Source organism: Vombatus ursinus, unplaced genomic scaffold (assembly GCF_900497805.2).
Source record: "Vombatus ursinus unplaced genomic scaffold, bare-nosed wombat genome assembly UNPS02001287.1, whole genome shotgun sequence".
NCBI classification, from domain to species: Eukaryota; Metazoa; Chordata; class Mammalia; order Diprotodontia; family Vombatidae; genus Vombatus; species Vombatus ursinus.
In genome coordinates, this window is record NW_020941065.1 from 12,161,464 (window position 1) to 12,232,239 (window position 70,776).

A 70,776-nucleotide genomic window follows, 5' to 3' on the forward strand; every position below is an offset into this window, starting at 1 on the left:
GGACCATTGAGAAGACATTATTACATTTCACCTCAGCTCTGCACTGTCCAAACAACTCCCTTCAGGTTCATGCCTTCTGGTAACCCAGGCCAATGGCTGAGCTCCTTCTCCTATGGGTGAGATCCTTTCTGATGCAGGACCTCCTAGGGCCCCAGGAGCTCTAAACCTTTGGAGTCCACCAACCTGCCTGCTGAGATAGGACACATTCATCCCAGGATTACTGTTCAGTCCTCTGTACCTGGGAAAGAATAAACATTGCAGACTCACACCTGCCTAGGTGAGACATGTTCTTTAGTTGCCATGTGCTCAAAGTTTGATGTTTCTATTGGGCTGGGAGAAAGGGCAGCCCCTTCCGGAGCACTACTGGCCACACAGGAAATGGACAAAAGAAAAGAATCACTCCCCCTTTTAAAGGTCCACTGATATAGGAGGTGCCGCTAGGGGTACAGTAGTTAGAGCCCTGGGCCTTGGGGTCAGGAAGACCTAAATTCAAATCTAGCCTCAGATACTTGTTAGCTGTATGACCCTAGACAAGTCACTTAACCTCTGCCTGCTTCAGTTTCCTCATCTGTAAAATATGGATGATAATAATAGTTCCTATCTCCCAGGGCTGCTGTGAGGATCAAATGAGACAATGTTTATAAAGCACTGTCTTAGCATATTGCCTGGCATGTAGTAGGTGCTATATAAATGTTAGTTATTATTATTGTCATTATTATCCATCAGCTCTTCCTGCTTTATAGCAAAGAAAGGCATGCTTCATCATCTCCAGAGTGCTCAAGTCTTTCAGCATTGATAGAGTCATACTTGGCCAGCCAAAAGCGGCTTCTTTGTCCTCAAAGATCTGGAGCGCTGACATAGTTAGTACCCACAGTTGGCAGAAAGTAGACAGAGCATTTCAGCGCGGTCAATGCTGCAGTTAGAATCACATTTCAGAGCTGGAAAGGACCCGAGGGGTCCAACCAGTTCAACCCACATGTGACCAAGGGTTCCTCTTGCTAACTCCCTGCCCAGCTGGCAGACCTCCAAGGATGGGAAAGCCCCTTGGGGCAGCTTATCCCACTTGGGGACAGCACTAATTGTTAGCAAGTTTTTCTTGCTATCAGGGCTAAATTTGGCTGTGGACCCAAGGCTTCTGGTTCTGCCCACATGGGAGCCAAAGAGAACAAAGCTTCCTTCAAGTGACTGCCCTTCAAATATTGGAAGACACCTATCTCTTGAAGGGCAGCTAGGTGGTGCAGTGGATAGAGTGGCTGGCTCTGGAGTTAGGAGGACCTGAATTCAAATCTGGCCTCAGACATTTATTAGCTGTGTGACCCTGGGCAAGTCACTTCACCCTGTTTGCCTCAGTTTCATCTGTAAAATGAGCTGGAGAAAGAAATGGCAAACCACTCCAGTATCTTTGCCAAGAAGACCCCAAATGGGGTCAAGAAGAGTCAGACATGACTGAAAACAACTCAACAAAAATCTCTTGAATATTTCTTTTCTTTTCTAAGCTAAACATCCACAACTCATTCAACCAATCCTTATCCAACATATGGGTGCATGTCATATATGCCCAGTAGAAAGGAAGCTCCTTGAGGGCAGGTACTGCCTTGTTTTGTCTTTGTATCTTCAGTCCCCAGCAGCTGTCCTGATCTATATCTGGCTGAAGAGGTCTAGAGGCTTAGGGGTGCTGGAACCCCAAAATCACAACATGTGGGTCCTGCCCAAAAGAATTCAACCCAAGCCTTGTTTCAGCCAGAGACAAGGTTTATTAAAGATTTGCCATATGAGCCAGACTCTTAAGGAATCTGGGCATCTGTGAGATATTGGCTAGACTGTAAGAACCTGAGCACCTTAATGGAGACAAGATGGACCTTATATACAGGAATACTATGGGAGGGATCTAAGAGTGGCCAAGTGGTCTACCAGGTAATAGAACTGCAGGGATCTGGACCACGTGGCCAAGGAAGAATGGAGCCTAGGTAGGATTAAGGGGGGGGGGGGAAGTGGCCTGAGGCCATAGGGAGGTAAAACAATGGTGGGCTAGACTAGGTTAAGGGTAACAGAATTGGGAGATCGAGTGTAGCCACAGTGAAAGGCCAGTGGATATTATAGCCTCAGGCAAATGCCAGAGATTTTGCCAAGTGGGAAAATCCTGGGTTTTTCCTTTTTGGGGTCTAGATCCCTCATCCTCATCAAAATGACTTGCCCAGGGTCACACAGCTAGTAAGTGTCGGAGGTCAGGCCCTCCTGACTTCAGGGCCGGTGCTTTATCCACTTTACCACCTAGCTACCCCTCTTCCATTAGATTGTGAACTCCTTGAGGGCAGGGACTGCCTTTTGCCCATTTTTGTATCCACAGAGGTTAACATAGTGCCTGGTGCATAGTGGGCACTTAATCAATGTCTATTGATTAATTGATTGATAGACTGGAAATTCTTTGAAGTCAAAGATATTTCAATTTTTGTCTTATATCCCCAGCCCATTTCATACTGCCTGGCACATAGTAAATACTTAACAAACGCTTAGTGACTGACTGACTGATTGGGGGACTCTACATGGCCCCCCGGGGAGGAGATGTGGAGCCTTAGCTTGAAGACCTCCAGGGAGGGGGAATCCACCCCCTTTAGGGGCAGCCCAAACCACTTTGTGATTCCCCTAGGATGAGTTTTCTCTATTCCTACCACCAGGACCTATTGAAAGAGAACTTGGATGTAACCTAACCTCTACAATTGCACGCATGTTTAATGCTAGGACATTTTCTTCCTTACGGCCTACCTATGTGTATATTGTGATAAGTCAAGCTTAGCATCTTTGAGATAAGACCCAAAGCCTTCAGACCTTGCCTTAGCACACAACTGTCTTCTCCAGGCTCTGTATTGATGCAATCTGTTACCATACTGCATCCCATTCTGGTTGCCAGGAGGGAAGTTAACCAGGGGTAATCTGGATAACAAGATAAGGTGTTGGATTTGGAGTTCAAATTTTGCCTTTGACATTGGCTGCCTTGTCAGGTCAGGGACTCAGTTTCCTCATCTGTGAAATGGGGTAATATTTGAACTGATCCTTAATCCAGTTGTTTTGAGACTCAAATGAAATCATGTGTATAGGATGCTTCGAAAGCTTTAAGGGGTTGTATAAAGGTCAGTTATTATGATTGGTTTCCAAGCTTTGAGGCGCTGCTCAGGGAAATATAAAGGCTTCTGGGTCTGTTGTGTGGAGAATGGATTACAGCAGGATTCCCAACCAGCTGTTGCATCTAGAGCTGAAGCAGGCAAGGCAGAAGGAATGCTTTATGAATACATCCGAGAACAGCAGCAAAGAGCATAGTGGAGTTAATCGTGGGCAGCTGGGAAACAACAGCCACAGACAGGCTACTCTGATGAGCAGCTGCAATTTCATTCAGATCAATTTTCTGTCAAAGAAGGCCAGATGAAAAACAATGCTGTGCTCTCCAAAGTGGCTGTAATGGAAAGCCAAAGCAGGGGAAACATTCACGAAAAGCTCCGCATTTTCAGAGTTTGAGATCTGTGTTCAAACATAGGATCTTCCACATTCTACATGTTATGATACTGGGTTAATTTCTGGGGCAGCTAGGTGGCACAATGGATAGAGTGCCTGGCCTGTAGTCAGCTTCATGGTTCAAATCTGGCCTCCTACACTTAGTAGCTGTGTGACCCTGGGCAAGTCACTTAACCCAGGTTTCCTCAGTTTCCTCATCTGTAAAATGAGCTGGAGAAGGAAATGGTAAACCACTCCAATATCTCTGCCAAGAAAACCCTAAATAGGACCACCGTCAGACACCACTAAAAAATGACAACAACCAAAAGTCAATTTTCATCCCCCCATATTAAACAACAAAAATAAAAAGTCCATTTTCACTCCCTCACAACTAAACAACAACAAAAAATCAATTTCCCACTAAAGTCAATTTCCCACTAAAGTCAATTTCCATCCCCTGGGGACTAAACAACAAAAAAGTCCATTTCCTTCCAGGCCTGACTAAACAACAATGAAAAGTCAATTCTCATCTCTTCCCCACTAAATAAGTCAATTTCCATCCCTTCAGGACTAAACAACAAGCAGAAGAAGAAATCAATTTCTACCCCTCCCCCAGACTAAACAACAATAACAAGTCAATTTCTAACACCTCCCCCAAGACTAAACAACAAGAAGTCAATTTCTACCCCCCCCCCCACACCCCATCCCCAAACAAGAAGAACAAGTCAATTTCCACGACTTTACACCCTTAAGTGGCTGTGGGTTCCTTTGTAATGGGAGGAAGTTGGGCTCTTTAGCCTACGATTCAGAAGGCTGTGCTTCACGTCTCTACCCACTCCAGTTCATCCTGTATTCAGTCACCAAAGTGATTTTCCTAGAACACAAGTCTGATCCTGTAACAGCCCACCTCCCCTAAACTCCAATGGCTCCCTGTTGCCTCCAGGATCTAATACAAAATGCTCTGTTTGGCATTCAATGCCCTTCACAATCTACCTTTCCAGTCTTCTCACACCTGACTTCCCCACAGTACTGGATGCAGTACTCTAGGATGCAGCCTTGGATGCAGGCTGACACTGGCCTCCTGGCTGTTCCGCAAACACACTCTCTCTACCTCTAAGCTCCTGGCATTTTCTCTGGCTGTCCTCCCTGCCTGAAATGCTCTCGCCACTCGTTTCCACCTCCTGCCTTCCCTGACTTCCTTTAAATCCCAACTAAAATTCTACCTTCTACAGGAAGCCTTTCCCACCCCTCTTAATTCCAGTGCTTTCCTCCTTTTAATGATTTCCTATTTATCCTGTACTTAGCTTGCTTTGTATATATTTGTTTGCTTGTTGTCTCCCTCGTTAGATTGTAAGTTCCTTGAGGGCAGGAACTGTTTTGCTTCTCGTTACATCCCCAAGGCCTTAACAAAAGTTTTATCAATTGATTAATTAAATGCTTGCTACTTGACTTCCTGTCTGGGGAGTTAACCATCCACATCGCTAATCTAGTGGTAGAAGTGACTTCCCCTTTTAATTTAAAAATTTCCCCCTGTTCGAAGGCAAAGAGACTCTTAGCCAATCACAGAAGAATCCGCCCTTCCCCAATATGGCCGCCGGGGCGTCAGGAGCTGGGGCGGGGCCAAAGGTTGCTTGAATGGCTTTACCCGTTTCCTTCTCCCCACCCCCTCCAATGCCGAGCCAATGGAAAAGTCCGAGTTGTGGACGAGACTAACAGGGGCGCTCGGGGCTGGGGGGATGTCTGGAGGCGCTAGTGAAGAGGAGTTTGTGCTTCAAGCCTCCGTGCCCCGAGGAGGCCACCGACCACGCCGGTGGGATTTGGGGGCCTCCTCAGCTCACCGTCGGGCGCCGGAGCGCCCCGGGCGGCCCCAGTTCGCGCAGCCGCAGGTCGAGTCCCCCCCCCCGGTCCTGTCCGAGATGGTTTGGCCCACCCTTCCCTGTTTGGGACAGTTCGGGCGGAGAAGTCGCGGGCGGAGTGCTCCGGCATCGGGGCGGAGGCGAGCGGGGCGGTTAGCGGCCGAGGCCGGGGACGGCGGGCGAGCGGACCGGGGAGCCGAAGGCCGGGGGCCGGAGAGCCGGGAGCCGGGAGCCGGGAGCCGAGGGTCGGGCCGGGCCCGCCGTCCCCTGCGCCACTCGGGGCCCCCTAGGGCCGGCGGGGGCCTCAGCATGTCCTGTGGCGGTGACGGCCCCAGCAGCCTCTTCCCCCTGCACGCCCTGGTCTGGAACAATGACTACCGGCAGCTGGAGAAGGAGCTGAACAGCCAGGTGAGCGGGCCGAGCTCGGGGGAAACTGAGGCCTGGACTGGGTTTGGGGTCAAGTGCGTCAGGGGACCTTGACTCCGTGGACGCGGAGGGAAAACTGAGTCCAGAGTGCGGCTAAGAGCTTGCAGGGTCACTGACTCCGTGGACCGGGGAGATCTGGGGTCGAGAGCTGCGGAGGACCCTGATTCCATGAATGCAGAGGGGAAACTCTGGGTCTGGGGTCAGGAGCTGCAGGGGACCCCAGTTCAATTGATGTAAGGGGGAAATTGAACCCCAGAGCAGGCCAGGTGGGGGGGCTGAGCTCACTGGTCGGGGCTGGGAGGCGAAACTGAGTCCCAGAGTGGCATGGGGTCCTGAGCTGCAGGGGACCCTAGCTGGGCCTGGGCGTGGGGTGGGGGGGGGCCTGAAGGGCAGGGAGGCCCTATGACTGGGCTAGAAGGAGTCTTAGAAACCTCTTGTCCGGCCCGTGTATGTGTCTAGGAGAGGCTCCCCAGAGGTGTCGGGATTGAGAGTAGACAGGGACCTTAGGGGCCATCTGGGCCAAGTACAGTCAATGAGCCTTTATTCAGCGCCTACAGTGTGCCAGGCACTGGGCTTGTGTCCGGGAACCAAAGAAAGGCAAGAGACAATTCCTGCCCGCGATGAGCTCATAATCCAACGGGAGAGACAGCGTGCAAGCCACTCTGGACAAACAAGCTGTGGACAGGCCGAACAGGCTAATTAGCTGGGGCAGGCTCTGGCATTAAGACAGATTAGGAGAGGCCTCCTGGAGAAGGTGGGACGGTAGCTGGAACTGGAAGGAAGTCAGGGGCCAGAGAAGGGGAGGGGGCTGTTCCAGGCAGGGGGGCAGCCGGGAGTGTCAGGGTGGGGGAACAGGTTAGGATGGGCTTTGACCTTCAGGGGATTTGTTTGTCGATAGCAAGCCACTGGAGTTTATGGAGTAGGGGTGAAATGGTTAGTTCTGTGCTTTAGGAAAATCACTTTGGTGGCTGAATGAGGGAGGGTGGACTAGAGTGGGGAGAGACTTGGGGCAGACCACCCCCTCCCCCCAGCAGTAGTCCAGGGGTGAGGGCCTGCACCAGGATGGAGGCTGGGTAGGAGGAGAGGAAGGAAGGAAGGTGTTTGTATTAGAGAGATGTTACAAAGGTGAAATGGACAGGCGTTGGCAACAGATTTGATTTAGGGGGTGAGAGAGGAGGAGTCCAGGGTGACACATGGCCTGGGGGTCTGGGGGACTGTACAGAAGGGGTCCTTGATGCTCAGAGGAGTCCTGGAAGGTTATTTGTTACTGCGAAGCCTTTCCTAACCATCGGAGCTGTCCAGAAGGGGGATGAGCTCGCTGCCTTGTCCCTGGAGGTCTCCCCGGGAAGGCTGAACTAGATATCTTCTGAACTCCTTGTAGCTCAGAGATTCTGTGGCTCTGGACCTGGGGCACCGCTGGTGGAACTGCTTCATGAATACCTTTGAGTTCATTCATTTCAAGCCCCTCACTTTAACAAACGAGGAAGTGGGCATAGCAGACCTTTGAAAGGCTTGTCCTGATCAGACTCCAAAGAGGACTTTGTTCTGTCTTTAATGCACTTACTTCAGCGTCATCTTTTGGATTATAATTGCAGGGTGGCTGGCTTTATCACCTTACTTGACTGCTTTGAGGTCAGGACCTGGCTCTTAACTTTTTGTCTCCTCCAGTGCCTGGCTTGGTGTATTCTGCTTAGGGAAATAATAGTAAGCCATATTTGTATAGTACATTCTTCTCAATAACCCAGTGTGAGATAGGTAGGGCCGTATTATTATCCCAGTTTTACCTGGGTGGAAATTGAGCCTCGGGGATGTGAATTGACTTTCCCTCAGTCACACAGCCCACATTCTGGGGGCTTAGGTTTGAACCCAGTGTTTTCTTTATACTGTCCCAGGCTGTCTCTCAGTGAGTATTAATGTTTTTTGTTGTGTTGTGTTGTTCAATTGTAAACACTCAGGGAGGGAGCAGTTCAGACCAGGATAGGACAGTTAGCTGTACCTTTGAAAACTGGGGCCTCTTACTATGGTGTGGGTCACTCCTTGGGGCAGAGGCAGGTGTGTCAGGGCACCTAAGGTACGTCCAAGGCAGCCTTAAGGTCGTCAGGAAAATGCAATGGGAAAGCACAAATGGTTTCCATTTGGTTGGCTGAAAAAATCCGCAGGCTGAGCATCACCCAGTTGAGTGAAAAGTTGCTGCCAAGCATGGGCCTTCCCCCTTGCCAGAAATCTGTCCACTGCAGTTCTCCTAAGACAGCCCACTGTCAAAACAGCCAGCATCCATTGAAAACCAGGTGCCTGTTTTCCCCACCAGCAACAATGGTTGGTCTTGTTTCCTGAATCTTCTCTGCCCAGACCGGCTGAATTTCTTTGTAAGGTTCATCCTTTTTAATTAGGCGATGCAGTCTCTGCAGAACAGCTGAGGAGATACTTTGACACATTCCCTGTGAAATGATTCACTAGTCCTGGACCTGCCAGCCTAGTCCACTGGCTATTCACCTCTCCGTTTCCTGCCCAACGCAGTTCATCCTTTTGGGCTCGGCTTTATTTCTAGGGCTGCATGATGGTGAACGTTGGTGTCTTTTGAAATATTCAGGTAGGAGTTGGTGGGGTCTTTTCTAGGGTAAATATTTGGAAGCTCTCAGCAGCCTGTTATTTCTGGCTGTGTATATGCAAGCGTGTGTGCGCTCCAGTATGTATGTGTATGTATGTATGTGTGGAGAGAGAGAGAGAGAGAGAGAGGAAGGGAGGGGGGCAGACAGAGAAGCAGAGAGAGAGTTGTGTGTGAGAGATGAGTGTGTGTGTGTATGTGTGTGTGTGTGAGAGAGAGAGAGAGAGGTGGGGTGTGTGTGAGTGTGTGAGAGAGAGAGGTGGGGTGTGTGTGTGTGTGTGTGAGAGTGTGTGAGAGAGAGAGGTGGGGGGGTGTCCATTTCCATGTCCATCTCTGTGTCTTTGTGCACATGCACAAAAAGAAAGTAGTCCCAGATCTGAAACCTACTTGGAGGAGTCAGGGAAACATGGCCCGCCATGTCTGCACACTAGCTCTTTGCCTCTGTCTCTAGCTGTTTCCTCCAAGCGCTGTTCTGCGCTGCCTCCTACGACTTTTCATGTTCCCCTGCCTTACAAGTACTCTTTTCCTCTTAAAATGATTTTGTGCAATGTCGCATATACTTTCTTTTTATGAACTTAAACACCACATTGAATGGGCATTTGCACATACATGGTAGAACAGAGAAAGACAATTGTGTGAAATGACAAGCCTCTAATGTGCTGCTGGCTTTTCTTTTTTCAGTCTATCTGAAAATCAGCCTTTGCTATACTTTATGGCTACTCATCTGTGTAGGTCCCAGAATGTCAGCACTCTGAGAAAAGGGGCCTTTTCATTTTGTTTTGTCTTTGTGTCTATCTCCAGTGCCCAGGAGCTTATGGAATAGGGATGAATTAAATTGTAACTTGGATATATTGTAGTACTTGGCATTTTAAAGTAAACAAATATCTTCCCAAGGCTATATTATATTCCCAGAATTCACTCTGGGTAAACAGTAGAATTAAGATACATTATAGTTCTTTGTTAAATCATAAATGAGACGAATGAACTGGGTCTTAACTTGTGATGGAAAATGTAGTTCAGCTGAAAAATCATGTTTTTTCTTTCTGTTGACAGTAAAATGAACTTTGTTCACTAAAAGTTCTTGGTGCCTCTTGACTTCAAATAGTCATCCATGTGGTCACAGAATTCAGATTTTACAATGGGTTATTTTCCTTGAGCAAATCCATTTGGCAGGCAGGCGGCAACCTTTATTAAGTAGCTGTTCAAAGTCAGGCATTGTGCTAAGGGCCAGTGCTGCAAAGAGAGGTGAAAGGCAGTCCCTGCTCTCCACGACATGTGACCGTCCAGGCGAAGAAGAAGGTGAAGACACGGGTGTACAAATAATCGATGGTCAGGATAGATTGAGGGAACAGTAGCCAGTGCTTGTGAACTAACTTCTCTAAGTGGTGAACCTGTCCACGATGCTGAGAACATTTTTTAGCTCTTTAGAATGGTTGGTCTTTCTAATTTCCTCCGCTCGAGGATTGCCAAGTTGTTCTTCCTTCAGTCTTGTTGCCAGATTTCCGTTGCCCAAGAGGGCAGCAGAGATGGCACAGAGGACGCTCACTTGGGACATGCTGAAATGGACCCTGGACCTAGAGAAGAGGAGGGGATGGTGGTGAATGTGAGGTCAGCAGGGAAGAGGGAAGAGGGATTCTGCTTGGCCCAGAAGACCAGGAGTGGAGGGAGTTACAGGTGGACATAGGCTTGAGGTTTCCGAGCTGTCTGAGCCGTCCAGAGAGGCCTGGGTGGTCATTTGTTGTGTAGAAGGGACTTGGGAGGTTTCTTCCAACTCAGGGAGTGTTCAGAGGAGTGGTGAAAGGCTGTGTGAGGCTTAACTTTGTGTTTGCCAGGATCCCCTTATCATTCTGCTCACAGTTTGAGGTTTAATGATGGCTTATTTGGAGTCACTCTGCGGTGGTGGTGATCAGTTTCTTAATTTGGAGTCTGATACTTTTCCTGTGCAAAGATTGTCTCAGTGGAAAGTACATGCCTGGGTCTTACCACCTTCTTGAGCTCAGACTACTAGGTAGTGAGTGCTTGGGATGCCATTCAGTAAAATCAGATGTTGCTTAGCTGTGTGAGCCTCAGGCTACTTATCTGTAAAATGGGGCTAGTAATATCCATAGCAGCTTTTCCAAAGGGTTGTTGTGAGGATCACATGACCTTATGGATATGAAAGGCAAACCCTCAAGGCCTCACTCAGGAGAGCCCGGAATCCTCCCTCTCGTCCTCATCGATTTAGAGCTGGGAGAGACTTTGAGATCATCATGACCTAATGGCCTGGAAGACTTGGCCAGGGCCTCTACCGTCCTTGGTTGCTCCTTTTGTAAAATGAGACTTTGGCTGAGATTATCTCTGAGCTCTCTTCCACATTTAGATCTTAGGAGTTGTTACATTGTTACATGGAGGTGGGCTTTCTGCAGTTCAAGGAGTCGGAAGAGCTGGGTTCAAATCCAGAATCCCTGTCTTGTGTGATCTTGAGCAAGTCATTTAACCTCTCTGAGACTCAGTTTCCTAATTTGTAAAAGGAAGGAATTGGACTAGGAAGGAAACATGTTTATTAAGCACCTTCTATGTGCCAGGCACTGTGCCAAATGTTTTATCCCATTTGATCCTCACAGTAACCCTGGGAGGTAAATGTGGTTAGGATCCCTGTTTTACAGTTGAGGAAACTGAGGAGGACAGAGGTGAAGGAACTTGCCCAGGGTCTGTGAGGCACTGGTAAGTGTCTGAGTCTGGATTTGAACTCGGATCTTCCTGGCTCCAGGTCCTGCACTCAGTGCATTATGGCACCACCTACACTGGGTGATTTCAAGTGCATCCCTTAGTAAGTAAGTAGTACACCTGAATTGTCAGAACAGCCACTCTGATTCTGAATCCAAGGTGCTTGTCGTGACATGCTGCTGGCTCCCTAATTATGTTAGGTAATGGGTATAAACTGGGGAGTGCATGTGTGACTCGGGTTACTGCCTTTGCGCCCATTTACTCAAAGCTTATAAGGAAGCCAAATCCTTCATTGCCGACCAGACTGGTAGCCTATGCTGTTTGGCTTAACGCTTCTGGAAAGTGGAAAAAAGCAGATTATTTGAGAGAGAGAGAGAGAGAGAGAGAGAGAGACAAGAGGAGAGGAGAGGGAGGAAGGGGAGAGAAGAGAGGGGGGACGCAGAGAGAGACAAGGAGATAAAAGTAAATCTTAGGTGTGTGCTCACAGCCTTCTCCTGTGGACATTCCGAAGGCACTAGAGCCTGGTTTGGGTTTCACCTGTAGTCCATATGACTAGGGATTGGAGAGCCCAAAGAAGAAAAGGCGTTATGAAATGAAATGTAATGTGAGCTTCCTCCCTGTTTTGTACTCGGGGCTCCATGGGTTTTCATTTGGAAGGACGAGGCCAGTTGCTGTCAGCCTCGCCATAAGACCGGACATCGAATGTTGACATCTTGTTTATCAGTCTCTGCTTCCCTTTCCTTTGCCCCTTCCACCACGGGGGTGGGAATGTCCCCAAATGTGGTGGTGGCCGAAAGGATTCTACTTTATTCCAGGAACAGCAACACAGAAAAAGTAAAAGCTTGTCCAGCTGAAGGGGATAAACACATTTCTGAATTTCTGTGCGCCAACTTGAACCCAGAAATCTTGGCCGTGTTTCCCGAGAACAACTTAAGGCCAATAGTGAAACTATTTGGTGGAAAGAGAAAGTGATGGAGTCCATCTGCCTCCCCGGCTCTCCATGTGGCCTTGAAGCTTAGTTGCCACAGTGGATGCCAGTTGTTTTCTGGTCATTTCTAAGAGCTTCTGGTGAAGGAGAAGGGCCCCCCCCCCCAGGTCACTTATCTCTTGTTTGGACCTGGTTGGCTTTTTTTTTTTTAACAGATATCACGACATTCCACAATTTGTTATGGAAACAAATGGAAATCGAGCTTCTCTTCCCAGATAGCTATTGGCAGAGTAGATGTTTTATAGGCACGACCAGTGACATTTTTATTTCCTCTAAATTCACTTTCAGCTGGTTTAGGTTGGTGTATTTGGGTGAGAGAGCACCAGGCTTGGAGTCAGGAAGACTCATCTTCCCGAGTTCAAACCCAGCCTCAGACACTTGTCAGCTGTGTCACTCTAGGCAAGTCACTTCACCCCATTGACCTCAGTTTCCTCTTCTGTAAAATGGGCTGGAGAAGGAAATGGCAAACCATTCCAGTATCTTTGCCAAGAAAATTCCCAAAAAGTGGTTACAAAGAGAAATGACTCTGGAGGCCTTTGCCGCAAAGATGAGAAAACCCTACACTTTGTGCTGTTTCTGGAGCTCCCAAGGATCCCAGCAGAGCCTGTGAGATCTGTGCAGTCTAGCGACCACAGACCTGCTCAGGGGGTCATCATGGAAGGCCAGAGAAGAACTTTAGACTAAGAACAGGTCAGTTAGCCAAAATAATAGGATAGCCCACATGAGAACTGCAAAGTTCAATTTATTTGACCTTCCAGTTTCTTTCGGAAGAGAAATGCTCTTTTTGCACAGCCTAAGGCTAAAATGACCAACCTGGAAGACTGATGTAGCTGCCTGGATACTCCTGTGGGCCCCGAGGGATGAATTGAAGGTTAAATAGGGGACAGTCTTTGCCCAGAGGCAATGTGTCACTGGGGCAGTCCCTGAACTTGTCTCTTAGCCATAATGAAATTTGAACTGAGGCCTTTTCCTATGGGAAGTGAAGATGGAAACTCTAATGCCTTCCCTAGGATAGCCTCATTATCCCAAATTGGCTGCATCTCCTCGTGAGTATATTTGGATAATAAGGATGACCAGCTGATCAAAGAGAATGAGCTGGGAGGCAGAACCAGGGCTGGAAATAGATTCCACTCTTGGGAATTTAATAGAGTCCCCTTATCTGTCTGTATGTGTGTTGGTTTAATTTAGATTCTTTGTAGATTTAGAGTTTTTTAAAAAAATTATTTAGTATTTTATTTTTCCCCACTTACATGTAAAAACAGTCTTTAACATTCATTTTTAAAACTTTTGAGTTCCAAATTCTCTTCCTTCCTCTCTGCCCACCCTACCTCATTGAGAAGGCAAGCAATTTGAAATAGGTTATATGTGTGTAGTCATGCAAAACATATTTCTATATTAATTGTGAAAGAAAACATAGACCAAAAAAAAAAAAAACCAAACCTGCACCTCAGGAAAAATAAAGAAAGTAAAAAAAAAAAGTCTGCTTCAATCTTCATTCAGACACCATCAGTTCTTTCTCTGGGGATGGATAGCATTTTTCGTCATAAGTCCTTCAGAGTTGTCCTTCATCATTGTAATGCTGAGAGTAGCTCAATTTTTCACAGCTGATCATCTCACAGTATTGCTGTTACTGTATACTCAGTCCATTCCACTTTGTATCAGCTCATGTAAGCCTTTCTAGGGTTTTCGAAGAGCGTCCTGCTCATCATTTCTTACAGTACCATAGCATTCCATCATATAGATTTAGAATTTCTCTACCCTCTTCATCCCCTGTAACAGAGGTTGGTACATCAGCGCAATATGTAACTACATATCTATTACATATATGTGTTACATATTCGTGGAGCTCTTTGGGCAAACGCTCTTATATCACAAGCCTCGAAGGAGGCACAGCCGGCTCTTCCCAAATGATCAATGCTTTCCAACACTGAAGACTTCATTCCTTGTCTCTCCTGGGAGACCCTGTGAGCCTTCCTGCCTTTCAGGTAACGCTTCCTTTGGCCTCCAGTTTAATTTATAGTGAGATGGATGAGATGCGTCCATCTTGAAGTACATCCATTTGCTGGTCTCTGGACAAGGATCTTCTGTTTAAACAACCTGTAGCCAAGTTAATGTTGATCCGCAGTCTAAGAAGAGTGGGGCTTTTTGCACTGTCTTCTTTCCTGGGGCCATCTTCAATATAGAAGTAGATGCCATTTACCCCCACCCCCATTGGAGGTCCATTTTGTGTTTTTCTTACTAGAATGTGAGAGATTACTTCTAGCCGGAAGGGTCGTGGGTGGCTTCACAGAGGTAATGTTTGAGTTGGGCCTTGAACCACAGTTAGGATTGGACTGAAATGAGGGGAAAAGACAGTAGACTAGTTTGAACCAATGCTTTGAGGTATAAAATTTTGTGACCGGTCTGGGCAATGACAAAGTAGCAGTTGAGATTTGAACCTCAGGAGAGAAATCTAGCAAAGGTGTCCAGAGGACAGGTTGGAGGGAGAAGAGGCCTATTAGGAGATTATTGCCAAGTGGTCTGGGTGAGAATAACAGTGTCAGCATTGGAAGGGGCCTCCCTGGCATCCAGGCCCCGAGGCCTGCGAGGAGTCATTTGCCTCGAGGGGAGACTTTGAATTCAGTGGTGACTGTGCCTCCCAGGACAGGCCACTCTGCTTCAGGACTTGTCTCCTCACCCTGCAGCCAGCCTGAACCACCTCTTCCCACTCTGTGCCTATTACTGCTGTCTGAGGTCAAGCAGAAGTGGCAGCCCTTCAGATAGTGAAGACATGGCGGCCCCCAGGAGTGGAGAGGAGGGCATCGGTGGGCTTGTGGACTGATGAGATGGGGGAGGGGGTGAGAGAGGGAGGAGTCCAGAGCTGACATTGAGGTTGGGCTTGAAAGTCTGCCGAGACAGGAATGTTAGCTGTGAGGCCGCTCGTGTGCTTCAGAGGGATGCTAAAACGCTGACTTTACAGAGGAGGTCACCTGCAGTGCACAGAGGCTTCTGGTGCTCAGCAGCGGGCGTGGACAGGAAGGGTTATCAATTCCTTGTTTATAGGTTCTCTGCCCTTTATCCAGTAGGCAAAGCCATGTTTTAACTCCTCAGTGGCATTTAATTTCCCTTTTACTATAGCTGCTGATGTCTAGTTGGCTTTGCCTTCTTTTTGTGCATTCCAACTACTTTTCTCCCCAAAAGTTGTCTCCTTAGGACAGCTTGGTGGCGCAGTGGACAGAGCCCTGGGTCTGGAGTCAGGAAGACCTGATTTCAAATCCAGCCTTAGACAATTATTAGTATGTGACTCTAGGCAAGTTGCTTTGCACCTCTTTTCCTCAGTTTCTTCATCTGTAAAGTAGGGATAATAATATCATCACCAACTAGGGGAGTTGTGAGGATTAAATGAGAACTTTTGTGAAGCACTTAACGCAGTACCTGGCACATAGTAGGTTCTGTAGAAATGATAATTGTTATTATTATCATTATTTAGATGAGTAATGGTGTGGTACAGTGGAAAGACTTCTGGCTATAGGGTCAGAGAACCTAGGTTCAAACCCTGCCTCTGAGAGGCACTCCCAGTGTGACCTTGGGCAAGTCACATAACGACTTTGGGCTACCGTTTCCTGTACGTTGGGCTGGATGGCCTCCAAGGGCCTGCGTGCCATTCGTGAGCCTATGCTTTTCCTTGTCTTGACTTCAGATGCTGTACACGTGTAGTCTCCCTGAGAGGGAGCCAGGAGATGTGGCTCTGGTGTATCCGTGGAAGGACATGGGAGAAGCTGGGCTAGCCTCCCCTCTCTGCCGCCCCCTTTTCTACTGTGTGACCTCATTTTACGGAGTGGTCTAGTGACCACTCTGGGCCCGTTTCCTGCTCTGGAAAATGAGGGCATTGCAGGAGATGATGTCTGAGATCCTGACCCTCCGTCCACCCTCTCTGAACCCAGAGCTGAGAGGAGGGATGAGGGAGAGAAGGAGGGAAAGTCCACTGAGTCGTATCCTGAGGCCGGGAGTGCATGGTGCCGAGGTGCCCGTATTTCATGGCTGTGTCGATCCCTTCCCGCCTGCGCCTCCCAAGTCGCTCTCCTGGTCCTGAGGGCCCGTCGATCTGCCTCGGCGGTTTGGTGAAAGTCCAGCTGGCCCACAGCCTTCCTATTCCTTCTGAAATTGTCTTCTCTACTTTCAGTCTGATTATAATCTGGTCCTTGCTGTTCTCTGTGGAGCACTGACACGTTTCACAAGCTGTCCCCTGTGCCGTGTCATAGCGTGTGATCACCCGTCAGCGAAAGCCCCTGTTCCACGGAGATTGAGCTGGAGTGCAGTCATGGGTGCAAGGCTGCTTCTGCTTTGGTTTGAGCTTCTTAGGAGTGTGTTTACCAATTTTATTTAAAAGTAATTCTGGTTACTTAACAGAATGTGGAGGCCCTGGATCCCCGAGGCCGGACCTTACTGCACCTCGCTGTTTCCTTGGGACACTTGGAGTCTGCTAGAGTCTTGCTCCGACATAAAGCAGATGTCACGAAAGAAAATCGCCAGGGATGGACAGGCAAGCATACATTTAAAAAAAAAAAAAAAGGCACGAAGCCAGCCCTGAATCACAGTTGCATTGGAAGGAGATGTCATTAGCTGACTCGTGACTTTTCTTCCCTTGGGACAAGAGGAAAAGGGGAGGGGAGAGGTAGCTGCTGCTAGCCGGGCTCAGCTCAGGGGTCTCCATTCTGTTCCTCTGGCTCCCCTGGGAGGGAGATTTGTCATGCTGACGAGGGCAGCTGCCGTCAGGGCCTCACGTGGCATGGCCGGCACTCGGGCAGCTGTGTAGGAAATCCCCGTGGAAGGACCAGGTGGAGCAGAAATGACAGGTGACAGGAGGCCATTCTTGAGGCCTACCTATTATTAGCCAGTGTGCTTGGGGTCTGTTACATTCCAGTTATGTGATCAGCCGCCCCCCAAAAAAGAGAACTCTGGTGGCAGAAGCGGTTTGTCTGTTCAGGCTGAGGTGCGCCTGAGGAAGGAAAACGGCCCCCTAGCCTTGTCCTTCCTGCTTCGCTGAGTGAGGTTGTCCCTAGTGATAGACTTGGCCTGCTGGCAGAACCTGTTCTGATGAGACAGGCCTTGGAGGTTACTGGGGTCAGTGTTCTCTGAGTTCTTGTGGCGGGTGTGGGGCTGACCCTGGGACCTTGATAGTTGTACCCTGGCAAGGTGGGCCCTGTGCCAGGCTGTAGAGCTGGTGTCTAAGGACAAGGGCACAGAGCTTCCTTGCCAGATTGACCACAGAGAAAAGCCCTTTCTGGCCAAGGCAACTCTTGAGACTGCCAGGTTGCAGAGGGGTTGCAATCTGCATTGGTGGAGGGAGTGCCCATGCCGGTGAAGTCACGGATCCTGGAGGTGGCGTGGGGTGCCGCCCTTTATTGGTGTTTTAATGGACTCTGCTCTTTGGGGATTTCAGTTTTGCATGAGGCGGTGAGTACCGGAGACCCGGAGATGGTGTACACCATTCTTCAGCATCGCGATTACCACAACACGTCGATGGCCCTGGAAGGCGTTCCTGAACTGCTCCAGAAGATCCTCGAGGTACGTGAACCGTGGTCACCTAAGCCTCGCACTGTGCCAGAGCTTGGGGCGTCGGCTTTGGGAAGCCACTGAGATGAGGCCAACCTGGCCGGGGGCTCGTCCTTCAAGGGGGCTCCTGAAAGGTGCCTGAGGTACCCACAGGTCGTGTGACTCACCCAGCCCACCCAGCCAGTCGGGCAGAGTCTGAATTTGAACTCGGGTCTTCTTGACCCGTTAGGCACTATACCAACAGAGTACCTTCATCACGGATGGTGAAGGTGTTACTATCTCATTACGCCTTCCACCATTTACCCTCAATGAATATTTTATGCCTCTTTTTTCTAGGTTCTCTGTAGCGTTGGCTTAGCCAGCAGACTCATTTGTTTTCTCAGTTTTTGTTGAGATGGATAGATTTCTAGGGCCACATTTCTCTAAGTATGGTTGGTGGGATCATTTCAGGAGGTCCATCTAGGACCTTACTTGCCAATTAAAATACTCCTCTTTTTCCAAGTGTTATTTCTGGGGAAGGATGGATTTTCTCATATACTTCACCCACAACAACATGTCACAACAGATCAAATGTCGGAGCAGTTCTGAGGACCCCGCTGTCTTCTTTTGAGTCAGACATTAAAAGAGATTTCAAAAACATAGAAATCAGGGCTGCTCTTCTCACTGAATTTTGTTCCGTTTTGTAAAGTAAAGTTAAATTTTCATAAAAATGTTATTTATATTAGCAAGAAATGGGTTTGTTGTTATTTTTAAAATAAATTTAAATAAATATTTTTAAATATATCAGTTTAAATTTCTAATATGGTAAATACTGATAGCTATAACCCACATAAACAAAAGCTCTTTGGGGTCCTCAGTAGTTTTTAACAGTATAAAGGACCAAAAAATTTAAGACCTGCTATTCTGGGGAAACATTCTCTGTCATCAGTAAAGTGGTATTTTGATTTCTATTTCCTGTGTTATTTTCTTCTTCCTGTGATTGTTAGCATTTTTGATAATAATACTAATTAATAATATAATAATGATAGCTAGAGTTTATATAGAGCCTACTAGGTACCAGGCACTGTGCTAAGGCTTTACAAATATTACTTCATTTTATACTTCCTAAAACTTTGGGAAGTAGGTGCTGTTTTTATGCCCATTGTATAGATGAGGAAACTCGGGGTCACATAGCGAGTAAGTGTAAGGGGCAGGATTTAAACTCAGGTCTTCTTGATTCCAGGACCAGCGCTCTGTCCACTATGTTACCTCGATGACCCCAGGGTGGGAGTGGGGAATATCTTCTGGCTGTGGTTTGCCTAGGTGTGAGAGGAGGCCCTTTCCTGGAAACCCTGCTCTGGGGCGGACCTTTTATCATGCAGCACCTCCAGTTCCCAAGTGGAACCTTCCTGGCATTCTGGGAATCTGTCTTTTGTTGTGACCTGTTTTTGTCAGTGTTCTTGCTGTAGTGACCATGTACTGCTATTTCATTGTCTTTATGAAGGTTGTGTATCTCAAAGTTCATTCCTAGAGGCGTAATAGTTTTTCTTACTGTTATAAATGAAGTTTCTTTTTTTAAAAACATTTTCACATTCTTTATTTGTAGGATGTAAATGATTTTTGTGTATTTGTCTTGCATCTGGGAATTGTACTAGACTCATTTATTTTCTCATAATAGCTAATAATTATTATACTAACATTTGTTTGGTAATTCTTAGTATACATTAATGATCCTCATTTGTAGTGAATTTGGCATTTTTGTTTGTCCCTTCCAGGCACCTGATTTTTACGTGCAGATGAAATGGGAATTCACTAGTTGGGGTAAGTGGCCGGGTGGTTTGAATTTATTACTGTTTTAAATTTTAAGCTCCAGTCTCTGAAATTTACTGCTACAGCTAGGAAGGAAATTACTGAATGCCAGAATAAACTTGCTTCTCCAAGACGTTTGTAAGGCAGATTTTTGTAAAGCATATCATGTTTTCTCACAGATTAAAACAAGCTTTTGTAAATGGGATGTAGTTGTCATTCAGAGATGGTTTCTTTCTGTTTCTGATGATCTGCTCACTTCCCATCTTGGTTTCTTCGATGACTTGTAAACCCTTAGAAAGAATGGGAGCAAGTGATGGGACTCTGTACCACATCCTTTTGCAAAGCAAATACCATTTTTACAATGTGAGTAATCTCCAAGACACTAATTTGAGGAAACCTGGTCTACCTCTGGCAACAGATTGATAAGAAACCTTTAATGTCTGAAACAGTGGGCGTTGCAGGAAGGTTTGGGCTGGTGGTGGACGGCAGGGGACTTCTTGGGGTAAGAGGGATGGAAAGTCACCTTGTATCCTGGATGGAGGAAGTCAGGAAATGTGATGGCAATAAGCGGTATGAGGGTGCCTGATTGCAGGCCCTCCTTACCCCAGAGAGCTGGATGCAAGAGGGCACCGCTTTCATTGTACAGTTGTCTCTCTTTGGCACTCAATGCCCTTTACAGTCTGGTCCCAGCCTGCCTTTCCAGACATCCTTAATCCGCTACTCCCCCTCACACACTCTGTGGACCAGTCAGATTGGCCCGCTTAGAGGCCGCAGATGGGGCAGTGGATGCCGCACTGGGCTCGGAGCCAAGAAAACCTGAGTTCATATCCAGCCTCAGACACTTAACTAGCTGAGTGACCCTGGGCAAGTCACTAAACCTCTGTTTGCCTCAGTTTCCTTATCTATAAAGTGGAGATAATAATACCACCTACCTTGTGAAGATAAAGTGAGATAATTGTAAAGCACTTAGCACAATACCAGGCATATATCAGGCACTTAATAAATGCTAACTTCCTTCCTTCCTCCCTTCTTTCCTTCCCTTTTCCCTCCCTCCCTTCATTCCCCTCGTACTTAGATGTGCCTGCTCTTCATGCCAACCTCTCAGAATCCTCACAGTGTCCTTAACACTTTGCTCAGGTGTTAGCTTCTGCCTGTCGCGGTGTGTGCGTGTGTGTGTGTGTGATCAATTTCTACGTGTGCACTTAAGATCCTGGGCACAAGGACTTGTTTTACTGTTTGCATCCCTAGCACACAGTAGGAACTTATTGCTGAACAGGTGACTGGTGAGTGTGCCTCTCCTAAGCTTCTGCTTCTCTTGGATGGGCGCTGAACTCCTCTCCCCCACCTTTGTTATTAAAATAAGAGTTCTTGCCATTTAGGTTTTCTACTTTTATCTTTGATGGATTTAATTAGTTGCACATATGTTCTTTTGCAGTGCCATTGGTTTCTAGGATATGTCCCAATGACGTTTGTCGCATTTGGAAAAGTGGGGCCAAACTACGTGTTGACATCACGTTATTGGGCTTTGAAAACATGAGCTGGATAAGAGGAAGACGTAGCTTCATTTTTAAGGGAGAGGGTAAGTGATTCCGTATTCCTAGTATTCACCGAATATGCTGATTTCAGCCTTAGAAACGGCTTCCGAATGAATGTTGACGTTTATCTGAATGCAGGGAGGACTTTGTTGTTGCCATGACGTGATTACGTCTCGTATTGATAGCAGACGAGAAAGCGAAACAATAGTATTTCCCACTCATCACATATTTCTTACCTTGTGTTTGTTACGTGTACGTGTATCTGATTGCCTCTCTAAGCAGACTATAAACTCCTGGAGGCTAGGAACCATGTGTTAGGCCTTTGTCTCCCCTCAGCCCTAGTGTGGTACCTGGCGTGGCAGGCTCAAATAACTTCTGATCCCCAGCAGATAATCCAAAGCTGTGGGAAAATTGCTGTTTGATTTTAAACATCTTTTTAAAGATTAGATTGCAAGCTGATTTAACGATCATCTCAAGCATGCTTTTTTAAAGGGAATTTCCTTTTTTGTAAAATGAGTGGGCTGGGCATCTACATTTATGTCATCTGCACGGCCCCATGGTTCTGTGATTCCAAAAGCTTGTTGGGCATGAGGGGAAGCCAGTCAAAGAGAACCCATGTTTGGGTCATTTGAAACGGATTTACCTCATTTGATAAAGTGGGATCTTGCAGGAGTAATTTGAAGGAGAATGACTGTCAGTGCTAGTGGGGTTCTCTTCTTTCTCTCTCGTCTTTCCATCACACTTGGTTCTCCTTATGTCGAATGTTAACAGATAGCTGGGCGGAGCTGATGGAAGTTAACCACGATGACAAAGTCGTCACGACCGAACATTTTGATCTCTCTCAAGAAATGGAACGCCTCACGTTGGATTCCATGAAACCCAAAGGGAGGGAGGTGGAGAGGCGCCTCACGTCTCCCGTCATCAATACCAGCCTGGAGACTAGAAACATCGCTTTTGAAAGGTACTCATTGAAACTCTGTATGTTAATGACTAATCCCTTCACCGCTACCCTTGAGTGCCTCTTATACATCACGGAAAGTGATGGCTCCATTGGGACCTTGAGAATGTGACATGATAAATACCAGTAGGTTCAAAGCCAGCCTTGATTCTCACAAGCGTAAACCGCAGCTGACACCCGGTGTGGCACTTGATTTTTATAGTTCATTAGTTAGAAGCCTTTTGGGGAAAATGTGTCTCCATCTTCTTTTATGGGCCCCTCCTCACTGGTCTTTATGGAGTCCAGCTATGTTTTAATTCTTAGATATTCTTCCCATCTGCAGCCTGTGCCACTCACGAGTGGTATCTTCTTTATGTTTCTGGATTGGGCCAATGTTGTGTTGAAGGTGATTGTTAGTTCTGTGGCCATTTTAACAACTGGAGGTTTGTGTTTCTTCTTACGAGCTTTAATGGTTGTTTTTATTTTCTTTGCTCTACAGGAAGAGCCGTTTTAGAGAGCTCTGTGCCTCAGTTTTCCAAAATTACCATTACCGCTGATTCACTTTTGTGTTTCATTCATTAATATGCCAGGAGGTTCTCATAAGAGATGAGAAAGGAGAGTTGGAGGAAGTTTCCTTGGCCTCGCCATTATTTCTTGTGCTCTTTGGCCTAAGTATATCTAGGATGGTTCTCCAGGGAGCTCAGGAGAGCCCTGTTTGTTTGCCTAGGACATCACACCCATTTCTCTATAAATCAGATTCACACATCAGTAAAAGTTCAAGTTAAGAATGAAAGCATATTTTAATTTGTTCAGGTTTTTTTTTTTTTTTTACTATTTCCTTTCTTTTTAATGCATTTTCTTAACTCTTCTACCTTTATTCTATAAAGATTTTTAAACAACATAGAAGGCTGAGCAAACCGGAAGGTTTCCTAGGCTCACAGCAGGATTTGGAGCTGGAAGGGGCCTTAGAGGTCATCTCGTCCAGGCCTGTCATTTTACCCATGAGAACAGTACTCAGGACAGTAAAACAACTTGTCTTTGGTCACACAGGTAGTAAACAGCAAGGCCTGGGCTTGGCCAGAAGACGGTCTTCCGGCCCCGAATCTTGTGCTCTTCCACCACGTCGTTCTGCGACCAATTTAGAAAAAACTTCAGGCTTAGGTAGCTGACTGGAGGTGTGAGGGAAGCCCTTCCTCTCGTGTTCCGCCATGTTCCTGTGGTTCTGGCCTGCGGGCCCCGTTGTTCTTGTCACGTCAGCGAGAGTTACCTGAGCGTTAGCCTCCGTTTTCTTTTCTTTTTTTTTTTTATTAATTTATTTTGATTTATTAACAATCACTTCCATATGCTTTTGACTTTAAAATTTTTCTTCCCCTTTCTCCCCACCATCCTCCCCAAGATGGCGCACAGTCTGATATAGGCTATATATATACATTCTTATTAAACATATTTTCAGATTAGTGATGTTGTAATTAAAAATTAGAACCAATAGGAAAGCCTCTACTTTCTTCTCTGTCCTGGTGCCCCTCATTTTTAATGATTGTGAGCCTTGGGGATCAGCCTGGCTAGAAGCTGATGCTGATGACTCTGAGCCCTGGTGGAGTTTGGGGAATGGCCCAGCGTCTTCCTTTCCAAACTCTGGTTCAGAAGCAGGGGTCCCCTCTGCTGGGGCTGTTCGGCCTCGCAGGCATCTCACCGGCTTCTTGAGGGCTCTTGGGAGGAATCCATCAAGAATGGCCACAAGACCAGGTCTCTGTTTCCTAATGTAGTGGTCACCATCCCTCATTGCTGATAAATGAGCTTAGAGAGCATCTGTGGTCATCATGGTTTGCTCCCTGGTGAAGGTGGACTAAAAGGCCAGGACATTCCGGTTCAGCTGAGAGTCAGGAACACTTTGGGCACACAGAGTCACAGAATTTGCATGAGATTTACCCCTCCAACCCTGACACTTACTAAGGCACTAATCGATTAAATGCATAATTCAAGCATTTGTTAAGCACCTACTGTGGGTCAAGCACTGCCTGGTGCTGGTGATGCAAAGGTAAGAACAGTCACCCAAGCTGCCCTCAGGCAGCTTACCATTGACCCAAATTCCGATGGTGGTGGTTGTTTCCCAGCTCTGTTTCACACCCAGAAGTGCCTTCTGTGGGCCAGGCACCAGGGATAAGGGAGATGGAAACCTGGATCGCTCCTGTCCTCAGGAGTGTGGGCCTCACGAGGCCTTGAGGTGTAAGATGAGGGAAGGTGTGATGGGCCAGAGGGGAGCCCTAGAGCACTCCAGGGAGATGTGGGAGGGAGAGTTCAGGGCCGCTGGACTAGATGAAGAGGTGCCTTCCAGCAGGGGAGATGGCCAGCTGGGAATGACCCCTGGGTCACTTTTCTGAGGAGTCATTTGAATGACTGTGGAGAATGAGGCTTTGTGGGCCCAGTTAGTTTTGTACAGTTACTCGCCTTATTGGAATCTCCAGGTACAAGTGTTTGTAAAACTTATAGTTAGACATTTTCTTTCTCCTCTTTGTTGATGGCCAATTTGTGGTCATTTTTCTCCATCTCTTCCTTCCAGTCTGTCTCTATGGACACACTTGGGTAAGAAGATGAAGCCTTTTCTCTTAGGCCACAGTCACAGTTACACAGCATGCCAGTTGGTTTGAGAGCGTCTTCCAAAATGCAGGGCAGCACCTCTCAAGGAGAAGAAGGGATCTAGCCCCAGTCCATTTTCTCCTTTGATGTCTGGCCGCTCTAGTCAGCGAGGGGGCTCTGGTTTGCACAAAGCTTTCTGGCTTTAGAATTAGGGTCGAAATGAGCCGTAGTTGGAAGGAACATTTCTTACCTTGAAAGCCTCTGGGGCCTTGTCCCCTTTCCAAGATGGCGCTGATCAGTAGGCGAGGAAAGGCAAGCCAGAGCCAGCAGGGTGACCAGAGCTAGGCAGTGCTGAGGGAGAAGAAGGCACTTGTCATAGCCCTTGGAATCCTTGGATTGGAAACACAGTCCATTGTCGAGAATTGGACTGAAATTCTGGTAAAAGCCAAGATAGAGTGTCTGGGCTTTAATGGCTACCCAGTGTCTGTGTACCGTTCATTCTAGTCAGAGGCTGGCTGGGTCACAGGGCACAGGAATGCCAGGATTGCTGGTCCCAGTGGGTAGGAAGGAGTAGTTACCACCAAGGTTCATGCACATGACAGAGTCTTCATCTGCTAGAGTAGGGAGAAGGACGTGGAAGATAGAAGCCAAGGATTTCTTCTAAGGCTGGACATCACATGGATTCAAACTTTTTTGATAAATGTAATCTAAACATGTTTGGAATGAATTAGGAAATGGGTAGAGATTTCTTAACTTTTTCCTGTCCATTTGTGACAAAATATATCAAATAAACGGTCCAGGGGAATGAGGCTGCATTTCAGAGGCCCCTGAAGCCCTTTCCCCACCTTGGTTATGTCTTTCTGAAATGTAAACTCTTAGGCCTCAGGATTTTTATATGCCCTTTTGAGGTGTTTTCTCTTACTGCCTCTTCCTGCCCCCTTAGAGGTGTGGGGTCATTAGGTAGGAAGAAGATAATTTGCAGAGAAGCAGTGAGAATAAAATCCCTTCTGTACTCGGTTAATGTTGATTACAGAGATGTCTGATACAACAGGACTCCATATTCTGATCTCTTTTGATACATCAATTTTGTAATGATTCTTTTAAATTACTCCATAATACTCTTATGAAAAGAACTTCCTTTATAAGGGAATTTAAAGAAAAAATTAGATTGTTTGAAACCATAAGAAATAAAAGCCAGTGGGTTTTCCTTATGATTTGGATGACTTTTCCTCTACTGTGAATTAGGACCAGAGCCAGGCAGAATGTGACCAGCACCCAAGTTGTAGACAAATCGAGGTCAGAGGAGGACCATGAAAGAGGGTGTGATGTCCTAGACAAAGGGGCGGAGCCTTGCAATGGCTCCTGAGTAAATGGTGAGATTTCTCTCTGATGAAAAACCATCAGGGTTCTCCCATCATGAGTAGTGGCCTTGGGTGGGAACACATTGAGTTAAACGATTGGGTATTTGGGCACTTTGCCCAAGGCTCAGCTGCTGGTGTGGTATTGAGATAGGACAGAGTTGGAATCAACTACTCAAATGCTGCTTTTAACAGCCTTCTCCTAGTGTGCCAAACCTGACATCACATGACTACGCCCATTAATGGTTCAGGCTGTAGTGGGTTTTCTACGTGGCCCACCACAATAATGGCGTCTCTCTTCCTTTCCTCCCCCGCCCTTTTCTGAGCTGTGGGATGGCCTGTGCTTCATTGTTCTAAGAATTCCTCAATTGAAGAAAATCAATTTGTTATAGAAGTCCAAGTTGGTGATGAGAGCTTGCTAATTTGGATAATGTAAGTCCTGACTCAGGGCTGACTTCATCTAGCAGGATCTCTTGTGGTGGTCTGCCTCCCTTCTTATGACCCCGGGGCTCATGCCCAAGAACTCCCCCAGCCCCTGCGGTCATCTAGAGAGAATCCTAACGGGAAAGTGCTTCACACATTGGATTCTCGCCCCAGATCTTCGAGGTAGAGAGTTTGAATATTGTTCCCATTTTTCAGATGAAGAAACATCCTCAGAAGGGGAAGTCACACAATTATTAAGTGTCAGCCGAGGTGGATTCCCAGGTTCCTCCCACTGTCCCCAGCTGCCTTGGGCTAGTGAGGCATTCACCATGCTGCTGCTGCAGATCTCCCTGCCAGGCCTGGGGCCTACTGGTTAGAGAGTGGGGAGGGAGGGAGGTTGTGACGTTGGCCCTCTCTTTGCTTTAATGTTGACAAGATGACTGTAGTTTCCAAGGTTCTTAATCCCACCTCTTTTGCTAAATTCAGCTGGAAAAAAAAAATGAAAAGACTAGAGGGGTGAATCTGAATGGCATGTTGTACATGTACAATTTGTGGTGTTCACTTTTTATCAGAACTAAATCCGGATTCTGGGGCTGGAGGACAGATAAAGCAGAAGTTGTTAATGGTTACGAAGCAAAGGTAAAATGAAACTCTTCAAATAAGATTTCATATGGCTTTTGAGCTCCTATGCAAACGAAGGCCTCTTCTGGGCCTTCCTGGCACTTTAACCCTCAAGGTGATTGGGGTCTGGGGGAAGGACTTGAATAAGTAACTGCTATTGGGTCTGACTTGGGAAGACTTAACTCCTAGAAGGGGGAAGCTTTTTTGAAAGAGAGTGAGTACAGACTCTCTAAGCAAAACCCAGGCCAGCCCCTTTAAAAAAAAAAGTTTCCAAATTTAACACAGTTGTTTACTTGTTTTTAAAATGAGTTTTCTTTTTAAATAGTAAAAATTGGCTTTTGTTAGTTTTTTTTTTTTTAATTCTAATCACAATGGAAGAGTTTCTACCACTTCAGTCACTATATCAGGGATTGGATTTTTTGGTTTTTGGGTTTTTGTGTGTGGTAGAATAAAGCTTGTTTCCCTGAGATCTCATATACTACAGCTTTCTGTTAATTGTGGCCTTTCTTCTGAGCTGTAGCCTAATGATGAGACAACAGTCATAATGATGACCCAGAGGTGCAGTGAGATCCCGAAATGCCTTCTGAATTCAGTGTTGTGTTCGACGTGGTGACTTTATTATAAGTTTGAAAACTGGCAACCCCTCAGTGAGCTCTCAATTGGAACTCTGTTAACCAGACTATTGGTTAACCCAAATATCCCATTCCCCAATCATGTTGGTGTGGGTTAAGTGCCATCCAAATAGTTAAAACAAAACAACCCACTGTCCTTGGCTCATTTCTCCCAGTCTCCTAGGCTCAGAGAACCTTGCGTTCCTTATTCCTCTTCGTCCAGCAGATGGCTGCCTATGCCAGATACTCTTAGAACCCGATTCTGTTAAAGCACAAGAGAGATGACGGAAGAAAGAAATTCAGCCCGAAAACCTAGATCAGCCTGAAAACCTAGACATGGGTGACATGTTCCCATGACAGAACTGTAGGGAGAAAGCAGTGCCAGTAGGATGGTGAATCGACCCATAGGGATGTCACTGCTTACTTCTCATGGAGTGACTTGCTGCTGTTGTATTTGCAAACCTGGAGCTTTGTAGGTTTGATCATAGCCAGGGATCCCCGGAAGTGGAGTTTGTGTTCACCATTTCCTGTTTTTTTCCAATGGTTCAGAATTTTTGCGCTTGGTTCATTTTTAAAGTTCTGATGTTGACATTCTGATTTTCTGTGGGTAACTGGTCTCTTTTTTTTGGAAATTTCCCAAAGGTTTACACAGTAAACAATGTAAGTGTGATAACCAAAATACGAACAGAACATTTGACAGAGGAAGAAAAAAAGAGATATAAAGGTAACTTTTGGGGGGTCGGGCCCGAATGACAGGGCCTTTTGTTGCAAGGTCTGTTGAGTTGTTGAGTAAAGAAAGCAGGAAGGCCACATTTTCATGTATTCATGTGATGTGGAAGGGATAATTGTAGTCTTAAATAGTTTTTTCCAAGTGTTATCCAGTTTGAAAAAAGAAAACCCAAACTTGTAATGGATTCATTTTTTTCTTTCCCTTCAGGCCACCTTTTTCATCAGTGAGAATAAAAGCCTGAGAGATTCACAGATATTAAATAACTTAAAAGTTCATAAAATTTATGAGTGTTAGAGGCCATCTCTTTTCTGCATCCTCCCAAACCCCGTTTTACAGATGGGGAAGGTGAGGCTTAGAGCATTAGGTTTTCCTGGCGAGCCGTAGCAGAGTCAGAACTGGAACCCAGGTTTCCTGATTCCTCTACATGAGAAGACCTACATTCTCCAGTGGTCATCAGTCAGTCCATTAACAGGCATTTATTAAGTGCTAGTGACTTGTCCGGCCCTGGGCTCAGTGCTGTGGATAGCACGATGAGAAATGAACCAAATAGGCCCTACTAGCAGGAAGCTTCACCTACTGGTGGGGGTAGCAGGGCTTGGCCAGTTAGGGAAAACCTTTAAAGGTGATGGAGCTGGCCCTCCAAGCTCCCGTCTTCCCATCTGACTTCCCAGCCCCGGCCCAGTCAGACACATCAGTGTACCAGAGGCTTGCTTGCTAGGGGAATGTGACTGATACGTAGCACTTTGAGTTAAGGTGTATGTTTTTCCTTCCATAGCTGATAGGAATCCCTTGGAATCCTTGCTGGGGACTGTGGAACACCAGTTTGGTGCTCAGGGGGTAAGTGCAGTGGGCATTCCAAGGCCCCCCGAGTAAATCCGGGAGCTCCCTGGGAAAGGCTGAGGACACTGAGGTGGTCCAAAGGTGCCTTCTGAGGTTAGAGAGAGAGGAGGTGTTTTTATTTTCCTTTTACAAATGTCGAGACCTAGAGCGTGAAGGAGGAACAGGGAGGATTATAGGCGGATGTTTGAAATTGTGGGCCTTTGTCTGCCACAGAGGGGGGACTAGGCATTTTTCCTCTTTGTTAAAGGATTGTGACAAGAAAGTGTTCACGGAATGGAGAGAGATGAAGCACATTTTATTTCTTAATTACTGAAAAGGGAAGCCATTAGGCTCCTTAGGCTGGTGGTGGATGCATTTGTGACTCATGCCAATGTTTTATTCAGTGGCTGACAGTGCTCTCTCCATTGAAGACATTCAGTATTTGAGCTTCTCTCTCATGCCCGTGGGTACAGTCTCTACAAAACTGGGGTTTCAGTGGGCAGCATCGGCAGGACGGCCGTGTGTGTGCAGTGCTCTCCTGGGTCACTTTTGCAGGACCTCACAACTGAGTGTGCGACAGCAAATAACCCGACGGCCATCACGCCCGAGGAGTATTTCAATGAAGAGTTTGATCTCAAGGACCGAGACATAGGACGACCAAAGGAGCTTACCATCAGAACCCAAAAGTAAGGTGCTGACGGCAGCAGCAAAGGAGCCAGGGCCTGCTGTGTTCTCGCTTCCAGAATTCTTGTTTGGACGCATGCCTTTTCTGTTTTAGTGCATGTCAGTGTTTGGTGTTTCCTCTTTTCATGCTTAAAACCCACCCCCCAACCTTTCCAGCTCCAATGTTCTCCAGTTCTAATGTGACTGAAAAACATGACTAGACACGGCAAGCTCCTGGGCCGTGTTCCTTTCTCCCACCCTATACGATGGGGGGAGGTTCTCTCTTGTGTCCGTGCTTGTACTGGTGAGCCTCAGTCTCACCAGGAGGGGGTAATCTTCACCACCTGTCATTCTATGCCTTCAAAATAGCTAACTCTGCCCTCAGTCCACTGTCAAGGGTCACTAAAACGTAGACTTGTTCCACCACCTCAGGTTCAGACCGAGGCTGTGGAAGTGAAAGCCCGTGCGGCTTGGATTCCTTGGAGTTTTGTTTTTGTAAGCTTGGTTTCTGAACATTGAGATGCTTTGTATATAGTAGGCACTCGATAAATGTGTTTTGAATTTAATTACTAGCAATGTTTGTGAAGGAGTGAGGTGGTGGCATCTAGCCCGTTATGTCTGAGGAATCTGATTTCCTTGTTAGCCAAATAATGAAGGAGTGAAAATGCTTTTACAAAGCCCCAAGAAGGGCCAAGGATGCCTGTGGAGCAGTGAGAGTCCCTGCCCTCCCCTCTTGGAGCTCCCTCTCTAAGATGGCGGCAGGCAGCCCCGACGGCTGGGGGGGCTCCCGGGCCATGGCGATGGGCCCAGCGTTGTCTTTGTTGATCTGACAGGTTTAAAGCCATGCTTTGGATGTGTGAAGAGTTCCCTTTGTCCCTGGTGGAGCAGGTCATTCCCATCATTGACCTCATGGCCAGAACCAGCGCCCATTTTGCTAGACTGAGAGATTTCATCACTCTAGAGTTCCCGCCCGGATTTCCTGTCAAAATTGGTAGGTCTGCCTCTCTGTGATTTCCTGTGCTCTTTTTGTAAACTAAAGTAAGCACAAGCTTCAGGACTCAGGCAATTTCTAGGGATGTGTCCTGTGAGAAGTCAGAGGCGTCTGGGAGCCCCCCAGGGATGGCCCTCTTTGTAGAGACTGATGAACTTGATGCGGTGGTGCTGATGGTGGTGTGCCGTGGGTGCCCGCCCTGCTGCAGAGGATGAGCTGCCTGGCTTTGACTCGAACGTGACCCTTCCTGAGCCCTGGAGAGGGTTAGAGCCTAGTGACTCGTGTACCAGCTTCTTCACCACCTCCTTGTACTGGCAGAAAAGCCCTTTAGAGAGGCCCGTAGGCCGACGGTGGACTCCCCGCGCCAGACTGATGTGTAGTTTGTAATTTTAAATCCTTTTAATTTACACCATATTCTCTGGTTCTTGATTCTGTATAGAGTGAGTCTTACATGGGAATGAAGGTCGTTTGTTGGAGAAAATAAACCACTTAATTTTAAGGCCCAAAGACGATTGATTTGTATATCCGTCTGATGCCTTGGTTATTTTAATGTGAATCCTGTTAAATTCAAACCTTAATATGTGATACTTCCTTATGAAAGGGGCCAGGTTCACCAGGGAAGGTTCTGGTTTTGGTTTCTTACATTTGGACGCAGTTCAGGTCCAGGATTGTGGGGTCAGAAGGTCCATCTCTGCCCTTTTGCCCTGGGACACGTTGATACAGCTGCTTCTGTGACCCGGGGTGGCCCCAGCTCTGGAGGCAGTGTGGGGCTGTCAGGGCTTGGGGGACCTGCTTTTTAGAAAGTGAATCTAAGCCACAGTCGCTTTGCATGGGGAAGTAGACGTCATGGATTCCAATGAAAACACTTTTTTTTTCCCTAGAAATTCCATTGTTTCACGTCTTGAACGCACGGATTACATTTGGAAATGTCAATGGCTGCAGTACAGCTGAAGAGCCCATTGCCCAGAGTGTGGACGGGGGGCACGCCGACCCAGGTGAGCAGGGCCAGAGGAGACAGTGACTTAGCCGGTGTCTGGGGCAGGATCTGAACCCACATCTTTTTGACTTCCAGTCCAGGTCCTCATTCATTCTGCCTTGTTACCTTGAAAAATGAAGTAGTGATAGCTCTTTGGTCTTGGAGTCTGGAGGACCTGAGTTCAAATCCAACCTCAGGCACTTGACACTTAATAGCTGTGTGAACCTGGGCAAGTCACTTAACCCCTGTTGCCTCACCAAAAAGCAAAAAAAGAAAAGAAAAGAAAAGAAAAAAAAATGAAGTAGTGAGAATATGTGGAGAACTTTTTTTCTTTTTTCATTAATGTGCACTTCCTAAAAGGTCTGTTTGAAATTAAACTAAATGATCAGATTTCAGTTCTGCTATATTCCAAAGTGTCACGGCCGCTGCAGTGGTGAGCATGAGACCAGCTCAGTGCTCAGTAACCCGGAGACGCATGGATGAGGCGGGAGACAGCAAGATGGCAGAAGCTCCTGTTTATTGTAAGCTGGGTGTGACCTTTATAGCCCTCAAGGCACCTTGGGATTGCATGATCAGAGCCCTCCAGCCAGTCAGTAGATCCCCTCATAGCATGCAGGCCTCGTGTCAGGGTCGTGAACAGGATGTGCACGGGAACGCTTAACCATTCAGAGGAGAGCCAAACCAGCCATGGTTGCTGCGTGTCCACAGAGGAGAGGTCAGTTAAAACCTCCTTGCTTTCCCACAACAGACTGTGACCCTCACCTTCCTGCTTGGAAGCCAGGACTCCGATAGGCAGGGTGCAGCCCCGTGACAATTCCTGTGTCAATTCCCCCTTTTTGTTTTAGAGGAGCTGCCTATGCGGATGGATCTCTGCTAGGACTTGTACTTGGCTGAGATTTTGCGAATCATCTCTATAATAGCTTTTAGTACACATCCCACAATATTAGGTAAACAGCATAAAAGTAAGCACACTACAACAATCAGTATAATCCAATACTCAAATGACCCCCACCAATTGGAGGCATTATCAAACCAATGTATGATTTTCTCTGCTGTTTTGTCAGGATTCAAGTCCTGTTCAGAAGCCTTTTTGATTTCAGAGGCTAATCTATATAGAGTTTCAATGTCAGATTCTATCGTGTTATTTAAGAATAGACCATTCAAGTGGTTTCTGATTACTGCCCAGTTGTAAGTAGAATTGTCATGTGTAAGTGTCATGCCATGATTGAACAACAGTCCCACTTAAGTTCATGCAAAGGCGGTGCGCCGCTACACAAGTCTCCACGTGAGGCCAACCAGACCCAGAGTCACTGTTCACCTTACATTTGTCCAGACCCCCCGCGCGCAGGGAGGTGGCATTGGAGCAGGGCATCCCCTGTCCGCCAAGTAGGTGAATCTGGTGTAGCCCCATGCCGGGAATGGTCATGGCAAGGGTGACGTTCTGCAGTTGTATGGAGCCCTCCACGTTGTTGGTGCGGGACCAACGAAGCGGCTGCCGCATGGACAGTCCTGTGAAGTTGTATTTTACTGGCGATGAAGTCGCATTAGTTTGTGTGAGGAGGTCAAACTCATTCCTCACCATTCGTGATGCGTTTCCCTGGAACACAAGGTTAGGCAACTGTTCACCCCAAGCTACTACTCAAGGCCACGGGGGTCCATGTAGATCGCCCACCGGTATGGCCCTGTCTCATTTGCTCCTGTCGCAGGTATTGCCAGGCTAAGTAGGATGAACACCGATAGAAGCTGACGACTCTGTCTTGCCATGTCTGTTTTGTCCTCTTCTCTTTCTTTTGCTGGGTCTCCTCCTTTTCTTCCTGGGGTGTCTCCTGAGTAGGGACAATCTTGAGAGTTTTCGTTGGCACCCACTTAGCTCCTTCATCTGTTGAGATACAAGCATACCCTGGTCCCCAGGTTAGTACCCTGAAAGGTCCTACCCATTCATTATTGGGATTTTTCCACAGGACCAATTTCTTTTTATCTGTGTATATTGTTGGGCCATCATGATTTAGGGTAGGTGAATTGTGAGGTAAAAAGAATTTCATAGCAGGGGTAAGGTCATTACCATCAAATTTCAAATAATTTATAGTATACAAGATTTTATTAATCTGTCTTTGAGGGGATAACCGCTCAGCTCCCCCTTTTTGTTTTTGAAAGAAAGTTTTGATGGTTTGGTTCATTCGTTCAACAATGGCTTGACCAGTTGGGTTATAAGGAATACCACATATATGCTGTATGCCAAACTCTAGAAAAAAGACTTGTAATTGCTTGGCAGTATAAGCGGGCCCATTATCAGTTTTTATCACACATGGTGGGCCAATTATAGGATGATAAAGGTGATTAATAACATGTCTAACAGTTTCTCCTGTTTGAAGAGTAGCTATACAAAATCCAGAAAATATATCCACAGTAACATGGAGGAATTTATGTTTCCCCAATGGTGGAATATGGGTAACATCCATTTGCCATAGAGAATTAGGAAAAAGTTCTATAGGATTGATACCAGAGCGAAGTGATGGTGAATTGAAAGGGACACACTGAGTGCACCTTTTCACTATACCTCTGGCTTGTTCTCTGGTTATGCCATAAAGGCGACGTAGAGACCTGGCTGACATATGATATTTACCATGTCCTTCTTGTGCCTCTTGACAATTGCCTATAAGCATAGAATCCACAATATTATTCCCTGAAAATATGGGACCTAATCCATCTGTATGGGATCTTACATGTATTACATACAGAGGATGTTGTCTTGATCTGATGCATGATTGAAGTTCATGAAACAATTCTGTTATTGGTGAGCCTTCAGGTTTAATATATGCTGTTTCGGTGTGAGAAAGTACACCAGCAGCATAATGACTGTCTGTAATAATGTTAATAGGTTGAGGTATTTTGCAAGCATGTAGAAGAGCATATAGCTCATTCTTTTGAGTGGAAGTGTATGGAGTCTGTATAACTGTATGAATGTCTAAGTCAGGACAATATATAGCAGCTTTCTTTTCTTTAGTAGCATCAGTATAGACATTATAGCCATCAACAGGTGTATTCCTGACAATCTTGGGAAATATCCATTGCCAGTTGTTAGACCATTTTGCAAAGGAGTATTTTTGTCCTGCTTGAATATTACCTAGATTCAATAACACAGTCCAATTGTCATCATAATATAAAAGGGTCTCAAGTCTTTCTTTTGTAACAGGGACCCACAAAGTGCCTTTCTGCCCACTAAGATGTATAATACGGAGAAGTGCCTTTTTAGCCAACATAGAGGCTTCTTCTAGATAACTAGTTAAAACTCTTTTATTACTGGTTTTGCTGTATAACCATTCTATAATCTTTTCTTCTTGATGAAGTATAATGTGTGGATGTTGTTGAGCCATTATCAATGCGGCTTCAATCTCCTTCTGTGGAGATACCCGATGGCTGTGATTTCCTAACTTCCTAATGATTTGTCTTAAGCTTTGTTCAGCCTCAGGGGTCCATTTTCTAGGAGAATTTAAGTGGGGATCCCCTTTTAAGATAGAATATAAGGGTTGCATCTCCTCATTAGTAATGCCTATCTTTGGTCGTATCCATTGAATGTCTCCTATCAATCTTTGGAAATCATTTAAAGTTTGTACCTTGTCTTGTAAGTCTAGGAGGTTGTAAAGAGACGTCCTCCAAGTCAAGCTGAAATCCCAGATATTGAAAGGGAGGTTGTTTTTGCACTTTCTCTGGTGCTATCTGAAGCCCTTTGTTTGTTAGAATGGATAACTGTTTCTTGGAGCATTTGCTCAAGGACTTCTAAATTGGCATGACTACAAAGAATATCATCCATATAGTGCACTAAATAGGCTCCTTTAGATTTAATTCTTAAAGGCTCTAGTAGGTCTGCTATATATCTTTGGCAAATAGTAGGACTATTTTTCATTCCTTGTGGTAAAACTTTCCATTGTTCGTGCGACTAGTTCCTGAATTCTAGCCACAAAATCAACAAATGTCTCAGTAGGTTTCTGCCAGGCAGCGGTCATAGACTCCTTTGCCTGCCCCTTTTCTGGTATCCTAGACCAAGCTTTTCTAGCTTGTACTGCAATTCTATGATAGCCCTCCTCAGCATATCCTAGCTATTGGGCAGTGGTAGCAAAATCCCCTGTGCCACTCATCTGTTCGAAGAGGACTTTTCCTTGGGGTCCAGGTGCCAGTTGGTATGAAACCATATGGCACTGATCTACAAATTCAGCCATCCAAAAGACAGCAGCTCCAGGCGTCAGAACTGCACGGGCTATTGCCTTCCAATCATTTGGACACAAAATAGAGTTAGATATAACCTCTAATTGATATATTACAAAAGGTGAAGTAGGTCCATATTGGGCAACTGCTTGTTTTAATTGCAGCAAGGTTTTAAAAGGAATACTTTCACGCCTCCTCCGTACCTGCCCTGGATTAAAGGGATCAGGTTCTTCAATGACCGGATAGAGGCCAATATCCCATTCACTAACATCCACACCCTTTTCTTTTGCTTCTCTAATGCCCTTTTGTAATGGTGATTCTTCACCCCTGGAAGTTGCTGGGTGCGCGCCAAGGTGACCACACCCACTTCCCAAAGTCTGTGGCGCAGCAAGAAATTCTTTTGCAGGAAGCTTTCCTCTAACATCCTGTGCAGGAATATCTGTTCTTGTTGGTGGAAATTCCGTACTATCCTGCTCCCGCAATCCCCGATTCTTGGGAGGGGTCACTACCAAGTTTCTTAAAGTGTCCTCCAGCTCCCCCAAGTTTGAATAGTGTCCTGGGGGTGGCCGGAGAGGGAGGTCTGCGAGATCCTTTCTTAGTTTGGGAGAGCAAGGTCTACTCGCAGAGGGGGAGGGGAGGGAGGAACCTGTCTGAGTACAGACTGGAAAGCACCGGACTTCTCTTTGCTTTTGATTCGTCAGAAACTGTTTTACAAGATTGTAGATGGTATAGTCTAAAAGCCTAACTTTTCCAGGGCAACTACCATCATACGAGGTCAGCTGCTCCCCAAACACCTTCCATCTCCCTGGCTCAAAGCAACCCTGTTCTGGGAGCCAGGGGGATACCTGAAAAGCCAACCTCACAAATTTTCTAAGATCTTTTAGGTGTATCGTTATTCCCTCATTCTTTGCTACCGTATATAAAGCTCTGGCGTAATTCTCCTCATCTGTGGGAAGGAGAAGCCCTATATTTTGCCCCATTGTGTAAAGCGAAACCTTTACCTTCTCCGCCCCCCAAGGACGGGAAACGTCTCAGAGACCCGATTCCGTCGGGCTGAAAGCTCGAAGCTTGCTGAAGTGCTATTCGTGGAGTTTAGACTCCACCCGTGGGGTATCTGTCAGGCCTGTCATCGATCTGCCCCACGTTGGGCGCCAGTTGTCGCGGCCGCTGCAGTGGTGAGCATGAGACCAGCTCAGTGCTTCGTAACCCAGAGACGCACGGATGAGGCGGGAGACAGCAAGATGGCAGCAGCTCCTGTTTATTGTAAGCTGGGTGTGACCTATATAGCCTTGCTTAGTGTATTGGCAGCTCCTTGAGGGCAGGGACCTGCTGTGCCTGGGCCATCCAGTAGGATATGTGTGGATTCAGAGGTGTTCCCTCAGGGGCTCCTGCCACACTTGCTGCGATTTGATCTCTCTCCTTTAAAAAGCAGATAAACCATCAGAGACTTGATTATTGAATTTGGAAACGGGCCAGGGCCACTTTGAGCTCCCGTGCACACGTGACTGCGGCTGGGAGGAAAGGCCGTGCGGGTCGCCCGACGTCCGTCCACGCGGCTCTGCTTGATGCTGGACTGGTCATCCGAGGGGACTCTTGGTGGTCATGTTTTTAAAGGACTCTTCCTCTGTCTCTGTGCAGATTGTAATGCCCATCCACAGTGACACGCAGCCAGGACATGGGCTGGGTTTGAGCAGTGAATGACCCAGCCAGCTTTTTACTGTTTTTCCTTAGGCTTAGCTCCTCCTGCACTGCTTGTTTTAAGCAGACAAGAGCCGTCCACACTGGCAGTCTGCCCCCAGCTCAGCAGCCTGTGTCTGCTTTTGTGTTCCAGCTTCCCTGGTCTCTAACTTTGAGGTTGATCAGTCTGTGTTTGAAATCCCCGAGTCTTACCACGTCCAGGATAATGGCAGAAACATGCACTTGCAAGACGAAGATTATGAAATCATGCAGTTTGCCATTCAGCAGAGCTTGCTGGAATCCAGCAGGAGTCAGGTGAGTGAGCCAGGGCTGCGGTTATCGAGGGCCCAGACCGTCTGTCCCGCAGGGGCAGGGGCCTCCGTGTCCTTGCAGCACTTGGCACGTACTATGGGGATGTGTGTCTGCGTCTCATCACCTCGTTGTGGGAAAGGAGTGGGCCTCGTCAGCCTTCGTATTCTCTGCTGCCCTTTTGTAAAACCTCTAACAGCTGACCTTTGGCCGGTGCTGTGTCTGCCTCCCCCAGGAGCCTGGCTGTTACATACAGGTGCTGAGTGATTTGCCTGATCATGGGGTGAGGAAGCATCTCTCAGCCATCTCGGGCTCAGCTTGTGCACAACAGCTCTCTCACTTTCCAGACTTGCTTATTACTGTCAAGGCCTCCACCATCCTCCCGGACACCAGGCCTCACGGTCCTCCTGTGCATCCTTACCCTGCACAGCTGGTGTCTGGCCTCATGGCGTCTCTGCCTTTCAGTCCTCTCTCATCCCCCTTCCCCACCCAGTCGGCCACGCCTCTGGTGCAGGCCCGCCTCTGCTCATGACTGGACTGCTCTGGACAGTGGCTGCTGGGGGGCCTGCCAGCCTTGAGGTCGCCCTCCACTTAGGTGCTGCCGGCCTGACCACGTCACTGCTCCTCAGCCCAGGGAGCTCCAGGGGCTCCCCTTTTCCTTCAGGGTCCTATAGAAGGTCCTCTCTGTGGGTCTGCGCTGGCCCACGACACTGCCACCTCCCATCTCTCTGCCTTCGCCTGGGCTGTATCCCATCCTTGCCAGGCCCTCCGCTTAGGGCCCACTTGCCTTCCCCCTCACCTTCGCCCCCTTGCTCCACTCCCACCTTTCTGCAGGAGGCCTTTCCCCTGCCCCAAGCTGGTAGCTCTCCTTCTTCAGATTACCTTCCGTTTACAGTGGTTCTCCAACTTGTATGGTTCTCGTGTTCCTTGTTTACGGGTCGTGTGGCCCGCTAGGACGGCCGTTCTCTGGCAGCGGGCCCTGTGCTTTTGTCTTTCTTTGCATCCTCAGCACTTAACAGAGTGCCTGGCATACAGAAGGAGTTATTAAATGCTTCTTGACTGACTAACCCTAGACTTTCCTAACTGAGAGCTTGGCACCCTCGCCACTGGCCAGTGGCTGATTCCTCTCCTCAGTTACTCTCTTCTGCTCATTCATCTGTTAGCTTATAAATGTGTTTTTGCTTAAGAGTGTGCTTGCCAAGGGGGTGTGTGTGTGTGTGTGTGTGTGTGTAAAATACTGTGATGCTGGTGTGGCTCTGTCTCAGACAGAGACAAATCCCTTTATTGTGATTGTTTAGTAAGTGGTAAAACTAGTGGGTTTTTTGTTTCATTTTGGTTTTGGTTTAATTCTGGTTCAGATGAAGCTGTTCCCCCTTCAGTTACAAATCTACCCTAATTTTATTATCATCTAGAGTCTATTTTTTAAAATGGGAATAGCATGAGCTAGATACTTCATCAATACTTCACTCAAATCAGGTCCTCTCTCTCTATAGCAATCCCCTGATCTTAGTAATTATCCTTACACCAACGGACATAAGGTTAGTTGGGCATGACTTCTTCCTTGGGAAGCCATGCTGGCTCTTGGTAAATATTTCTTTCTTCTCTTGATGTTCACTAACTCTCTCTTAAAAGAGATTCTGTCATATTCACAGGAATCAAAATTGAGATCATTGGCCCATAACGTGCCAACACTATTGTCTTCCCCAAACTCTCTCAATTTTAGTACCTTCCCATTTATCCTGTATATATAACCTGCTCTGTATATACCTGCTACCTCGTAAGCTCCTTGAGGGCAGGGCCTATCACTTGCTTCTTTCACAGGGCCCTGCATTGCCAGTAGTTTGGGCTGTAGGTCCCATCACTAGACATGAGGGAGATAAAACTGTGTCCTGCTCATGAAAGTATAAGAGCCTGACCACACATTCGTACATAGGGAAGTTAGCACTACAGGCCAGGCATGGGCAGCAGACATATCTGGTTTAGTCTTTTTCTCAAAAAAAAAAAACCAAAAAACCCAAAAAACTTTGAACTCTGAATCTCTCTTCCTGCTTAAGTGGTGATGTTAAGTTCACAGTAAAAAAGAAATTAAGAAAAAATGCTCTGACTCTTCTCAAACATTTGCATAAGAACATGGTTGATTGAGACTGGCAGGAGTCCCCAGGTGAAGAATGCAGAGAAGAGGCAGAGGGGGTCTGAGGCCAGGTGTGGTGGATGCATTAAAAGCAGGAAGGAGTTTGGTCTGAACCCACGCCTGAGCAGAAACCAACTCACCAGCCAGGCTTTTCTCAGAGAACTCCAGTGATGTGGAATCCCCCCTTCTTGTTCCTTCTTTCCCTCCCTTTTCCATCTCTCCTTCCTCCCCTTCTCTTGCTTTCTTCTTCCTTCCTCTCACTCCCTCTTTCCCTTCTTCTTTGTCCCTTCCTTCCTTCTTTCCCCTCCCTCTCTCTTATTTTCCTTTCCTTCCTTCCTTCCCTTCCTTCCTCTCTCCCTCTTTCTCCTCCTCCCACCTGTCTTCCTTCCCTCCCCTGCCCAGTGCATCTATCCCATTCCAATTCTGACCAGCTTTAATCATTAGCAAGTTTTCCTTATTGAGCCAAAGCCCGTTTCTTTGTAATTCCTACCCACTTTTCCCAGTTCTGCCCACTAGGACCAGCTGGAACAAGCCTGATACTCTGTCGCAATGACAGTCTTTCAGATATTTGAAGATGGCCATCATTTTCTCACCCCTCCGGGTCCACAGAATTCTCTTCTCCATTTTTTACAGCTTTTAGTGAAGACGTTTATTTGGGGTACTGATAAGGTACACCAAACATTTAGGGTTAGACCTCTGGATGGCTTAGTGTGAGGCTCATGATCCTGGATCTCTGTGAAGGCATCCCGCTTCCCCCAGAGCATCCACCTCCATGGAACGGCAGATCCAGCTCCTTGACCCTGACGCCTGGATAGATATTGTAATGATGATTTTCTCTAGTTCTTCTCGACAGGCAGAGATTGCCATGGACTTCCCTGCTCCAAGAATTGCCAGTTGACGCCTTTCTTTTGTCTCCCCAGGATGTTCCGGGGCTGCCTTCGAATGGGGGACTCAGCAGTCCACACCTCTATGACTCACAGTATGAAAGGTAATGTCTTTGGACTCCCCCTGGGTAGTAGAGCATAATTTCAACAGATTTTTACTTTTTTTTTTTAAGAAATACTATGAAATGAGGTGTCCCCTGTGTTCCAAATTGGTTTTTAAAATCTTATTTTTATTGGTATCTTTTGTTTTTATATCGCCTCCACCTCCCCGCTTCTACCCAGTGAACCATCGCCTCCCAACAAAGATCAGAGAAGAAAGAGAAAAAAAGGCAGTTCAGCCAAATCAACTGGCACAACCACTCTGTCTGACAATGTCTTCAACATTCCACGCCTGTAGACCCCCATCTCTGCAGAGGAGCTCTGCTAGCTCAGCTCTGCCCTGGGACTCACTTTGGTCATGCTGATGGCACAGCTCTCCGTTTGGGGGCCTGTTCTTTCTGACTTCATTGTTATCATTACATAGGTTGTTTTCCTGATTCTCTTTTCTTCACGCCTTCCCATTGTCCTGTGAATTTTTCATGTTCATTTTTCTTATGACAATAATGTTCTATTCATTGACGGCCACTGTTTGCCTGGCCATTCCCCAGTCATCACAAATGAGCCTTTTCTTTGTGATGGATTTTTTGGGTAATTCTCACTTTTTTGTCTCTAAGTTTGTAAGGACAGGGAACTCTGCGGGGAAAGCTGCCCCTGCTCAGTGTGGCCCATGGGCTGGCTCCTCTCTGGTGCCTCATTGCACAGGCTCAGATTGGGACCCATCGATGTCTTCGTGACCATGTCCTTCCATGGAGACTTTGCCTGGGCCGGCTACCTTGTCCTCCCTCCCTCCCTTGTACCCCATGCCCGTCCTCCTCACATTGACCTGCCTTAGGATAGTGGGTTCGTGACACTCAGACTTGGCCTGCTCCCCCCCTCACCCTCCACCCCGGTGGTTTTTCACTGTCCTTTGTGTCAACTGAAGCTTGGAAGCTTCCAAGATGGTGGCTTCCCATGAATCACAGCCATGGGGCATCACAAGAGCCTGATGGGATGTTTTGGGGTGCCCTCTTCAGCCTGGGATCTAGCCTGCTGCCCTGGTCCCATGGAGGGCTCTTGTGTGGTTGAATGTGAGGGGGAGAGGGTTGGAATTAGGAACAGAAGAGGGGGCTCGTGGCTTGAGAAGGGTGTGTGGCTTACAAGGCCTTGTTTCTTCCCAGGGCTATTCAGGAGAGTCTGCTCACTAGCTCCAATGGTCTCCGGCCCAGTGCTGTGGAGGAGGCCAGGAATTTTGACAGTGATTTGCAGCTTGCCATGGAATTATCCGCCAAAGAGCTGGAGGAGCGGGAGCTGCGGCTCCAGGAGGAGGAGGCCGAGCTGCAGCAGGTCTTACGGCTGTCTCTCACCGAGAAGTAGATCCCCCCCACCCCCTCCAGCAGCAGGGGCCCGCACCTGGGCCTGGCTTCCCGCATCCTTGCTGGTGGGCTCCAAGGTGCAGCTTCCAGTGGGCCGTTTTCTGAGGAGGGAGGGTGTGCAGAGCTGCTGCACAGCCAGGCTGGGGCATCTCCAGACTCGCACCCTCAGTCCCCGTAGGCCGGCGCTGGCTCATGGGTCACCTCCGCTAAAACTGAACCTAACCAAAAACTCTGCCAAGGTTTGTAGGCTCCCGTTTATCAAGGAATGATGGGAAAATACCACAACCAAGGTGCTTTTATATGTGTGTGTGCACACTTGTACGTTACACGCACATGCACACGCACACGCACACGTTTGACATCGACGTGAGAGCAGAATGTGGTTTGTGGGGCTCACCAAAGAAATGGGTCTGTGCAGATCTCCCACCTGGAAGTGGGATTTCTGGTCTCATGGACGCTTGCTCTGCCCACGTTCCCGGTTGATGTTCAGAAGGAGAAATGTATGGCATCTCTGAGACTGTGATGAACTCTGCATTGGGTTTGGATCCGTGTCTGACCACAATGGTCTGCCAGTCTGCTGTGGAGAGGGGGCAGCTGAGCCTGAGAAGGCGATTCCCATCTGAGTGGTACCTCCTCCGGCCCCCCGGGGGTCACCATTCGGTCAGCATGTCCCCTAACCCTCAGCCCCCAAGGGGGTACCCCTAGGAATCTTTAGCTTTGGCAGTTCACCTATTGCATAGGGAGGATTAGGGCAGCCTGAAACCAAAATAAGAAAGCTTCCGTGGAACATGCTGTGTCTAGGGAAGGAAACATACACCAAAGTACATCGAGAAGTCCCAGCTGGGCCGTGTTGTCAAGGGAGAAGAATGGGATTATAACTAAAAGGTCAGCTTAGTGTTGATTGAGGGCTCTCGAGCAGCCCAAGGGGAAAGTTCTAATTGCTTTTTACAGTTCAAATCCACATCTTTCTGGATATATATTTTTTTAACCGACTCTTTTTATTACTTTTGAAAAAAAGAAAGAAAAGTCTACTCCCACCAGTAGCAATACAAGCATCTATTTTAACCAGGTTTTCTCAGGCCTTTTTTAATACCTTTAGCAATTTAACTATTTTGTCTAACCCTTCTGTAAATACCCACCTCACCACATATAGAGCACTGTTGAATACAAACAACTACACTTTGCACCACAGGTCATGTGTTTGTTCCTGTAGGGATTCCTCTCAGCATTGAAAGACCTTGATGGGCGGCCCTCGAGCAGACTCGGCTGCCGTTCTGTGGAGGGGCCCGGGAGATGGAGGGGAGATGGGTGTTGGGTATCATTTCAGCATCCCCCTTTTAGGGTTGCTGGTAAAATGTTTCTAGTCGTGTAGGACAGTTTTTTAATGCCTTATAATCACCTACCTTTTTGTGTAATTGTCTGATTAAAATTCCTTCTATGCACAACAAGGCCAGTAGAGTCTGCATTGCATTTATCTCAAACTATGCAGCTTATGAGCGTTTTGTAAACCTGACTTTGAACTTGAATGGAGTAGCTCGTTGGGAACTGCTGGCGAGTGGATGAAGGCATTGATTCGCTGATGTGAATCCCGTCAGCCCAGTGAAGAGGGACAGCTCAGCCTTACGTCATTCACAGACGGGTGTAGTGCGCATAAAATGCCGCTGCTTTGGAGGGCGGTCATCTCTCGGTATTTCAGTTACGCTCTCACGGCTGGGTTTTTTTTTTTTTCTTGGCTCAAAATTGGAGAATAGTCCTCTGTGTACCCTGTTGTGTAGAAGAAATGCAGAGAGGTTTTGGATGGGGTAATGGAACTTATTTCTGTCCTTGAAGGTGCTTTGATTTCTTATGTGGAAATCCTTCCCTCTTTCTTCTTTCCTTCCTTCCTTCCTTCCCTTTTTCTTCCCTCCTTTTCTTCTCTTTGCTTCTTTCCTCCCTCCTCCTCTTCCTCCCACTGATGCTGTGGTCAAACATCATTTAAGAGGTGTTGTGGACTAAGAGTTGAGCCCTCTCTGGTACACTCAGAGACCACCCTATGGTGTCCCTGAGCCTGTACTGCAAGCGTTTCTGGCCCAGTGTAGGGTCTGCCAGAGCTGAACTGGCCCTCCAGTAACAGCCATTTCTGTATCACAACAAGGCATCAGAGGACTGTATGGTGCAGTGTTACAACCTTGATTAAATTCTTACTCAAACCCAAGGTCTCCTCCCAGCCTTCTCAAGGCTTCTGGAATAGAATTGGTGCACCACTCTAGAAAGGGAGGAAGCTTCCAGAGGTGTCTCCTGGCTCTACATAAAAGGAGAGTGGAGGTCAGGATCACGGCTCGTTTTACATCTTTCTTCTAGGCTGGGAAAGGAGAACCAGTTTCAAACATTTCTTTAATGGGATTTAATGTACTGTCTCTTTAGGCCATACTTCAGGGGATCTGTATTCTCGGCATGAATTTTCTTTCTGCCATTGCAAAACAGAACCTATTAACACCCTCATATGGCATTTGTCCACATCCAGTCTTTTCATAGCGCAGAGATCTGTCAACTTATTTTTTAAAAAATATTTTGATGATGATATCTCAATATGATTGGTTTCCTTTGTAATCTTCTGTATTTTATTTTGTGCACTTAAAAACATGATTCTGAGAAGGGGTCCACAAGTTTCATCAGGCTGCCAATGGGGTCCATAACACAAAAGCAGGTTCAGAACCTCTACCATGGAAGAGCTAACCAATGCAGAAAGCCTTCCTTGGGTTCTTTTCCTATTTTGTGGACATACTGTTACAACATTCGAGCCATCCATCTCTTTTTTTTTTAATTTTGGTTTTCTCTTTCATTGTGAACCTAAGCATTATCAACCACAAACGTTTCAACATACAAAGAACAAAAGGGGTTGTATGTGAAACTAGTCGGCTTATGTACAACTCATTTGAAAAACTTTCTATTAAATTTAACACAGTAAGAAAATTGCCCTTTGTGTACCCTTCCGAATTTTTTTGTTCTGTGTTTTTAAAATGCTTTATTGATGGGGGGGGTTGGGGGGGCATCTTTCTATCACTATTAACCTTACTTTTTTCACCTCTCCTCCTCCTAGCCCTTTCTTGTAACAAGTGTAGCAAAGGAAAACATATCAACATATTTGCCATCTTTGAGGGTCTATGTCTCCCTCTGCACCTCAGGCTTATCACCTCTGCCCAAAGGCAGCAAGTGAGGTGAACATTAGCAGCAGTCTTTTGTTACTACTTTGATCAGAATTCTAGTCATTCTCATTTACAGTATTTCAGGTGTATGTGTGGATGAATGAATGGGGAATGAATGAATGAAAATGCATTTATTAGATGCTATGTGCCTTTATGTTCACATGAAATGCAAATATGCAAAAGTGAAGTGTTGATACAAATTGTAAAGGAAGCCGGTCCCTGCCCTCAAGGAGCTCCCATTATTAATAGAGGGAGGCAATAGTCTAGGGTAGCCAGGTGGTGCCATAGTGGATAGAGCTCTAGGCCTGGAGTTGGGAAGACTCATCTTCTCCAGTTCAAATCTGGCCTCAGACACTGTGTGACCTTGGACAAGTCACTTAACCCTGTTTGCCTCAGTTCATCATCTGTAAAATGAGCTGGAGGAGGAAATGGCAAACCATTCCAGTATCTTTGCCAAGAAAACTCCAAATGGGGTCACGGAGAGTTAGACATGACTGAAATGACCCAGTAGTATCACCATATATAGGAGGCTTCAGCTTTTAAGTCAGATGGCCGTGCTCACTGATCCTTAAGGTACAGCATCAAGGCTTCTTCAGTGGTCTTTCCATGAGTATGTATCTGTTTCTGATGTTGTAATAATCAGATTATTTTCTTGATTCTGTTAAGTTCACTGTATCACACCATGCAAATCTTCCCCAGCTTCTTTGAATACTTCACATTTATCATTTATTAGGTTATCCATTCCATTCACTTATCACAGTTAAAGCCAGTCTCCATATCATGGGTACCCTTTTATTTCCAGTTTTTTACTGCAACAAAAAGTGCCGTTCTGAATCTTTCTGCATATATTGGTCCTTTTGATCTTTAGGAGAATCTCCGTAGTAGTGACATCACTAGGTCAAAAGTTATGTTCAGTTTAATGACTTTGGGGGAGTAGTTCTAGAGTGTGGAATGGCTACACCACAGCTCTGCCAATGGTGCTTCCCATCTAGTAACCTTCCTCTTTGGTAGGTGACTGGGCTGCCTCCTTTTCCAGGAAGACTGATCTCGTTGGCATCTTATTTTATTTTTGGAGGTGGGAGCAAAAGTTATTATAGTGATATACAGTATCCAGAATGCTTCAAAAGGCTGTCCATGGAAATCTAGTTGAAAATTATGCTTTTTAAAGTTGAACATTTGAGCATTTATTACAGAATGAGGGTATTCCACTCGCTAACAGTATCGAACCTCGAGAAGACTGAAAAACTCATTGCACTAGGAGCAGGGAAAAGAAAGCTTGCCTTGAAAGGGATCTTCCTGGACCTATGAAAACACTGTGGAATGTCTGTTCATTCTCAGTCTCCTGAGGCAGAAAATGAGTCCTAAGGATGAAGATGTAGAATGTGGAAGCCATAGGAGTGGCTGGCATTCCATTGCCTGGAAAGACCGTTTAGAAACCATCTAATCCAATGCTTTTCTTTTGCATGTGAGGAAATGATGAGTTCAGGGTCATCGATCTAGAACCCAAAGGGACCTTGGGGCTGGAGAAATGAAGATTAGGGAGAATACATGCTTTGCCCGAAATCACAGGTTGTCAGGATCAGAGGAAAGATTTATACCCAGGGCTTTTGACTCCAGAACCAGTGCTTGACTTTCTAAGGTTACCATCTTAGTGGTATTGCCTGGATTAGAACTGGAATCTTTTGATCCCTCCATCTTTCTACTCAACCACACTTCCTCTCTGTGGGGTAGATGGAGTGGAGACTTAGTCTTGACTTCTAAAGGCATCTGGGTAAGAGTCCAGCTTTCACTGTTACACAAACCATGGAATCAGATTTGTATTAGGTCTTAATTTTTGTAGGCATAGTTCACAATTATGATGTGCATCACCATCTTTCTGCCAGAAGCATTTTCTATAAAGGCCTGCCAGTTTAATCTTAAATATTCTGACTTCATGGAAAGATTAACTTCTAAGATTAATCAGATTCAAAAGGGGATTTGAACTCATTAACCTTAAACTGCTCTAGAAAATCTTATCAAAGAATAATACCTCCATTCCTTAAAAAAATATTTAGCACCCATTGTTGGTAGCATCGATACTGCCAACTAGTAACTTTGTTGAAAATGTTTTGAACCTGCAAATCAGTAATTGATTCTCCAACTCTGGCATTAAGTAAAGAAGTACTTTTAAACAATTAACTTCATAACAAACAGCTTTACTCTTAGATAAGTTCCTTGGAAAACAATCTAGATCTTTTCATTCCCGGGTCTAAAGAAGTTTGTTCAGGAGGCAAACTTTCACCTACAAACTCAACGTCTTGTTTTATCACTTTAAAAATATTTCACGTAGGAGCTTTCAAATTCCCATGTGCGCTGTAGAGAATGGATCGATAAGAGAATTAGCCTTATAGTGTATAGTATAAATAAAACAGCCTGAATAAGACTACTGTTGTTTGAAGGCTGGCATTTTCATAGCCAAATTTTTTTAACTAGGTATTGGAAATTCACACCAGAAGCAGCTTTTATTTAACCTTTGACAGAGTCAATCTATGTGGTAGTTCTTGCCAAAGCATAGTAGTATCACATTTTCTTTGAGACATGTTTTAAAAGTTTAGGAAAGTTGCATCGAGATAGCTAGTGGTTCAGTGGAAAGAGCGCTGGGCTTGGAGTCAGGAAGTCCTGAGTTCAAATTTAGCCTCAGACACTTAACTAGTTGTATGACTGTGGGCAAGTCACTTAACCTCAGTTTGCCTTAGTTTCCTCAACTGTAAAATAGGGATAACAATGGTTGTGACGCCCAGATTAGATATTTATAGCTTAACATAGTACCTGGCCCATAGTAGGCTCTTTAAAAAATCTTTATTTCCTTCCTTGTGACAGAAAGATCCCTGGACTTGGACTGCCAACGTTTCCTAGCTGTGTAACTTTTGGCAAGCCAGTGCAGTGGTCATAGCACACAGTGAATCTGGAATCAGAGGAGCTGGCTTCCAACCTTGGCTGGACTACTTTCATGAGGTTGGGCAAGACAACCTCTCTCTGGACTCTAGTTTCCTAAGGGGGTTGGATAAGATCTGAGAGCCCCAAGGTCCTTTCAGCTTTTATTCCTGATATGGTTAGTTGCTTTGCTTCTCCACTGAGTCCATTTTCTCATGAATAAATAGGATTGTTATGAGGAAAGTGTTTTGTTAATTATGGTACTCCAGCAATGCTCCAATGGCTCCAGTCCCATCCTCGTGGGCATCTCCTTTCTGATGTTGATGGCACCCCATTCTTGCCTTCCCTGTAAAAGTATGCTGTGCTTACAGAATGAGAGCAGGATTTATGAACCTATAATGAGTTCTCTTGAATCTTATCATCTCTCCATAATTTCATGTCTTAATGAGTTACTGTGACTGGAAAGCTTCATCCTGGGGTCACTAGCCCTCTGCTGCTGGGGCTGGTCCTTGGGTGATGGCCTGAAGCTGGGCTTACGTTCAAACATAGAGAATGTGGGGAAACTGCCCCATCATTTTGAAGGATGATCAGAGTGGGATTTTAGTGGAGTATTTTCAATTAATAGTACAATAGCCTATCAAAATTAGTGACTGTTACTAACTTTCTAAAAAATCTGGTATAGCCAATCCTAGAAGTCATAGAATTTGTGTCAGGATTTGCTAGTCATCCTCAGAGAAAGGTGACAGGAAAAGTAGTGTGTCCTTAGGGTTTTTTGCCCTTGAGCGTCTTACTTTTTCCAAAGGATTTTACAGTAGCATCCTCTTAATTCCCAAAGTGGTTGCCTAAATTTCCATAGGAGTTGAAAGATGGCTGACATCTTAGTGTAAAATGGTAGACATAATATCCACAAGAGAAGTAGGTTTCAATTTATTCTCATAAATTAGTTTGGTGGGGCAGCTAGGTGGTGTAGTGAATAGAGCTCCGGTCTTGGAGTCAGGAGGACCTGAGTTCAAATCTGGCCTCAGACACTTGACACTTACTAGCTGTGTGACCCTGGGCAAGCCACTTAATCCCAACTGCCTCAACAAAAAGTTAAAAAAAAAATTAGTTTGATTTGTTTTGATTTAGATTGATTCAGTTTTGGTAGTAGTGGGCTACGCAAATAATTTGTAACATACCGCAGAAGGGCATTCAGTAAAAAGCATTAGGCTTGGCCCACTAGCTTTCTTTAAAGAAAAATTATTATTTTTTTTTTTTGCCACTTAACACTTCAAATACGTCCCTCCTTTCCCCCCTACCCAGAAAATTCTTCATAATGAAGAATGAAAAAAGAAGGAAAGAAAAGTTCCACGAAATTAAACAGGGCAGGATATCAGCCGAGTCTGGCATTGTCTTCGAGATTTCATACTTCTAGTCCCCTGCCTCCAAGAAAAAGTTATTTTCATGTCTCATGATTGGGGACACACCTGGAGGGCATTTATGCAACATTCAGTTTCAGCTTTTTTCTTTACATGGTTGTAGTAATTGTGTCTATTGTTCACCTTGTTCTGCTTCTCTTTTTAAATTTTTTAAATTAATTTATTTTTAGTTTTCAACATTCACTTACACAAGATTTTGAGTTCCAGATTTTCTCCCTATCTTGCCCCTTCCCCACCCCAAGACAGCGTGCGTTCTGAGTACCCTTTCCCCTAATCTGCCCTCCCTTCTACCTCTTCTCATCCCCGTCCCCTTCTATTTTCCTATAGGGCAGGATAGATTTCTATACCTCATTTCCTGTATATCTTATTTCCCAGTTGCATGTGAAAACAATTTTTAACATTTGTTTTTAAAACTTTGGGTTCCAAATTTTCTCCCTTCCTCCCTCCCCATCCACCCTCATTGAGAAGGCAAGCAACTCAATACAGCTATACATGTGTAGTCATGCAAAACACTTCCATAATAATCATGTTGTGGAAAACTAACTAATTTCCCTTCATCCTATCCCACCCCCCCATTTATTCTATTCTCTCTTTTGACCCTGTCCCTCCTCAGAAGTGTTTGCTTCTGATTATGCCCTCCCCCAATCTGCTCCCTCTATCAATCCCCTGCTCTCTTGTCCCCTTCCACCCCCCCTTTTCCTGTAGGGCAAGACAGAGTTCCATACTCAATTGAGTGTACATGTTATTGCCTCCTTAAGCCAAATCCTATGAGAATAAGATTCACTCATTCCCTCTCACCTTCCCCGGTTTCCCCTCCACTGTAAAAGCCTTTTCTTGTCTGTTTCATGTGAGATAATTTGCCCCATTCTACCTCTCCCTTTCTCCTTCTCCCAGTATAATCCTTTCTCACCTCTTAATTTTATTTTCTAGATATCACCCCTTCATCTTCAACTCACCCTGTGCCCTCTATCTATATCTATATATACATATAATTATTTTCCCTCCAACTACCCTAATACTGACAAAGGTCTCATGAGTTACAAATATCATCTTTCCATGTAGGAATATAAACAGCTCAACTTTAATTTTAAAGTCCCTTATGATTTCTCTTTCCTGTTTACCTCTTCATGCTTCTCTTGAGTCTTACATTTGAAAGTCAAATTTTCTATTCAGTTCTGGTCTTCTCATCAAGAATGCTTGAAAGTCCTCTATTTCACTGAATGTCCATTTTTTTCCTCTGAAGGATTATACTCAGTTTTGCTGAGTAGGTGATTCTTGGTTTTAATTCTAGCTCCTTTGACCTCCAGAATACTATATTCCATGCCCTCCGGTCCCTTAATGTAGAAGCTGCTAAATCTTATGTTATCCTGATTGTGTTTCCACAATACTTGAATTATTTCTTTCTGGCTGCTTGCAATACTTCCTCCTTGACTTGGGAACTCTGGAATTTGGTTATAATATTCCTAGGGGTTTTCCTTTGGGGATTTCTTTTAGGAGGTGATCGGTGGATTCTTTCAATTTCTATTTTACCTTCTGGTTCCAGCATATCAGGGCAGTTTTCCTTGATACTTTCTTGAAAGATGATGTCTAGGGTCTTTTTCTGATTATGGCTTTCAGATAGTCCAATAATTTTTAAATCCTCTCTCCTGGATCTATTTTCCTGGTCAGTTGTTTTTCCAATAAGATATTTCACATTGTCTTTTATTTTTTCATTCTTTTGGTTTTGTTTTATGATCTCTTGATTTCTCATAGAGTCATTAGCTTCCATTTGGCCAACTCTGGTTCTCCTCATTGACTTTTTGGACCTCTTTTGCCATTTGGGTTAGGCTATTTTTTAAGGTGTTATTTTCGTCACTATTTTTTTGGGTCTCCTTTAGCAAGCAAAACTTACTTAGTTTTTCATGATTTTCTTGCATCACTCTCATTTCTCTTCCCAGTTTTTCCTCTACTTCTCTTGCTTCTCAGAATGCTTCTTGAGCTCTTCCATGGCCTGGGACTGATTCATATATTTCTTGGAGGCTTTGGATGTAGGAGCTTTGACCTTGTTGTCTTCTTCTGGTTGTATGTTTTGATCTTTGTTACCAAAGAAAGATTCTATGGTCTGACTTTTTTTGTGCCTTTGTTCATGATCCCAGCCAGTTACTTGAGTTATAAACTCTTTGTTAAGGTAGGGGTCTGCTTCCAGTGTGGAGAATGTACTGTCCCAAGCTTTGAGGGTTTTGGGCAGCTCTTTTCAGAGATACTTCTAGGGACCTGTAAGTTTTCAGTTCTTCCAAGGTGGTATGATAAGGGGTGAGGTGTTTACTCCTTACCTGGCATGTGCTCTGGTCTATGAGTGACCACAAGCACTTTTTTCTGCCTTGGAACTGTGAGGAGGATTCCCTCTCCACCACCACTACAAGCTCCACCACGCCAGTGCTCCTTCTTGGCCCAGGACTGCCACCCAGAACTGTGACCCAGATCCAAGGACGGCCAAAGCAAGAGAATCCTGCCTTAGCACCAGCAAAGAGATCCCTGCAATCCCCCTCTGATCAGCCACTGGATTTTCCCGTCTTGGGCCAAGAGCTCTGGAAGCATCCTCTGCCCCGGGGCCGCGCCAGGACTGGGGCTGGAACCCAGCTTCTCTCTCACCATGGTCATAGACTTTCCTACTGACCTTCTAGGTTGTCTTTGGTGTTTGTGGGTTGAGAAGTCTGGAAACTGCCAGAGCTGCCTGTGATTCAGTGCCCTGAGGCCTGCTCCAGGTTTGCTGAGGCCTGCACTACCATGCTGAACTGCGCTCCTCTCCCAGCCTGGTATGATACTTTTCCAATCAACCATTCACAGGTTGTCTTGGACTGGAAATTTGTTTCACTCTTATCTTTTTGTGGCTTCTGCTGCTCTAGAATTTGTTTAGAACCATTTTTTACAGGTATTTGGACGGGTTTGGGGGAGAGCTCAAACAAGTCACTGCTTCTACTCTGATCTTGGTTCTGCCCTCTCCTTACTTCTCTTCCCATGTTGTTCTGTAATCTTCATAGTCTACCTTTGTTGTTCAGTTACATTAGCTGTGTCTGACTCTTTATGACCCCATTTGGGGTTTTCTTGGTAAAGATACTGGAGTGGTTTGCCATTTCCTTCTCTAGCTCATTTTACAGATGAGGAAACTAAGGCAAATCGGGTGAAGTGACTTGCCCAGGGTCACAGAGCTTGTAAGTGTCTGAGACCAGATTTGAACTCAGGTCTTCCTGACTCCAGGCCCAGCACTCTATCCATCTATCTTTTGGTTCAGCAATATTCCATTATATTCAGATAATTCAGATTCCATTCAGTTTATTTAGCCATTCCCTAATTTTAATGCAAGAACCATTGCTGAAATCAATCAGTAAGCATTTAAATGCCTACTATGTGCTAGACAGCAAGTGCCTTCTTTCTGCTAGGTGAGGAAACTATTAGGACAAGATAACAAGGGAATTTTGATTGATGGTTTTCAAGGAGAAAACGCATTGGACTGCAAGTCAAACTGATGTCCAGCCCTAGGTCTCATCCTTGGTAGCTTTGTGACTAGAGGTGAATTACTTAGTTTCTATGAGCCTCAGTCTACTCCTTTGTAAAGTGGGGGTTAGATTCAATTCAACAAGATTAGGTTTCCTTTGTGAAAGGTATGGGTTGGTAAGGGCCTTTTCATCTCTAAATCCTATGATTCAATCATTTTCTGACATCACCATCAGCTATCGTGGTAGATATGCCTATTTCAAAACTTTTTCCCCCACTTAAGATACATTCCAAAAAGATACTAGGGCTACCGAGTAGTGCTAGAAGTGTGTGTGTGTGAGTCATCTGAGAGTGATTCCACAAATCCCCAACTCTGGGAAGAACCAATTACTGTTACTGCCAATCTTAATTCCCAAGGGTTGTTATTGTGAGCAAAGTGCACCACTGAATTGTGAACTTCTGAGAGAGAGCTTTGTGCTCCCCATTCCATCTGGGATGTTTGTTAGTTACCATCAGCAAAGAAGGGATAAGAGAATCCTGGGTTTAACAAGGTCAGACCATTCCTCCCCAGCACAAAGATGGTGGCCAGAATTCACCACAGTCAGATGGTAACAGCAAATTCACTTTTTATATAGCACCTTTTTTTTTTAAGGCAATTGGGGTTAAGTGACTTGCCCAGGGTCACACAGCTAGTAAGTGTCAAGTGTTTGGTCAGAGGCCGGATTTGAACTCAGATCCTCCTGACTTCAGGGCCGGTGCTTTTTCCACTACGCCACCTAGCTGCCCCTATATAGCACTTTTTGGCTTTAGGAGTGCTTTCCTCAAAACCCTGTTTAGTAGGTGCTGTAACATACATAATTTTACATTTCAAGAAAAGTTTCAGTTTAGCTGCCTTAGGACAATTGGATTTGGAGACAGAAGGACCATCCCTTGGGGATCATCCGGCTTAATTTTATTAATGAGGAATGGAAGTTCAGTGATTTGCTAGGATCTAAGGATCTGATTGAGTTTTAGAACCAATGTCTTCTGTCCTCCAAGCCCATCTTCCTTCCATTCTACTGATGCTACTAGCCCCCTGGCCACTCTTTGTTCCATTCTGCCACATGTAGACCCCTCCCCAAATCATTCTCAAGCCCAACACCTGAGAAAGGCCTAAAACCTGGATTGGCTAATCGGGAGAGACATTTCAGCCCACTCTGGGCTTAATCTACCATAATACTTTGCATTGTGTTGCTCTCTGAGTGAACCCAGAATATCCCTTCCTGTGTCAATAGCTGAAGCTGATCAAGGGCATTCTTCTGTTTATGACCACTAAGGTACCCTGACCCAGACACTATCTTAAATAGTAGGACTTTTCTTATCTTAGCATTTTGTACACATACACTATGTTATGTCATGTTAATGGTAAAAGAAACAGATATCCTGGATCTATAATTTCAATTGAGACTTTGACATTCTCCTATCTTATTGTATTTACAAACTATTCACTTAAGAAATTCCTTTCTCTTATCATAGTGAAACATTTGGAGACCATAATTTTGGCTGACATAGGCATACTGAGCCAGGAGGGAGAGAAGGGTGGGAGGGAACTGCTCTGAACATATAAAAATTCTTTTTGTCCATCTTTGGGTTCATTGTCTCATGATGAACTCCCATGCATATCTCTATATGTATGTTTCGCAAGCTTGGAGAGAAATAAACACTCATATTCAGACTAATTTTATTTGTCTTTCTAAGAATGAACTTAGTAATGGTTGACACACAAAAGGTCCATGTTTCAAGCTGCCATGGCTATGAAAAATGCTTCCCCCTTGTCGGTTGATTACTGTCTCCGTCTTTGCTCTAGAATATTCCTTTACAGCATCAGTACAATGTTAGCATTTTCTTCTTCAGACCCTGAACCCTGAACTTCTTCAGACTCTGAAGAACCACAGGCCGTAGGCCACTCTGTTCTTATGGCCAAAAAAAATGGCCTTTTTCTCCTTCAAAAAATGGGTCTCTTAAGGTTTTAGTGTATTTTTATCTTCTCATAAGTAACCTCTTTTCAAATGGGACACAGGGCACTGCTGATTCATCTTAGGCTATATCCCTTTAGGCTTGCTTTCAAAAAGTCAAATGCATGACTTGTCATAGCCTTCCAACTAAAGCTCTCAGACCCAATTGGAAATGAAGGTGAGGAAAAGGTAGAATCAAGTGAATTATGTAGACTAACAGGACTGGTTTTTCATTGCAAAGGTGCCTCATCCTGTGTCTCAAAGGCAAACTTGAGCTAGTCATCCGTGGTTCACTTACGCTATTTAGGGCCTGTTCATTATTGACTCTCACATTGTAACACTGCACTACAGATGTAGTAGAACTAGGCCTATCAAATCAATTAATTAGCTTACTATGGTGGGTCTCCTCCCCCTGCATCAATACTCGTCTTCCTCCTATTTGCTCCCACCCATATTCAGAAAGCTCTACAGAAAACAGGTTTGTGGGAAACTGATTTAAAAAAATTTTTAGAGGTTAGGTAAAAAAAAAAAAACACACAACAAATTAAAAATCTCAAGTATGTTATAACGTAGGATTTCGGTTTAATTCATATTTTGCTTGAAAACATAAAACTGGCCTCCTAAATGAATAGCCGTTATGGATAACAAAGCAAAAAACATCAAGTTGATACAATACCAAGGCTTAATGCACAAATGTATGTGTGGGCACACACAGAGAAACCACTACACCAGACCTTGGTTCCAAAAAGCCAGTGTTACTTTTGAAGGGGACATAAAGTAAACATTTTGACAAATCAAAATAATTAAATGTAGCACTTCTAAAATAAATAGTAATGACACTTTTGCACTTACAGAATTGTCATACATAACAAACAGAACACAAAAAACCTTCCAGTTCATTCTAACAGTGCAAGATGATAGCAGCATTCACAAAGAGTTAAGATTTAGTTTGTGTAAACACTCAAGTCCACTAAACACAGTAGACACAAAAAGCTGCCCTTGAGAAGCCTTTACTCACCCTTCCAACCCAGGACTGGCTATGGCTGGAGCTCCAGTTTTCTTTAAAAGAACTCTACAGGATTTGTTTGGGCACAATTTAAAGCTTGAGAGCCATCTTGGAGAGAAAACTTTCCAGATGCAAAGTGTTAGACTTGGTTTCGGAGCATCATCCCAGTGCCTATCTGAGCACCTTTTTTCTAGTGGGACTTTTAAAACTTGGCTTTTCAAATAGCTATTAAATATGCCTCAATGCTTTAAGACGAAGACAAGCACACACAAACACACACTTAGCATTTCCAGTTAAACATCAGTGCCTTCTAGGCTGGGACATGCCTTGCTAAAGTATGATACTGCTTTTAAGGTGAAGCATTATTAGAGTGCAAAGTTGGGAATGAAGAAGCTGATGCAATAGGCAAGTGTGCACAATTGTACCAGCTCCCCAAAAAGGCTTTGCACTCTTAGTTTTACAAGGTCAACCATGAGCTTTGCCATTAAAAAGAAATTTGCTCCTCTTGCTCTTCATTTCCATCTGACAGAACATGAATCCTAAGAAAGTTTGTTTGAATTCTTATTAACATCTGCAAACATTAATGATTCATTTCTTCCAAGAGGGCTCTTACATACACTACCAAAAGTGAACTTGTTTTCTTTACAGTACACACCTTGATGATTCAGACCTGTCTTCTGTTAATCACATCAAAAGCAAAAGTCTCTAAGTGTCTGATTACTTACATACAGTGTGAGGAAAAAATACTTGTTAGTGGTTGGTTTCTCTAAATCATTTGACTGTAAGTGGAAGTTCTTGCTGTCCAGTCCTTTTGTCTAGCTTCAGAGCACGTATGGGTTTCAAGTACTCGGGTTCTGATCCCAGCTGCTCCAGTGGCCCCCGTGTACCACTGCTTGTTACATTCCCAAAAGTAGTCTGCAGAATTCACTTGCTCTCCAGTTAGCGACGGCGAAGGGGTTTATAGACGCAAATGGCCAAGAGTATCATAGTGACCAACAGGATACTGAAGATGCTTCCCATAAGCACTGCAAAAATCAAACACCAGATCTCCTTTGAATGAGAGATGCCAATTCTTTAGACATCCTAGGAGCTTTAACATAGACCAGAGGGTTCTTAACTAGTCCATGGATAGATTTCCAGGGCTCTGTGAACTTAGATGGGAAAAAAAAAACATGACATCTTTATTTTCATTAACCTCTAAATGAAATCTAGTCAATTATTTAAAAATATGATTCTGAGAAGGAGTTTCTAAGTTTCACCAGCTGGCCAAAGGGGGAGAGGAGTAATCTATGATGCCAAAAATGTTTGAGAACCTGTTGGGGCAGCTAGGGGGCACAGTGGACAGAGCACCCTCCCTGAAGTCAGGAGGACCTGAGTTCAAATGCAGTCTCAGACCAAACACTTGACACTTATTACCTGTGTGACCCTGGGCAAGTCACTTAACCCCAATTGCCTAAAAAAACAAAACAAACAAAAAAAAACCCCCGGGTCTTTCTTAGAAGGTGTGAATTTGGCCTAAAAATATGGCACTAATAGCTCACGTTTGCATAGTATTTTATACTTTACATCACACTTTTCTCATAATAGCTCCATTACATTTAGTGCTTTGTGATTCACTGAACTCAACCAACTTGACTGCCTTGCAAAGACTACCAAAAATTGTCATACTTCCATATCAAACCACCATTTATTCTTAGAGCTCATTTCACAACAAAGCTCTCTCCAATGTTTAAGTGAGAAAGTGAAATCTGCTATCTCACCTGTGAGTCAAGAGCATTGGTTTCTAGGCACTAATAATTTCAACAAACACTTAAGAGTGCTTTTAAACCTTCTAACTCAACTTAGAAGCCTGCCAACAACCTTAACATATACAGTACTGGCATTCTGAGTAACTCAATCCTTTTTCTAAGACACTCCAGAGTAATGTTGCTGGTTCTCTTGGGGAATTCTAATTTATTTTAATTTTTAAAAAATCTATACCATAGTTACGACAGCATAGGGCCTACTCACAACTCCAAAAACTTAGGAGTTACTGCTTTAGTAAATTCATAGGGATGAGACGTGCCTTTCGTTGGTATAGAGAACTCCCAGATGATGAAAATCCTTCTACCAAAGCAGACCAGTACTGATCTTAAGACACCCGACCAAAGAATTGAGAGCTTAAGCAACTTGTCCAGGAGTCAAATAGATAACATGTGTTTGAGGTAGGCACCTCCAACGCCAGCTCTGTATTCACCCTGGAGGTGTATTCACACCCTGTATTCACTCCTTGGAAGGCCAAGACGGGACAAAGCATCCTTCTGAAACCCCATCGATGCTTTAAATGGACTAATTTAATAACCTAAAACAGCACTCCTGGACAAAGTTAAAATTCTCACTGTCCCTAATCTGGGTAAATTTCAGCCTGGGGTTATTTTGCTTAATCATTTTTCTTGAATTTTAAAGTGCTAACATTCTCTGCGCGTTTTCCAGGAGACACTAATTCCTATACAATAATCAAACCAAAGGCCTAGAAAGGCAGCCAGGCACAGTGCCCTGGGTTCAAGTGCCCCCTGGGCAATCCCTTAATCTTAGTGTTCTAGACAGCTCTCTAAGATCATAATTGAAGAGAAAGGGCTCATCTGCATCCCAAGGAAATCACAGGTCTGGTCCCACTCATGGTCATGGCTTGGCAAATAAGTAATTCTAGTGGTAAGGCTGGTCATCTGGTAGGACAAAAAAATAACCAAAGACTTGGAAACCTGCTTTATTATGTACATAGTGCAAGTCAACATTGCTAAACCCGCCTCCTCATCTGTAAAAATGGGATCATAAAGTACCAACTTCACAGGTACATAATGATAATAACTGTGTATGCAGTGAGCCTGCAATTCTCACAGGGAAAAGGGAATAGTTTCAGAGATAGAAGGGACTACTGAATCCAAACACCCACTGCCCCTTTTTAAAAACGAGGCATGGAGATGTGAATAAAAGCAGCCAGCATTTACAGAACACTGCAACCAAGCTTTCACGCTGAAGAGGTCTGCAGACGTTTTCTTTTGACCTTCACAACAACCCTGTGATTTTCCTGATGAGGAAACTGAGGCCGGCAGAGGCTCCAAGTCCAGCACCCTCTATTCTCTGGGCTGGCCGGTATGACGTGCTCAGGTTCAGTCAATTAAGGTGGGATCTGAACCCGGGCCCTGGAAAACATCCCCGGGGGTATGGACAGCGTCGTAGGTGAGCGAAAGCTGCCCCGCACCACATGTACCGACAGGCAGGGACCTGGACAAACCGGCCACCCCTCCCCCACCCCGGGCCCCCCCCACGCTTAAGGCTGCCCCTCCCCCCACCGGACAGACGAGGCAGCCAGCCGGTCCCAGGGAACCAAAGAGGCGGATAAAGACCCCCCAGACCTCTCCTAGTTGGGTGACCCTAGACAAGCCGCGCTACGGTTGTCTGCCTCAGTTTCTCCACCTGTCAAACGGGGATAGCAAGAGCCGGTTCACAGGAAAAGTGTCGCTAAAGCGCTACAGAGACAAGCGCGAGCTGAGTCAGGGGATTTGGCCGTGGCCCCGCCCCGGCCCCGAGGCCTCCTCCGGGCCCGAGTCGGAGAGAAGAGGCCGCCCAGGCCAGGCCCCCGGCACCGCCCCTCACCTAGGTTCTGCCCGCGCAGTACTGCGTACGGCCGGCTCCGCTCTGGAGGCGTCCCGGCGGGGCTCGGAGCCTCCGCCAGCCCCGGTAAGATCCCGCCCAGCCCGAGGCCCAGGAGCAGCAGCCAGCGTCGCCCCCGCGGCCAGCGACCCTCCGCCCGCTTCAGCTGCATCGCCTCAGACCCCAGTGCGCGCCGCCGCCGCCGCCGCCACCGATGCCGGCTTCTGGGGGCGGGACTTCCGCCCAGAGCGGAGACCACGCCCCTGCCTCGAGGACTGCCTCTTCTCGCCGCGCTACCTCCTCCGCTAGGCCCTCTGACAGCTTGTGAAAAGACCGTTAAATTGCGGCAGGGCTGTTGGCCACGCCTACCCCCGAGTGGGCCCTTATGATTGGCTTCTCCTTTGAGACCCGCCCTAAAGGATCCTTCCTATAGTTGTAAACGCTCTTCTCCCTCCTGCCCCGCCCTGGGGTATCACGAGCCCTGGCGTAGTCCGTCGGGAAGAATGGAGGAGACGCAGGGCCCGCCCACCACCCCAGCTGGCGTCTTTGATTGGCGCTTTCTCGTCGCGTTCTACCACTAACAGCCTGTGGCGACGTCCGCCAGTAGCTGGTACCCCGCCCACCCTCGACCTAGCCCTAGTGATTCCTCTCTCGCGCGCTCTTTCTCTTTCCTCCCACGGTCCGCCCACCAACCACCGCTAGCTGCGTCGTGACGTCACGCGCCAGGCAACGCTCATCAAGCGCAGTAGTTCTCCTAACGGTTCATTCGCCTCAGAGGCGCCCCCAGCGGCGGTCGGGGTGTGTTGAGCTCTGTCGCGGCCTGGTATAGTGGGAAAAACGCTGAATTCGGAGGCAGTTCATCAAAAAGCCTTTCTTGAGCGCTCCCTGGCGCGCCCATTTAAATGACACTTTCTCTTTTGGAGGAGAAGCCCCGTTATTGCAGCAGCCCGAAGTGTTATCATTCTCATTTTATAGATGAGGAAACTGAGGCTCTGGGGACCCCCCGTGGTCACTGGCTTAAGTGTCAGGAGGCATCGCGGCCCATGGCCCCAGCATAGATCACATCCCAGCCTGATAAATGGGGTCACCCCCTGCCTCACCTACAGCTCCATGAGGCTTTATTTTTTTTAACTTTTTGATAGGCTCTCCAAAGAGCTTTTTTAAAAATTATTTTTAAAAATTTATTTAAAATTTTGTTTAAAAAATTTTTAATTTAAAATTTAATTTAAAAATTATTTAAAATGTTTTGTTTAAAATTTTATTTAAAATTATTTAAAATTTTTTATTTAAGGTGGAGAACATTGAATGTTGCTTAGCCCAACTCCCTCATTTTACAGAGGGTGAAACTGAAGCCTGGTTCCGCAGGGGAAGGGGGGCTATCAAGCTGCTGTAGATAGAATCAGAGTCTTTGATCCTTTTCTTTAGAACTTCCGGATGGCACCTCCCATTGTGTGCCAGGAACAGTGGATTTTGCAAACGCTCTTACTGTGTTCAGGGTCCTGGTGAGGAAGACAGAAGATAGAAGGTTTAGGTAAGATCTCTTTTTTTGGAGGCAGTCAGGGTTAGGTGACTTGTCCAGGATCAAACAGCTAGTAGTAGCTCAGTAGTCTTAGGCAGGATTCGAACTCAGGTCCTTCTTAACTCAAGGGTTCTGTATCCACTGAGCCCCCTAGCTGTGCCCCCTCAGTCTCTTAGGGCTTAGGATAGCTATTTCTCCACAGCACCAGTGAGTAATGTTATTAGCAGATGGTAGGGGGAGGCTTGCTGGGTTTCTGTGGAAGAGGAGTCGTTTAGGAAGGGTAGGATAAGTCTAAAGGGGACAGATGGAGATGGGGTTGGAGGGACCACCCTAGGCATGCCCATAGAGATGTGAAAGGGAGGAGGAATCAATGGGAGGCTTTATAAAGTCAACTTCACAAGGAACAAGATGGTGGGGAGGGAGGCAAGGTGGTTAAACAGTGATTTGAAGACGATCTGGGGGTTTTAGGGGATTGTCTCTTCCATATGAGAAGCCAAAAGCTAATTTGATCTTGGCCCTATGAAAAGAGGGATGGATAGCTTCAGAAATAAGGGTGTTTGGGTCTGGCTAATTCTCATTTGGAGGAACCTGTTCAGTTTAAGGACATTGATAAGCTGGAAAGCGTCCTGAGGGAAGGCCCCCAGGATGGTCAAGGGCCTTGATTCCCGTGTCACATCTTGGTGGGGTAAAGGACCTGGGCAGGGTTAGCCAGCTAGCTAAAAGTGATTTGGGAAGGAGAGCTGTGTTCATGTTTTTAAAGGGCTTGTCCCCGGAAGGAGGGAGAGGGTAGACCCAAAAGCAGTGGGGTGGGGGTGGATTTCAGGCTTGAACAATTGGAGCTGTTTCAGAGTAGAATTTGGTGGGGAGGTCCTCAAACAAAGGCTAGCTAATATTATTGGGCATGTTATAGTGCGCATTTCTTTTAGGACTCGCTTATAGCAGGTGGTCACTGAAGTCTCAAATTCTGTGATTCTGTGTTTGTGAGAGAGACAAGAAGTGGATGGGGTAGGGAGCAAGACAGAACCTGGATTTGGATCTTGGCACTGCTAATGCCTGTGTGACCTTGGACGAGTCATTTTGCTTGGGTCTCATTTTCCTCAAAAATGGAGGTGGAGGACTTATATCTCTTTCCCAGCTCTAAATCTGTGACCCCTGGTTTCCTCCTCAGCCTCTGTAACTCCTCTCCAAACCTGGAATTGGATGAAAGAAACCTCGTTGGGCGCTCTGTTCTTCCAGAAGCGTTTCTGGAGCGCAGCAGATGCCGCTCTTAGTGCAGACGCTGATTGGACGGGAGCATTTGCAGCATGTCTGGTGGGAAGCTGGAGACAGATGGGACACAAGGAAACCAGGGAGGCGCCCTGCAGCTGTGTGTACGATTGCCCTGCCACTGGCCCGAGGTCTCTGCTGCCGCATGTCCTCCCTGCTGTGCGCTTCTCATCCCGGATGAGCTGTGTGTTCCTGACTTGAGCGCTTCAGAGATCTGGAACCGAGATTGCAGGCTCGAAGCCCCAGAGATGGATCTTTGGGCAGATTGCTAAGATTATAATAAAACCCCCTTTTACAGGTTCATTTTTGTCACAAACTTCAAGTTATTTTTGGAGTAGAGAAGAGAGAGTTCGTCTAGACCTCTTCCAAGGCTCTTCTTATTGGCTCTGTCCACTTGGAGGCCAATTAGCCAACCCAGGAAGTAAAGCCAAGGAGACTAACAATGACCCATCTTCCCTGGAGGTTGTAGTTTGGGAAACTGGGTCAGAGCATTTATTGTGGGATTTGTTTTCCTCATCATATCAGACTTACGCTCTGTTTTAAGTAAATACCCCTCCTACCTTGCGATGATGTCAAAAATGAAGTGCTCCTGACTGGTCAAGAGAGGTTCAGAGGGAAGCGGGGCTCATGGGCAATGGCTCGATGGCAGTGAATCCCGAGAGGTTTGGGGGGACCTGAGTGTGGCCGTGCAAGTGCTCCACATGTGAATCCTGGTGGCTGCGGCTTAATAGAAAATGTAACGCTTGGTACACTCGGATCAATTATCCGAGGCCTTCACTTTTGGCCTTCCCCACCCTCCACACAAGGGAATCAACCCAAGGAAATATGAGGAGGAGGTGAGAACCCTGGTCACCCATGTGCCAGCCTCCAGAATTGTCAGTGGCCCCTCCTTTTGGTGGTAGAGTGGCTGGCCACTGGGTCAGTTGGTTTAGTGGAGCTGTTTTTCTTTGTTATAAGGGAGGATTCTAATTGGGATGAGACATACTGGGAAATAAATGACAGGTTTAAAAAACAAACGGCATAGCAATATAACTTTAAGAAGTTGGCCCTGGCCTCTATGGTACAATTTGAATGACGGCCAAAGCCCAGCCCCCAGCAGGCAGCCCATCATTCTTCCATTAGAGGTTTATTCTTGTGGGTTCTGAAAGCTTTAGGACTGCAGTCTGCTATCAAACTACAATGTTCCTGGAAGGTTTTAAATCTTAATTATGATTAACTTTAGGATGAAATAGAACCAATGAGGAAAGAGAAGGGGCTAGAGGGGCGAGAGAATGGCCAATGGTGACTCTAAACAAAATGAGTCCCGTTGTTCTTTTCACATGACAGCTTCTCCTCCCCAAGGTTTGTTTTTCTTACATTAAATATTATGTCCTTCATGGCATAATAATACTTCATTTTACTACAAAAAAATTCTTAACCACTTTCATTCTGTTGTTGGTGCCTAGACATTTAATGCTTTAGGGCAGCTAGGTGGCGCCATAGTGGATAGAGCACTGGGCCTGGCGTCAGGAAGACTCATCTTTCTGAGTTCAAATCCAGCCTCAGACACTTACTAGCTGTGTGGCAAGTCATTTCACCCTGTTTGCCTCAGCTTCCTCATCTGTAAAATGAACTGGAGAAGGAAATGGCAAACCACTCCAGTATCTCTGCCACGGAAACCCCAAATGGGATCACAAAGAGTTGAAAACAGCTGAACAGCAGACATTATCTTCATATATTAAATCCATCTCAAAAGCAATGAGAGTTCCCAAACTGTTGATTTTGCCAGTTTTAATCCTTTAGACGTAGGCCTCAACAAGATTGTAAAATAAATGAGGTCAGTCTTTATTTTGTCTTCCTGCGATATTAGAATGTAAGCTCCTTGAGGGCAGGGACCTTTTTCCAATCGGTCTTTGTATCTCTTGCACCTTGGACAGTGCCTGGCCCATATTAGGTGTAGCTACGTTGAACAGAGTTAAGTAATCATAGTACTGTAGTTCTTAGTAGATGAGGATCAGTGTATGTAACTGAAAATTGAGGAGTAGCTGAACATTGTGGTGGATGAATGATCTGGAATGTTCTGATGGAATGCTATTGCGTCTCAAGTGACAAATATGAAGATAGGAAGGCAAAAATTAAGTGAAGTGATATAGAGTAGAGAAGGGATATATATATATGTATATGATATATGGAGATGTATACACATATATAAATATAATTACTGAACGTCTACAACTAATGCAAATCTCACCAGAATCTGGGAAATACACAGAAGAGTATTCAGAAGGGGACACAGAAGCAGACATTTAGGGGAAATGTTGTAACTTTTAAAAAGTGACCTGAAGTTTGTGGTTTCATGTATAATTTTCATTTTTGTGTATTTAAGTGATTTTGCAGCACTAACAGTGCTAGGACAAGTCATTTCTTAATAAATGCTTGTGGATTAATGGTTACTTCAGTACAATAATAAAATCAGCAGCCCTGTAACCCATATTTACATCAATGTGTATAAAATAGTTTTTGATCAAAAGCAAAAGGGGTACAACTGTAATTCAAAAATAATGTGGAAGGGGGGATTTTATCACGGGCCAGATAAATTGCATAGATGTAACCTTTAGCTCCATGATCCGCAGACCTGGGGCTTGGTTCTAGTAGTCCAGTTCTGTATCAAAAAAGTACCTTCATCTTCCTAAAAGCAAAGGGCCTGCAAATTATTTGTGACTCATCTGTGGAAGCCAAATCCTTTGCTTAGGAGCAAAGATTGGACCCAGGAATGCCTAGGTCCCCAGGGCACCTAGGATTCATAGCTGGTTCTCTGGACTGCATGTGAATTATAGTGCTTTTTGGGAGAGAAGATCCTATTTCCTTTAAGCTAATACAATTATAATACAATTATTTTCCCCTAAATGTTTGCTTCTGTGTCCCCTTCTGAATACTCTTCTGTGTATTTCCCAGATTCTGGTGAGATTTGCATTAGTTGTAGTTGGTTCAGTAATACAATTGTATATAGTGGTAATTCTGTAAATTACCTTTGAATGAATGAACCTTATATCCCCAGGCAGAAGAAATCTTTAGCCTGGCTCCTGTCATTAGGAATTGTGTGACAACCACCTTCTTAGACCAGACTGGGTTTCCTAGGGAGGAAATAAAGCATTTAACAGTTTTTAAAATGCCACATATTCTCTTAAGGACCAAAGTTCATGTACTTTAGGTCATTTGTGGGAGAATTCTTAGCACCATCGTTGCAATAGATAAGATTAATCTGGTGTTCAGTTCCAAACATTAAGCACAGAACACTGTTAGGGCTGGAGGAATACACGGATAAGTGACTCTAAAGACTGTATCAAGTGATATCAAAAAGCAGGGTAATCAGAGTGGGCTTCATGAAGGAGGCAGCTCCTGAGAAAAGCTTTTTCAGTTTTCAGAGGTAGAACCTGTCAAATGAAAATTAGTTTACAGTGGGTGCCTATGTGGGGCTTAATCCCTGTGGGTGATAAAAAGACAAAAGGAAAAAAGTCCCCGTCCTTGAGAAACTTCAATCAAGAGGAGGAGGTCAGGACAGGGGGTTTCATTGTCATTGGAAACTCTACCAATGACAAAGGTCAGCACTTTGTGTGCAATGCAGGGAGTTGCCTACCCGGCCAATGTGTGTGTCAGAGGCAAGTCCAGCTACCTATCCATCGTACCACTCGGCTTCTCTGTATAAAAGGAATTTTTTAAAATGGTGGTCACAAATGACTATATCTGAACAAAAGGAAAAGATGAAAATTGGTATTCAACCCAGCTCTTACATTCTCACATGCAATCTCGTAGACTATAACATTTCTGCTATGCCTGCTGACACCTCAGGATGCTTTCAACACGAACATAGCAGTTTAAACTGAGAAATGTTTGGGTGAATTAGGTTGGGACAGAATTTAGGGTTAGGTCCTGCCATTCAAGTGGAGAGGTGACTTAGGCCTTAGGTCTCATAGCATGGCACAAAAATGGAATCATGAAAGGTGGGCTGGTCTAGATTCTTCCTCCAAGGGAGACCTGGAGTTAGTAGACAATCCCACTACTGTGCAAGGTGAAATTTGACCAGAGTCGATACAAACTCAAACTTTCTTTGCTGAATTTGGGAGGAGATTTCACTCCAAAACTTCCAGGGGCTCACCTGGAAGAATACAACAGGTAGAATACAACAGGTTCCTAAGGTTTCCCACAATCTGGCTCCTGCCTACTTTTCTAGGCTTGTCTCAAACTATTCTACAAATTCTTCATTCCAGTCAAACTGGACCAGTAAGCTTGAAACTGTTCCTCAAACTTGACCCTTGTGTAAGTCAAAAACCATTTCCTGCCTAGGATGCTCCCCCCTTCTCATCTCTGCCTCTCTGAAATCTTGTCATCTTTTATGACTCAAACTTAGGTGTCTCCTCTTCCATGAAGCCTCCGATCCTCTCTGTCCCCAGTCATTAGTAATTCCCTTCTCCACAATTGTTGCTACCTGTCATTTGTGTGACATTGTTTCAAGAAGTAATAAGGAATGAAAGGCAAAATGAATACATAATATCAAGTAAACTTGTGGCTTATAGAGGGAATTAAAGGAAAACAAACAATCTCCTATGAATATTGCACTGTCATTTGAATTATCCCTTGTAGCTGAAGGGACACAGAGAAGTCACTTAATCCCTTGCCTGCCTTCAGGCAGAAGCACATCAGGTCCAGCCAGCTGAAATATACAACTTTTCCTCCCACTTTAGAGAATAATGAACCTCAACATATGATAATGTGAATGTTCAGATACATTATACTAGTTCCTAATTCCTCAATTAATATATAGTTATAATTATGGTGAATTAGTGATTTCTTAAACCTAATTCTCAATGCTTCTGTTTACATTTGTGTCTATGTCATGCAATAACGTTACCCCCTTTTAACCGTAGTAATAGAGTGCAATCATGTTCATGTTATTATCCACTATGAACCCCAGATCATTTTCAAGTGACTATGCAATCTTTCCCCATCTCATTCAGTCAACTAGGCAATAAACATTTTTATTGAGCACCTACTATGTGACAGGCACTGTGCTAAGCTGGGGATTCAAAGAAAGGTAAAAGACAGTCCCTGCTCTCAAAGAACTCAGCGTCATGTTTGTATGATCTTTTTTCACCCTGAATTCACTATTTGTCTGCTTTCTGTTGGGTTTCTAATCACTTCTACAATTAACTCAAAATTCAGTTTGATTTTGATCCTGCCCTTTAGATTCAAGTAACATTCCATTCTATTCATATACCATAATTTGTTTAGCCATCCCCAATCAATAGATATCTACTTTGTGTCCAGTGTCCTCTGCTGTTTATCATGCATACACATACTCCAAGGTGCTCCTCATCATCCCCCATGGGTTTAATTATTCTTCCCCATGCAGACGATTCCCAAATCTGTATTTCCAACTCAGATCTCTCTCCTGAGTTCCATGTATGTGTTTCTGATTGCCCATTGGACATTTTATATGGTTTTCCCATAGGCATCCCAATGTTAATGTGTATAAAACAGTATTCATCTTCCCCTTTTCCAAACTTCCCTATTTCTGTCAAGGATGTCAGTATCCTTCCAGTCATCTGGGAGCATAACCTTAGTGTCATCCTGAACTCTTCATTCTCTCCTCCGGCTTCCAAGTTGCCGCCAAATCTTATTGTTTTTACCTCTATAATGTCTCTTGGATACATGCCCTTCTTTCCACTCACATAATCTTCATCCTGGTTCAGACCATCATCTCACCCTTGAACTATTACAATAACCTTCTAATTAATCTCCCCTCTTCAAGTCTTTGTCCACGCTCCACAAAGATCCTACCTAAAGGTGATCTTCCTTCAGTGCACATCTGAGTATGTCATCCCCATCCCCCAATAAACTCAAGTGGCTTGCTGAGTCCCTCTTATTTATTGTTCAGTCATTTTGTCGTGTCCTACTCTTCCTACGTGATCCCCTTTGGGGTGTTTTTGGCAAAGTTACTGGAGTAGTTTACCATTTTCTTCTCCAGCTCATTTTACAGATGAGGAAACTGAGGCAAACAGGGTGAAGTGATTTGCCCAGGGTCACACAGCCAAGTAAGTGTTTGAGGCTGGATTTGAACTCACAAAGATGATTCTTCATTTAAATGACCTTCTGGCATGTAAAGTTCTTCAAAGCCTGGCCCCTTCCAGCCTTATTTTATATTATTCTCCTTGCTACAATCTACATCTTAGCCAGATCTGCCTTCTTGCTATTTCACCCACATTACATCCTCCAAGCCTTGGGACTCTGCATGGGCTGTCCTCCAAGACTGGAATCCCTCCCTCCCTAGCTCCATCTCTTAGAATCCCTAGAAGTCAGCTTAAGTGATACTTTCCATATGAAGCTTTTCTGGGAATCAATAAAAGCTATGAGAAAAGAACATGGGAGAAAACTTCTGAAAAAATCCTCATCCTGATTTTATGTGAATATCATCAGCATTCATTTAAAAATATGTAAAAGTCATTTCTGACTTAATATTCTATCACTTCTCTCTTTAACGGCTTCCCTTTAGACCATCAGCTTAGAAATGGAATTCAGATTTTTCTGCCTTTTAAGACCCTTGTTTCAATGTTCTAGATCACAGTTCCTCCCATCCAACCTCAAATTCCTGATCACCCTTTCCATTTGGTTCAGAAATGTTCACTTCTTGGGGCAGCTAGGTGGTGCAGTGGATAGAGCACCGGCCCTGAAGTCAGGAGGACCTAAGTTCAAATCCGGCCTCAGACTAAACACTTGACACTTACTAGCAGTGTGACCCTGGGCAAGTCACTTAACCCCAATTGCCCAACCAAAAAAAAAAAAAGAAAGAAATAGAAATGTTTACTTCTGACATCTTCACACCCTCTGGGCTTTCCTGTTCTTGCATTTATACTTCAAATAGTCAGTATTTCCCAGGCAAAGATGGTACTTCTGCCAATGCAGATTGTCACCTGCTTCACTTTCCTACATTGTCTCCATAAGCTACTTTGGAGAACAGAAGGAGTCACCCAGAGGTTAACTTCTGATGATGAGCTTCTGCCAGCTTAGCACGGCTGGTCCTCACCTGTTCTCACAGTCCATGACCTCCACAGTCCATGACAGTCCCTCCCGCTCTCCCATGAACCCAGCATTGTCATCCGTTGACCATGATCATCAGCTTGACATCTCTGGGTTTTCCTCCTTCACGTGCTCTACCAAATACCTCTCTCGATCTCCACGAAAGACCAGTATCCTCAGAGTATTTTAATATTTGTCACACTTACAGTGTGACCTTGTCGCTCCCGGTTGTGACCGGCGGTACCAGATGGAGGATTCCAATCATCGCAGCTGCGAGTTGCCATGGAGATACGGGAGCAGGAGACCTCGCTGGGAGGAGAGCATGAAATTAATAGGCAAAGGGAAGTTCTCGCTCTATGCCCAGGCAGTCTCAGCCTACTGCTTGGAGTTATCCAGACCCGGTCTTCCTTGTCCGCAGAGAGTGGGAGAATTGCCCACGAGCTCATACTTCCTCATCATTCACAAATATGGCATTATAGATGGAAATCACAGCAAGTGAAAGTTTCTTTGACCTATCCCAATGGGGTGCGACATCTCCGTTGGATGTTCATGGATTTTGTCTGGAAGACAATGATCAGCAGCCCTAACGGTGAATGATCTGAGGCAGTGCTCTGGCACTGGACTTGGAGTCAGGGAGAGGTGGATTTTGGTCCTGCCTCAGATGCAAGTCGTCTCTGGGCCTCAGTTTCCACATCTGTAAAATGAATGGATTGGACTTGATGGCGTTTAAAGTCTCTTGTAGATTTAGAGCTATGATCCTAGGAATCATATGAAAGAACAGCACATAGTAGGTCAACTTCTTATTCTGTATAATATTGTTGTTGAGTTGTTTTAGTTGTGTCTGACTCTCTGAGATTTTCTTGGCAAAGATACTGGAGTGGTTTGCCATTTCCTACTCTTATTTTACAGATGAGGAAACTGAGGCAAATGGGGTTAAGTGACTTTCCCAGGGTCACACAGCTAGTAGGTATCTGAGGCCAGAATTGAACTCGGATCTTCCTGACTTCAGGCCATCTGTGCACTATGGCG

General features: G+C 45.5%; 2 protein-coding genes and 1 long non-coding RNA gene across 3 annotated transcripts in view; 1 reads left to right on the forward strand and 2 right to left on the reverse strand.

Moving 5' to 3' along the window:
* Positions 1–5,600: 5,600 nt before the first annotated feature.
* Positions 5,601–45,240, forward strand: ANKRD13A (ankyrin repeat domain 13A). The gene is made up of 15 exons (XM_027863300.1): positions 5,601–5,750; positions 16,457–16,589; positions 17,490–17,614; positions 19,357–19,402; positions 20,826–20,969; positions 21,697–21,886; positions 26,793–26,859; positions 28,095–28,176; positions 28,958–29,019; positions 29,557–29,687; positions 30,498–30,655; positions 31,537–31,650; positions 37,666–37,826; positions 40,872–40,939; positions 42,092–45,240. The coding sequence occupies exons 1-15, from the start codon at positions 5,652–5,654 to the stop codon at positions 42,285–42,287; spliced, it is 1,776 nt and encodes a 591-aa protein (XP_027719101.1). The 5' UTR covers positions 5,601–5,651; the 3' UTR covers positions 42,288–45,240.
* Positions 45,241–55,828: 10,588 nt separating this feature from the next.
* Positions 55,829–60,009, reverse strand: LOC114045038. Its single transcript, XR_003569337.1, has 2 exons — positions 59,913–60,009; positions 55,829–57,301 (listed from the first exon to the last, which is right to left on the reverse strand). It is a non-coding gene; the product is annotated as an uncharacterized LOC114045038 (long non-coding RNA).
* A 62-nt stretch (positions 60,010–60,071) lies between these two features.
* LOC114043247 (sodium-dependent serotonin transporter-like) overlaps positions 60,072–70,776 on the reverse strand; it is a 78,621-nt gene continuing 67,916 nt past the window's right edge. The window contains exons 13-15 of the mRNA XM_027862318.1: positions 62,640–62,747; positions 60,279–60,494; positions 60,072–60,230 (exon numbers count right to left, since the gene is read on the reverse strand). Of these exons, the coding sequence (XP_027718119.1) occupies positions 60,072–60,230; positions 60,279–60,494; positions 62,640–62,747 (483 nt within the window). The remainder of the gene's footprint in view (positions 60,231–60,278; positions 60,495–62,639; positions 62,748–70,776) is intronic.

Excerpts from the sequence above, each read along its gene's own strand:
- ANKRD13A (XM_027863300.1), top strand. The coding sequence starts at position 5,652 with ATGTCCTGTGGCGGTGACGGCCCCAGCAGCCTCTTCCCCCTGCACGCC. Across the intron at positions 16,590-17,489 it reads AAATCGCCAGGGATGGACAG|TTTTGCATGAGGCGGTGAGT; the intron begins GCAAGCATACAT and ends TGGGGATTTCAG. Across the intron at positions 20,970-21,696 it reads CTTCATTTTTAAGGGAGAGG|ATAGCTGGGCGGAGCTGATG; the intron begins GTAAGTGATTCC and ends GAATGTTAACAG.